General features: G+C 37.3%; 2 protein-coding genes, 2 long non-coding RNA genes and 1 other non-coding gene across 8 annotated transcripts; 4 read left to right on the top strand and 1 right to left on the bottom strand.

The window, feature by feature from the left end:
* Window positions 1-45580: 45580 nt before the first annotated feature.
* Window positions 45581-46786, bottom strand: LOC131006282 (ABC transporter B family member 1-like). Its single transcript, XM_057933480.1, has 4 exons — window positions 46373-46786; window positions 46198-46252; window positions 45939-46114; window positions 45581-45847 (listed from the first exon to the last, which is right to left on the bottom strand). Exons 1-4 carry the CDS (start codon window positions 46784-46786, stop codon window positions 45581-45583), a joined length of 912 nt encoding a protein of 303 aa, XP_057789463.1.
* Window positions 46787-47424: 638 nt separating this feature from the next.
* On the top strand, window positions 47425-53817 carry LOC131020228 (protein argonaute MEL1). The gene is made up of 22 exons (XM_057948930.1): window positions 47425-48108; window positions 48571-48770; window positions 49091-49240; window positions 49379-49512; window positions 49680-49786; window positions 50005-50108; window positions 50374-50512; window positions 50588-50704; window positions 50804-50914; window positions 50986-51057; window positions 51142-51261; window positions 51334-51502; window positions 51593-51723; window positions 51846-51983; window positions 52111-52253; window positions 52323-52385; window positions 52508-52571; window positions 52724-52859; window positions 52946-53019; window positions 53113-53207; window positions 53308-53339; window positions 53404-53817. Exons 1-22 carry the CDS (start codon window positions 47635-47637, stop codon window positions 53586-53588), a joined length of 2958 nt encoding a protein of 985 aa, XP_057804913.1. The 5' UTR covers window positions 47425-47634; the 3' UTR covers window positions 53589-53817.
* Window positions 53818-62093: 8276 nt separating this feature from the next.
* On the top strand, window positions 62094-62213 carry LOC131007464 (U5 spliceosomal RNA). The gene has a single exon (XR_009096163.1). It is a non-coding gene; the product is annotated as a U5 spliceosomal RNA (small nuclear RNA).
* Window positions 62214-66461: 4248 nt separating this feature from the next.
* LOC131020149 (uncharacterized) lies at window positions 66462-68163 on the top strand. 4 transcript variants are annotated; one of them, XR_009100627.1, is made up of 3 exons: window positions 66466-67109; window positions 67203-67936; window positions 68118-68163. It is a non-coding gene; the product is annotated as an uncharacterized LOC131020149 (long non-coding RNA). The 4 variants fall into 4 exon arrangements; XR_009100624.1 differs by lacking the exon at window positions 68118-68163 and having other exon boundaries at window positions 66471-67109; window positions 67203-67304; window positions 67382-68055; XR_009100623.1 differs by lacking the exon at window positions 68118-68163 and having other exon boundaries at window positions 66474-67109; window positions 67203-67295; window positions 67382-68055.
* A 104-nt stretch (window positions 68164-68267) lies between these two features.
* On the top strand, window positions 68268-69287 carry LOC131020167 (uncharacterized). The gene is made up of 2 exons (XR_009100630.1): window positions 68268-68404; window positions 68892-69287. It is a non-coding gene; the product is annotated as an uncharacterized LOC131020167 (long non-coding RNA).
* The last annotated feature ends 2802 nt before the right edge of the window (window positions 69288-72089 follow it).

Here is a 72089-nt window from a genome sequence, read left to right as displayed (position 1 = left end):
AGCAGGTTGTTCGCAAGAACTATCTGTATCTGACTAGGTTCTATTTGAACTAGATCCTTTATCTTAAAGGTCTCGAAAAAGTTTACTCCTTCTTTTCGTGCTTGCTATTTGCTCTATCTGCTGTTATCTGTTCTCTCTTTTTTGATGGAGACTAACCACAACAGATTATCTTCTCTACCTATGTTTAGTATTAAAAAATACGACATATGGAAGTTTCGGCTTGAAAGCTTCCTCACCGCCCAACATTGCAGAATGTGGGAAGTCATCACCAACGGACCAATCACCATCACAGAAACTATCAAAAGGGTTCCTGCTGAACTCCATCAGGATCCTTACGATGATGTACAGCCTAAGTCAAAAGCAGACTTCACCACAGAAGAAAGGAAACAAGATGAGTTAGACAACCTCGCCAAAAGCATCATCTCCGGCACCGTTCCCGACAAGTATGTCATGAAGATCATCAAGTGTGGAACAACAATGGAGATGTGGGACATTCTGGAAAGAATGTGCGTAGGTTCTGAGGAAATCAAGGAGAATAAGCTATCCATAGCTTGCCAGAAGTTCGACTCCTTCCTCATGCTCAAGAATGAATCTGTCGAGGAAATGGAACAAAGATTCAATCTTATATTGAATGAAGTTCAATCCATTTCCAAAGACAAATACACTCAACGAGAAATCAACCTGAAGATTCTTCGAGCACTGCCACGTGGAGAATGGCAGATCTACTCAGTTGCTCATCAACATAAGCCAGGATTCAGTCAGCTCCCGACAAACAAGCTTTTCTCCGACCTCATGGCAAATGAGTTCGACCTTCTGAGAAATCTTGGTAACAAGAAGGCTGGAGGATCAGACGAAGATGGTCCATCAACCTCAAGAGGAGTTGCACTGAAGGCCTCAACCAGAGAAGGCAAGAAGCAGATCAAGGAACCAACGGAACTCAACCAAGAGGACTACTTCAGTCAATATGCTTTGTTGACTGAAAGATTCAACAAGATGGAGTCCAAGTTCCGGAAGTACAAGAGGTTCCACAAGCAGCACTACAAAGGAAAAGAAAGAGAAGGGAACTCCAGACATTCCACAGATCGAAGCGGAGAAAGGAAGTCATCCGCTTACGACATCAAAGATATGGAATGCTTTGGATGTAGAAAGAAATGGCACTTTCGACATGAATGCCCTGACCTGACTCCAGCTGAGCGCAGGGAACTGAAAACGAAGAAAGATCGCAGATCTTCGAAGAAGAAAGCGATGGTTGCTGACGATGCTGACTCTTCCATAGACACATCAGAATCATCCGACTTCGACAGTTCCAGCTCAGATGATGAGAGCCGAGCCCTGATGGCCAATGAATCAGAAAGCGTGGCTGACAACAGCTACGACAATGGAATGAATGGCCCAGAGGTAAACTCTCACTCAAAAGCTCCTTATACTGATAACTTCCTGATGTTTTCAGGAGACCACTCAGAATCTGGAGATAGCTCATCCGTTGAAACTGACGAGTTTGATCAGCTCCTGACTGATCACTGTCAGCTGAGGAAAATGTTCGAAGATCTCCTCAAGCAGAATCAGAAAATGGACAAGGAGATCAATGATGAACGAGCTAAGAATCAGACAATCATCTACTTTCCGGATGAAACTTGTCTTGATCAACTAATCATGGAGAATAGCCTACTGGAGGAAAAGCTCAGAATTTCCAATTCAGAATGTGAAAGAGCATCTCATGAAATCAAGAGGCTCAATCACAAACTGGAAGAAACAGTCAAGAGCTGCATGATGCAATCTCCCATGATGAGCAACTTTCCATCGAAAGGACTGGTCAACAGCATCGGAGGAAAGGTTGCAGCTAACAAAGGAAAGGATATCATGATCACCTCTAAGGACGATCCTTCTGAAATCACAACCTCAGAAGAATCAAGAGATCATGATATGGATGAAGTTCAAAAGCGCAGACTGATGGCCAGATCAAATGTTCCACCTCCGCGAAGCTACAGACGAGCTAAGGAGGCCCCCAACCAGATCATCCTATTGAAAAGGTTGGAAAGCAGATTTCAGTCAAAGATCGGGGAAGGAACATCAGGAGTCAAGAAGAATCTTCCTCATCAACCCAGGGGGAAGAAAAGCCACATCAGTCAGAAACTGACATCCTCAGTTCAGTTTCAGAAGGAACAACATCCATGGATACCAAGCAATGCTGAGTCCAAAAGAGCCAAGAGCCATCCACGACAACAAGCTACTGGACATCAGCCAAATCTCCAAAAGTCTGCAAAGACTCGAGTATCTCAGGGAAGATACTTCGCCGAGCAAAGAAGACCTCAACCACTCATCAGATAAAACTGCTACAAGAGTGAGGCCTTCAAAAGGATCTCTCAACAGAAGAATGCTCATGTGCCACCTGAAGCGCCAACGACATCGATCAGACATCTAACGAAGCGCAAGAGATCAGCCAGACCAATTCTGAAGCAGATTTGGGTTCCAAAGGGAACTCGAGCTAACATCGAAGGACCCAAAACTTGATTGGGTGCCTGAAGCAACTCTTCCTTGCAGGTCAATGTCAGGAAACATAAAAAGAAGGAAGAGGCCAAAGCTTCAATCAGAACGTGGTATCTGGACAGTGGCTGTTCGAAGCACATGACGGGCTACAAAGAATATCTATCTCAGTATGTTGAGAAAGCTGGATCCAAAGTTGCATTCAGAGACAACTCAATCGGAGAAACAAAAGGCTACGGTGTGCTCAACATGGGTAACGCCAGTATCAGTAATGTTAGCTTTGTTTCTGGTCTTAAACATAATTTGTTGTCTGTGAGTCAATTTTGTGACAGTGGTTTCACAGTGAAAATCAAGAAGGATGAATTCACTGTTAGAAACAATCAGAAGAAGGTGGTTCTGAAAGGATTCAGACAAGGGAGTCTCTACGTTGTTTCTTGGGAAGACAGCCCACCAGAAACGTGCCTCATCAGCAAGAGCAGCTCGGAGCTCAGTTGGCTATGGCACAAGAGACTCAACCATCTCAACTTCAAGACGATCAACAAACTTGCTAAACATCAACTGGTAGAAGGTCTCCCTTCTATTGTGTTCCAGAAGAAGCAAGAATGTGAAGCATGCCTCAGAGGAAAGCAGACTCGGACATCATTCAAGTCAAAGTCAGGACACTCCTCTGGAAGGATTCTGCATCTACTTCACATGGATCTGTTTGGCCCTATCACTCCAAGAAGCTACAACGGTAGGAAGTATACCTTAGTAGTCGTTGATGATTATTCACGATACACTTGGGTTATCTTTCTCTTCAAGAAGAAAGAGACACTGGAGGAACTGCCAAAGCTGCTGAGAAGACTGAGCGTTGAAAAAGAAGTCAACATCATCAGCATCAGATCAGATCGTGGGACTGAGTGCCTCAATACTGTCGTTCGTAAGTATTGTGATGAACAAGGAATCAATCATCAAACTTCTGCAGCAAGAACTTCACAGCAGAACGGAGTTGCAGAAAGAAGAAACCGGTCTCTAAAGAAAGCAGCAAAGACAATGCTAGCCGAGTCAAAACTCCTATTGAAGTTTTGGGCCGAAGCAGTCAACAACGCATGCTACACGCAGAATCGCTCCTTCCTTACTCAGAGACATGGAAGAACTCCATACGAGTTATGGAAGAACAGAAAGCCATCGATTGCCTACTTTCATGCTTTCGGTTCTAAGTGTTTCATACACAACAATGATAAGAAGAGGTTGAACACTTTCGATAGCAAGGCTGATCCAGGAGTCTTCCTTGGATACTCTGGAACAGAACGTTCAAGCAAAGCCTATCGAGTGTTCAATACTCAAACTCTTTGTGTAGAAGAAACACCTCATGTGATCTTTGATGAGTCTACAGATGGTTTCAGGGAACAAAATGTTGAAAAGGATATTCAGATCGCTGAAGGTTCCAAAGCTGAAAGCCACAACATCGAGCCCTCTACTGTCTTGGTATGGGGACCTGGCAAAGATGAAGATGCTGAAATGCTTCAGTATCATAAAATCAACCAAAGGTCTGAAGTTCAGACTGGAGCCAATGCAGATGGCATCAGTCAAGGGGGAACCCCAGTCGCTGAAGTTCGAGTTGAACGCGCAGAAGCCGCCCCAGCTCAACTCTCCCCTGCTCCAGAAGGTGCTCAACACCCCAGAGCCATTCTGACTTAAGAAGCCCCACCTTCCCCTGAAGAAATCAAGAAGTATCGAAGATGGTTTGAACTCCACTCAAAGGAGAACATCATTGGAGAACCATCAGAAGGCATCAAGACTCGGAGATCAATGTGCAACCTCGTCTTCGACATCAACCAGAACAGCATCAACGAAGATAAGAATTTCAGCTGTTTCTTATCAACTACAGAGCCCAATGATATTGAAGAAGCTCTGAAGTCTACTCAATGGGTCATTGCAATGCTAGAAGAACTCAATGAATTCAACTGGAATTCAGTTTGGGAGCTTGTGGATCGACCAGACGATGCAAAGGTGATTGGCTTGAAATGGATTTTCAAGAACAAGGAAGACGAAGAAGGAAACGTTGTGAGAAACAAATCAAGGCTTGTGGCTAAAGGATACAATCAAGAAGAAGGAATCGACTACGACGAGACGTTTGCCCCAATTGCCAGATTGGAAGCAGTCAGACTCTTCTTAGCCTTCGCAGCTCACAAAGGTTTCAAGGTACACCAAATGGACGTCAAGTGTGCATTTCTCAATTGAGTGCTCACAGATGAAGTCTATGTAGAACAACCTCCAGGGTTTGAGGTTGCTGGACCAGAAAAGGTGTACAAGCTGAAGAAAGCGCTCTATGGGTTGAAGCAAGCACCAAGAGCGTGGTATGATACTCTCTCGGAGTATCTGGTTGAACAAGGCTTCAAAAAGGGATCTGTGGACAGAACTTTGTTCACTCTCAAAGAAGGAGAAGATCTCTTGCTTGTTCAAATTTATGTCGATGACATAATCTTCGGATCCAAATCCGAACACATGTGCAAGAAGTTTGCTGACATCATGACCAACAAGTTTCAAATGTCCATGATGGGAGAAATGAATTTCTTCCTCGGATTGCAAGTCAAGCAGACCAACGAAGGAATACTGATCAGCCAGTCCAAGTATGCCAAGGAGCTGATAGCTAAGTTCGGTATTCAGCACATGAAGTCAGTCAAGATCCCAATGAATACAAACTGGAAAGTTGATCCAGATTCAGCAGGAAGCTCTGTTCCTTCGAAGAAGTACAGAGAAATCATTGGATCTTTGCTGTATTTGACTGCGAGCAGACCAGATATCGCATTTACAGTCGGGGTATGTGCAAGATATCAATCAGATCCTAAGGAAGCTCATTTGGATGCAACTAAGCGAATTCTGAGATATCTCAAAGGCACACCCAATCTAGGATTGTGGTATCCAGCAGACGACGACATCAAGCTCACCGGATATTCAGACTCAGACTTCGGTGGATGCAAGCTTGATCGCAAATCAACCTCCGGAACTTGTCAATTCCTAGGCAACAAGCTCATCTCTTGGTTTTCAAAGAAGCAGACTTCAGTCGCCACCTCTACAACTGAAGCTGAATATGTTGCTGCCGGAAGCTGCTGTTCACAAATCCTGTGGTTAGTCCATCAAATAAAGGACTATAGGATCGACGAAAAGGAAGTTCCTATCTATTGCGACAGCTCCAGTGCTATTGGAATATCCCAGAATCCAGTTCATCATACCAGAGTCAAGCATATTGAGATTCGACATCACTTCATTCGTGATCATGTCGAAAAGAAGAATGTCTCTGTGGAATGGATTCCCACTGCTATTCAGAGAGCGGACTTGCTGACCAAGGCTCTTCCAGAAGAAAGGTTCAATGATCTATGTGCAAAGATCGGCCTCATCAACCCTGAAGAGTGATGCTGTGTTTGAAGATTTTCTCAAACAGTCATGCTGACTGGTGATCAACCAACTGCGGCCTCTACTATCGCCGACGTGGAAAACAATGAAGTCCGAATGCTCATCTGAAGAAGAAGTTATCCTGATGAATCTACCAGGATCACGTGGTATCAACTGACTACAATGATCAGTTGATCAGTAAGTATTTTAAATGCTTACTTTTCAAAATCAGTTATTTCAGTATAGAGCTTTAAGTTTTTAGTTCAAAACCTTTTCTCTAACTGATCAGTTTCTTTCAAAAACTTTAACTGATTGTTGGAATTGTTGGAATATGGAATATCCGAAAAGGACAAGATTTTTATAAAGTGAAAATCTGTTTTGATTGAACTTGTCCTGATCTCATTGCCAAAAATCCATCCAACCTTTTTGCCTCTGCAATAAAATTTCTTGAAACGCTCATTGACATGACATAATGTAATGATGCCTTTCAAAGTCCCTCGCAGTGACGGCGGACGCGAAATTTTTCTTCAATTGCATTTTAGGCACAGTTTTCGAAAAACTTTTTCATCTTCTACATGGTTCACATTCTACCTATTTATACCATGTTGCCTTCACGATTTTTTCTGCATCAACTAACAAATCTCCACAGCCTTCACTGTGAGAAAAAGCTTCAATTGTTTCCAAAGTTACAGAAAAAAAAAATTTGTTCCGACTAAAGGAGAAATCTATGACTGCAAAGTCATGGAGTGGAAGATTGACGCTCATAGTCTTGGTATTCACCGGACCCTTCCACTGGATCTCAACGTCTCTCCGGCGTCAAAGTTTGCTCTACCCTCACTTGTATCCAGCGAAGCGATCGTCTTCTATCCTTATGCCCGGTGCATCGGTTTGAAGTACCTGTCTGAAATAGGACAAACTTCATCGTCTTCACTGAAAGGCCTCTCGCCCACTGTGAAGCTTCGATGCCAAGCAACAACAATGAGCAGGAGCTCGTTGTCAACCGGCGCAACATCGACAGTGTCTATCCTCACGATAGCCACTCAGTCGATTTTCCTTCTCCACACACCTCTCCTCATTTGCTTCTTTCTCTTCACCATCAACCCTCTCCTCAACCTCCTTTGGTTTGCATGATTGCTGCTCTCTTCTTCCCAGTCTCGAGAGCCATGCAAACCTGATCCCACCCCGTTCTCCGTCTCCTTCCTCCCACCTCTCCTCACTCTTCATTTTTCTTTTCTAAACCCTCCGCGTTCTCCGTTTACCTCTGACCCTCAGCATCTTTCTCTGGACCATTCTGCGATTCTGTTTCCACGCAGTGGTCTTAGCTTCATCCTTCAGTCAAAATCCCACCTTTTTGATGTTGCCAAAAAGGGGGAAATTCTTAAGAGATTTATTCTCAAAAGACTGAAGACGATCAAGCAAAATGATCATCCTATTTCATCCGATGATCATGAGGAAGATACGCCAAGAGGACGAGACCTCAAATCAACGGAACACAAGTGAGAGTGGAACAAGCTTAGGAATACGAAGACATGAAGACAGAAGATGAAGATCAAGAAGTTTAAGGCGCAGCCAAGCAGACTGCTGGAGTCCATGGTTTATCCATGATGTTTTTGTTTTTCTTTTTACTCCAATGTAAGTCTTGCTCTGTACCTCGACTGATGGCTTATCAGTCTTATTAATGAAATGAACTTCTTTTTGATCTCAACCTGAAGACAATGACTCTTTGTCCAGGCTCTGATTATGGTTTTTCTGTCTTCTTTAAGTTCTGTTTTTAGAACTGTTTTCGTTCTTGCTCTAAGTACAAGTTGTTTAGGTTCTATTGTTAAGGGGGAACTGTTTTCACCTCTTGTTTAGAACTTGTACTATGAGTTCAGTCTTTTTGTTGTCTAGAACTGCTGTGTGGTTTTGGCATCATCAAAAAGGGGGAAATTGTTGGGAACCTTGTGGAATATCCTAACCCTTGTTTTGATGATACCAAAAATCATAGGACTTATTTGTAATAGACTAGAATCGTTTTGAACTCAAGTGTTAGAGTTCGTTTCTAGTTTAGTTACGGTGTCGAAGACTGAAGACTGAAGACTGAAGAATGAAGACTGAAGACTGAAGACTGGAGTTACCAACTGAAGTATCAGTTGAAGAATCAGTTGAAGACTGATTATTTAATGCGCGCAATGGACTGATACTAAAGTCAAGTATCAGTTGAACATTCCTCCTAGGACTGATCTTCCAACGTTCAGAGGAAGCCACGTACGCACAAGTACAGCCGCATTAAATGCAGAGATATCACAATATCTTATCTCTGCAGAGGTCATTCCTATCTGGTGGTTACTTTTCAGAGATGTCACTTCTCCTGTCCATCAAAGAGAGCCGTTTCCACACAGACAAGGAACCTCGAAGATTGAAGCCTCAGCCCAAATTCGAATTGCTCTCCAACGGAAGAAATCTTGATGACGATTTACGCCAACGGATCTATTCAAGAGTTCTCCTACAAATAGCGCTCGAGGATCACTTCAATCTTCACCGATTCAACGACATAAGCTGAAGCTCTGCCAAAATTGCTACTCAGCCTAAAGCTTAAACGCCCAAAGCTTGAATCGAAGAAGAGAATTCCAAAGCCAAAATCAGTCTCTACTGATTACATACATTCTCTTAGACCCTAGGCATATATCTGTTTACCCAGAAGCCAAAGGTCAAACTTGCTTCAAAGAACTTGTTCTTTGTAAGTATAGTTGGCACTCGTTTAAACCTCTCATCCATAAGAGTGTTTGAGTGATTCGGAGTTCAGGAAGGTACTCTGAACTCTGAGTGGGAAGTCTGAGCACGAGGTGTGCTTAGCAGGGAAATCCTACGCGAGGTGTGTGGGTGCTGAAGAGAGTTTATCTTCAGTTTACGGTTGTGTGCACCAGGCAAGCACACGGGTACGGTTTGCAGTGCACCAGGCAAGCACTTGCGGAGTGGATTGTTGGTCTGATCAACCAGCCGTGGATGTAGGAAAGGGTTTTTCCGAACCACGTAAAAGTCTCTGTGTTATTTACAGCTTTCAGTTTTACATTCAATACTTGTGCGATTTCAATTGATAAAACTGAACACTGACTAACAGGAAAGAGAAACCTTAATCCAACTATCTGCTCCACCGAGGCTATTCGAAACTAAGTTTAATTTCCGTTGCGTATGATATCAATCTGACTGAACTATCCTCTGATAGTAAGGAAGAGTGATATCATCTCTATCTTTGCAAACACGACTGAAGCCCTTACGTGGATCAGTTAAGTTCCAGTGACTTAACTGATAACTCTTTACTGAAGAGCTTTCAGTATCAGTCGTCAACCCTGTTGGTCAAAACTAATTTCGGTAAAATAGGTGTCTTGTTTGCTTGTAAAGTTTCGCTTTAATCTCTGACTGAGATCCCTCTGATTGAGGTCGGTAGATTGTTGTAAAAATAGGTGTATTCCCCCCCCCCCCATACACCCATTCGAGACCCCCCGGACCTAACAGTATCATCTTGGAGCCTTTCTTTAACAAAGTCAAGAAGCAATAAACTTTAGCAAAAGATTCAACAAAATAAACACACTAATATTCGACATAAGAATTTTGTCATCCCTTTTGTTACACCAATCACAACCTTTTTGAGGAAAAATACATTGAATCATCTATATATATATGAAACACCAGTTTTTGTTCCTGCCAATTTTTCTCTTTCCTTCAACTATGCATTTTTTCACATTTTCTCTCTCTATCACACGTTTTTTTCACTATTTTTTTCATACAATTTGTCTCTCTTCTACTCTCTCTTTCATACTTTAGTGATTTTCTTAAAAAAATTAAAATTGATATATGGAAAGATGTTCTATATGTATCTTAAATTAAAGATAATGACAAGATCTTTAATTTGGTATAAAAATCATAAAATATGAATTTGAAACAAATAAGTTATTGTAATTAAAAAATTTGTGGTAATTATTTTTCTCTCTCCTATTTCTTTTTCTCTATTCTTTTATATTTTTATCTCTTCCTTTTTTTTGCACTATTATTATTGTTGTTATTAATATTATATGGAAATTGTTTTATTGTAATTTAATAATTGTTGTTATTATATATTGGGAAAAGGTGCAGATAGGCCTTCCTAGGTGTAGCCCTTATAGCGTATACCTCTCATTTCTCACTGTGTGTGCAACTAAACCCCCGAACTCAAGAAAAAGGGATCAAATACGCCCCTCACCCTAAATGGCGTCTTCTACCATCAGTCAACCCATTTTTTTTTAATTTATTGTGGGGCCCATGTTATTTTTTAATTTATTGTGGGGACGACATTAAACATAATGGCGCCCCGTCTCTTGAGCTGTTTCAGGCGGCAACCCGATCACCAGCGCGAGACCGAGAAGGTGACGGCGGATGTGACGACAGAGGAGCAGCGTGGGGGCGGGCCAGTGGTGGTTGAGATGTTCTCGTCGCAGGGGTGCGCGAGCTCGCCGGAGGCAGAGCTGCTGTTCTCGCGGCTGGGGAGGGGGAATTTCGCGGTGGAGGCGCCGTTGATATTGTTGGGGTACCACGTGGACATCTGGGATTATATGGGGTGGAAGGACACCTTCGGATCCAACCAATGGACGGTGCGGCAGAAGGCGTACGTGGAGGCCCTGCAACTTGACACCATCTTCACCCCTCAAATCGTGGTTCAGGGACATGCCCAATTTTTTACTAGGGGAGTACGTGGGTTAGTACCAAAGTAGTTACTAGTTAGGATTCATTCAACAAGTCCTACTTATCCATGAAAGCAACGCAATAAAATTGAGTGATTTGTTACCAAAATATCGAGGCGTTGGAATCGCGTTTGGATGAATTGGGCAAGGGAGTGTATGTCAAGCTAATGGAATAATACATTGGAGAGACTCGATTGGTGCAGCAGTGTTAGGTCCAGAGGGTCTCGAATAGGTGTATGGGGGGGAGGGGGAATACATCTATAGGCTATTTTTCTCTGAAAAATCAGAGGGATCTCAAGATAGAGATCGAAACGAAACTTTACATGCAAACTTAGACGCATGTTAACTGAAATGAGTTTTGACCAAACAGGGTTGACGACTGATACTGAAATACTCTTCAGTAAAGAGTTATCAGTTAAGTCACTGGAACTTAACTAATGCAAGTTAAGGCTTCAGTCGAGTTTGCTAAAACAGAGATGTTACAAGTCTTCCTGACTATCAGAAGATAGATCAGTCAAACTGATAACATACGCAGCGGAAATAACTTTGTTTCGAAATAGCCTTTGTTGAGCACGTTGTTAGTCTTAGATTTCTCTTTGCATTTAATCAGTATTCAATTTATCAATTGAAAGAGCACAAGTAAGAATGTAAAACTGAAAGCTGTAAATGACACAGAGATTTTTACGTGGTTCAGAAAATACTTCCTACATCCACGGTCGGTTGATCAGACCAACAACTTTACTCCGCAAGTGCTTTTACTGGTGCACTGCAAACCTATCTGTGTGCTTAGCCGGGTGCACACAACCGAAACAACTGAAGATCCAATCTTCAGTACCAACACTTCACTCGCGCTGGATTTTCCACTCCTAGCACGAACCTGCACTAGGATCTCACGGAGTCAGGGTACCTTCCTGAACTCCTATTCAACTCAAACACTCGATTCTGTATCTCGAAGGGAGGTTTGAAATCTTGCCAACTAAACTTCAAATAACAAGTTCTTTGGAGTTAGTTTTGACATAGGCTCTGGGTAAACAGAGGTTTGCCTAAGGTCTAAGAGAATGTATATAATCAGCAGTGACTGATTTTTGGCTTTGGTATTCTCTTCTTCGATTCAAGCTTTGGAGAGGTTAAGCTTTGGGCTGAGTCGCAATTTTGGCAAAGCTTCAGCTTGAGTTGTTGAATCGGTGAAGATTGAAGTGATCCTCGAGTGCTATTTATAAGAGAGGTCTTGAATAGATCCGTTGGCAGAGAACGTCTTCAAGATTTCTTCTGTTGGAGAGCTTTTTGAATTTGGGTTGAGGCTTCAATCTTCGAGGTTCCTTGTTTGGTGAGAACGGCTATGTTGAAAGCAGGAGATTTGACATCTCTGATAAAGTAGCCACCAAATAGGAATGACCTCTGCAGAGAGGGATGATCCTGAGATCTCTGCATTTAATGCGGCTGTACTTTTGGAGTACGTGACTTCCTTTGAACGTTGGAGGTTCAGTCCGAGGAAGAATGTTTAACTGATACTTGACTTTAGTATCAGTCCGCTGAATCCACGTGGCACGCATTAAGTAATCAGTTCCGAACTGATTCTTCAACTGATACTTCAGTTGGTAACTCCAGTCTTCAGTTTTCAGTCCTTCGTCCTTCAGTCTTCAGAACAACAAACTAAACTAGAAAAGAACTCTAACACTTGAGTTCGAACAGTTATAGTCTATTACAATTAAGGCCTATGGATTTTGGTATCATCAAAACAAGGATTAGGATATTTCAATAAGTTCCCAACAAGCAGGTTGACGGCTTCAACGCCCGATTTCTCATTTCTGGCTGTCAAAACAACGGTGACGCCGGCCGCCGCCAGCTGTCGTACTGGGTGGGATTACTGCATGGGTGGGTGATTGAGCTGCATAGAAGCAATTGCTTTGGATATTAGTATTGAATTCTGAGTGCGGGCAAATCTGGATTGCACAGACCATCTATTGAGGGAGGAGACCGTGCTTCATTCGATGGAGATCAGGTAGAACATGGTGGGCCCCACGGTAAATAAAATAAAAAAATAAAAAAGGGATGACTGACGGTGAGAAGACGCCGTTTAGGGTGAGGGGCGTATTTGATCCATTTTTCTTGAGTTCGGGGGGTTTAGTTGCACACACAGTGAGTAAGGAGATGTATACGCTATAAGGGCTACACCTAGGAGGGCCTATCTGCACCTTTTCCCTTATATATTTTCTCTCTCTCTCTCTCTCTACTACAAAATTTATCTCTTATCTTTCATCTTTTGATAAAAAAAATTAATTTAGAATGAATAAGTTATGAATATTTAAAGTTTTAAAATATTAGTATTTTGTTCTTTCCTCTCTACTTTAATGAGTGTTAATTTTCTATTTAATGACATGTTTACTTTTTTCTATTATATTAATTTTTTTTTTGTATTTTTAGATAAAAATAAGTAAATATCATGTGTTTGTGTTTACATATATTTTTTTAATTATAATAGTTTAAATGTAATAGAGGTGAATGAATATTTATTGGTTCATTTTATAACTCTTTTTTTAAAATAATTTTTTTGTATTAATTTTAATTTAACTTTGTAGATGAAATTAGTATATATATTAAAAAATATAATTTCAAATTATTTTTTTTATATTTTTGAATTATTTATTTATTATGATGCATCATACTTTATAATTATAATAAAATATAATGCTAATTTTTATTATCAAATGATTATTAATTATTTAATAACTATAATTGTCATTACACTTCATACAAAGTTGAAAATTTACGTTTTCAAATCCAAAATTTTATTGAGTAATTGATGTCGTTTAATTTCGATACTCGCCGTGCATCGCACGGGAGATCGTTCTAGTTGAACATAATGTGCAAAAAAAAACTATCATCATTATAAAATGAGGTAAATAACTTTCATCATTACAGTAAAAAGTCATGCTAATACAATCAATACTACCTTGGAATTTTAAAGTTAACACTATGAAGCTTTATGTGGCTTTCAACATATGTACAAATATACCTGCTCGGACATGCAGCAGGTGGTCATCCACCATTATATGTATACTACGAAAAGATTAATAAAGTCAAATCACAGGCTATGAGAATAATATCTACATACGGTTACACTCATGGGGTTTAGATTGGGGATAGTGCAATAGTGCAATTGTTGAGTAGAATTGATTCAGTAGCATTACTTGTCACCTTGCAAGATGAATCTATTCTTTTTTCAAGCATCTTCCATTGAGTGAAGGTGTTTTATGCCTAACGCTCCAGGGCCTCTGGTTATATCAGACCGCCTTCACTCTCTATAGTTCAATGATGCAGATGGTTGTATGCTCAACATCGACAAAATCTCATGTCGTTCCATGGAGCACGAAGCTCGTGTTGAGCTGTTGGCTAATTTCCAACTATTCATTCAAGTTTTTGGTGTTCTTGCTTATGTTTCTGGTGCATATATTTATGCACAACCCAGATTCAGCCACTGATATCAAGGGCTCAAACTGGATGAAGATTTTGTGCATACATGGTTTGTCTGCAAATTCAATAGTGAGTAATAGAAAACTCACCACCAAATCACCAGACCCAAACCTCCTCGAGTAATCCTCCCCAATGTTCTATGCAACAGCACCTTGCTTCTACAGCTTCATCCTCTTTACTTGAGCTGAAGCAGCGGATACCGCGACCTCATTGCCTCTAAATTGCGATCGTGAAGGCAGCGAAGTGGGTGTGACACTGCCACTTTCAGCACCTTAAACTACACCGTCGCATTCTCCATATCCTTAATCAGCCATGGATCATTCAAGAAACGCTCAATCGAATCAACCTTCTGCAAGAAATCGCCCCTCCCCTTGTCACTCTACAACCTCCGTGGGAAACCCAGCGCACAGAAATACAACCGGCGGCTGCATCTCAAAATCTCACATTACACACAAGCTTGCAGGAAATACAACACAATAGTGGCCGCGATATATACAAAAGCACTCGTATCTATATATAATATAAACCTAAAACATGATAAGCATAACTCACTATACCTGTGTTGGGGTCCCGGAGAGTTGACTGACAGGTGTATGGGGGGAATACACATGTGGGCTATTTTTCGCAAATAAAACAAACTTAACTAAATTTTAGTTCGAAATAGGTTGTAGACTGATACTGAAAATATTTCAGTAAATTGACATCAGTCGAGCACTGGGCTTAATTGATATCCAAGTAAGGCTTCAGTCTAGTTTGTAAAATAGAGTAGAGTTATTAATCTCTTCTGACTATCTGTTGAGTCGTCAGTAGGATTAAGATCTCAGCTGCGGAATTTAAACTTAATGCAAATAGCCTTTAGAAAAGAATTTGTCACTTGTAAAATCCTTAGTTACACTTTTCAGTTAATCCAGTTCAGTTGAAAACAGTTTAGCACATGTAAGGGAATAACTGAAAGCAGATAAAGAACACAAGGATTTTTACGTGGTTCGAAAACAACTTTCCTACTTCCACAGCCAGATGATTAGTCTGTGGGCTTATGCTTAAAGGTGCACAACAAACCTACCAATCCACTCTGAATTGGATTTAACACTTAGCACGCCCTGACACTATCGTGTCCAATCAGCAAATGCTAAGGTCTTTGGAGACATAACCTTTAATCTGAACTCCCTCTTGGCTTACCAGGTGCCAAGTAAACCGAACAGTTTAGTTTTCTGGTACTAAACAACAACCACTTGGCTTACCAGGTGCCAAAGGACCGAACAATTTAGTTTTCTGGTACTAAACAACAACCACTTGGCTTACCAGGTGCCAAGGGACCGAACAATTTAGTTTTCTGGTACTAAACAACAACCACTTGGGTTAACTGGTGCCAATGAACCATCAGTTTAGTTTCTTGGTACTAAACAACCACTGAGTTCGGTCTTAGTCTCGAACTCTATTACAAACACTATTTTCTCAGAAAGAAAAAGGTTATGTAATAACCAACTAGGATTACTGAGAACATGCTCTCAAGTAATCATCAACTAGACTATAAATGTATCTATTGATTGCCTAGTGATTCTAAGTGAGTTCTTGTAATCAGTCATTCTAATTGTATGATCTTGATTTGCACTCTTCTTCGATTCAATGCTTGTGGAGATTAAGCTTGAACTGATCTTTCGACGTAGCTTTTACATTGATGATTGAATCAAATTTTCCTTCTCTATTTCTCATTCCCTTTCTTCTCTTGGGGTATCCTCCTGAGCTATTTATAGACAACTCTAAAGAATAGATCCGTTGGTGGAGATCTCTTCTTCGAATCCTGCCGTTGTGAGATAACGTCTTAATCTGCTTAGGTTCTCTGTTTTCATTTCTCTTTGATGGATGTAGAAATGGTCTTCTTGCTCTTTGGTACGGATGCTGCAGGCTTTTACACAAGAGAGAAAATTTCATCCTTTAAAGTCAACGCTTCTGACTTCTTCATTAATTGCAGCATGTCTTGGAGGTTATTAACGTGGTCTTCATTTCTTCAGTTGAGGCGAATGTCATGACTCATGGATTCCTCAATTGCTTCTGATGCAGTTTCCTTTAGTTGGAAGCTCTTAGTTGAGTCTGCATCTCTTAGTGTGTTCTGGACTTGTGCATAGCCTTCAGTCGAGCAAGCCTTCAGTTGAGTTAACATCTTCAGTCATCATTGCATTCGATGTCCCGTCAGCTGTTCAAGAGACTCAAGCAATTTAAGAGTATTAACACAACTTCTAACTAGAGTGTGCCTTTCAATAGTTTTGGTATCATCAAAACATAAGGGTTGGATATCTTTCATTTCCCAACAACCTGCAACAAAAGACATGATTTCTACTCCAACATGAAAATACACAAAAAACCGAATGAATTTGAGACTTACAAACTCCATATCAATACTGAACCAAACAACAAAAAGAAGCACCTATTTATATGAAACACGCTCTGAAACAACCAGCAAAATATATATACGAAGAAACAAAAGTAAAAGTTACGCGTACCTTTTGCTTTTCAGCATTGATATACCTCTGCACACCATACACCAACCTAATCACACACAAGAACAAATCTATAAATTACTCCAAAGAAAACATTCCTTCACAAGCTCGACAGAAAGAAACACTGTGAGATATTACTTGATAAAAGCCATGACCATCTCGACGGCAGCAGATTTGAGGCCTTTCTCGGAAACCACGACAAGAACTGATTGAACTAATCTGGCGAAAAAAAATGTGGACAGAGGTATGAGAAGCAGCGTGAGAGGCTCGAATTCAGACAAGTAGGAATTAACCGAAGCTCTGAATCGATTCATATGCGAAGATATGTGGTGAAGCTCCATCGTTGTGGTAAAATTTTACTAATTTTTTTAATATTGTTATTCAACAATATATATTGCCTTATTCAACACTATATATTGTCTTATTCATTAGTTTCACGATCTCACGACAAATAGCAATCTCACTGGAATCTACCCCTATAAATATATATATATGTGTACATAGGGAGATGACATGCAATTTTACATGTTATATTGTTGTGCCCTTCTTTTTGATAGTTTTGGCATGTCATTTTTAGGCCTATTCGTAATAATTTAGTTCGACCCTCACTTAAAAAAATTTGAAGGAATAAAATTGTAAAAAAAATAAAAATGGTGATTTAATTTGTCGTGCTTCAAAATTATGTTAAAATTGTAATTTTAAAATAATTAATAATTTTATTTGCCAAAACTCTTTATTTTAGTTGGGATTGCAGTTGTGTTCGCTGATAAATATTTGTCATTTTTTACGATAATGAAAGTGCGCACATTAGGTGTCCCAAAAGAAGAAGGGGAAAAAGAGTTTTTTATACTATGAAAAAATAAAATCAAAATATAATCTTTTTGTAAGAATCTGAGAGCATCTCCAACGTGGATTGCGAAGCCCACGTTGAACCGCGTCGCTGGAGTGTTCGACGCGTTGGAGATTCGGCCAGATGCGAGGTCGGGACGAGTGGGAGACTCGGGGCGAAGGCTGAAAAATTATTCTGCGTGGATGCCACGCGCTTGAAATAAAAATAAAATAAAATTGAAGAGCAATGGATAAATGAAAATTTGCAGAGGATGGGAAGCGGTTGGGTGGGGAAGAAAGAAGGAGATAAAGTTGGTAGGTGGGGAAGAAAGAAGGCTGGGTGGGGGGGTCGGTAGGGTTTCAATTTTTTTTTTCCTTTTAAAATCCCATATTTTATTTTAATTAATGTAATATTGAATATTTTAATTTTTAAAATCCTATATTTTCTTTATGTATTTTTTTTATTATTTAAATTATGTAATATTTTTTTATTGTAATGTTTGAATTTTATTTTTAATGAAAATTTGTAATTTTAAAATTAAAGTATAGAATTGGGGATTTTGTGGAAATGAAATTTATTATCTTTAATTATGTCTTTAATTTTATTTTAATTATTGTAATGTAGAATTTTAATTTTAATGAAATTTGAAATTTAAAAATAAAAGTGTAGAAATGTGAATTTTGTGAAAATGATGATTTAAGACACCCTCTAAGCACCAGTGTATTGGAGAGGAGCGTGTTTTAAGTGGAGACCACCATCTAAGACCATAATGCATTGGAGATGCTATGATAGATTTATCTTTCCCAAATTAGAAGCCCTTCGATCAGATATGGAAAATAGTACCAAACGAAATCATTGAGAGTAATTCCCCCTCACAATCTACAATGGACCAATATTCTTTTCCTTTGGGCTGACCCACATGGGCTCAGTATAATGTTAAAAGCCGCGAAGGTTGATAGAGCCCATTAATCTTCTTTTTTTTTTTTTTTTTTCGAGCAATAGAGACTACTAATCTTGTTCTCTTTATTTCTTTCTTTCATTCTCATTTAGAAAAACATAGAATGTAAAGTTTTTTATTGTTATTTATTTGAGAGAGAGCTCGTGTATTTAATGCCATACATTGACAATTTAAAAAATTAATTTGTTAGCACTCTTTTATAAGAAAAAAAATATTAGAAATATAACTAAAATTTGAATAACAGAGATAAATAAGTCGTGCAATGATATAAATATTAAACCACAAATTAGCATGTCTGATCATCCACACAATGTAAATCACTCATATATATATTTATTATTATTATTATTATTATTATTATTATTATTATTATTATTATTATTATTATTATTATTATTATTCACAATGAAAGATTATATTTTTATTGAAGTATAATTTTCACAAAGATTTTTCAATTGTCAACACGAATTTTTAAAATTAAGGAACCGAGTTTGTCAGTATCAAAATAATGTCAATTTATGTTGTACTAATATCTCATTATCCCTTTGAGGAAATAATAATAAGAGCTCTTAAGATGGACTATATATGTTATTACAAATAGAAAATCAGAGATATTATTGTATCAATTAACAAGAGCTCATAAATAATTTTTAATTTATTTGAATATAATCTAGTCTTTAAGTAATTTAGTTTTATACGTATAATTCGATATATATATCTCGTATTAAAAAAAATACTATTGATATGTTATATTATTGAATTGCTACTTTAATATCTCCATGCATAGATAGGTGATATTATACTCTTTTTTTTTTTACTTTTTCATTTTTAAAAGGGTTAATTCTCTCTAAATCCTTAAACTATAGTCATTTTCCATTTTTTCCCTCAATCTTTGAACTTCCCACAAAAAACCCCCAACTTTCAATTTTTCCTAATTTTCCCACGACGGGTTTTTCCGGCCAAATTCGATCACACGTGGAATCGGAATTAAGTGACGTGGACACGCCGGATTGTTAATAAAACGACGTAGTATCTATTATACATAAATGACGTCGTTTCGTGCTTTTTATTCTTCAATTTGTCGCCGTTCTACCACGTCCACCACCTTCTTCTTAAAGTCCGATCACTGCCACTCATCTCCTCCAAAAAATCGGCAGGCTACCGCCTTCATCCCTGTCTGTTACAGATCCGACCTGAGAACCCTTCTCTCTGACCCACGTTTTCAGAGTTGTAGCCAGGGTTTTGCCCCCTCTTCGCGCCGCCTAGGGTTTGCGCCATAAAAAGCAGCGTCGCCCTTACCTGCCTCCTCTGGTGAGCCTCTGTCTCCCAGTCACGCCGCCTAACGCCCCGAGCCTCTTCAAATTTGGTATCTGAGTGGAGGAGAGAGGGAGGAGGGGGACGAAGTGGGTTTTCAATCGGCGCCGGGAATCGAGTGGAGGAGAGAGGGAGGGGGAGGGAGGAGGAAGTGGCGGCGGTGGGGGATGGGGGAAGGGGGAAAGTCGACGGAGGTCCCAAAAAATGTTGGCCCTCAAGCCGGCGCCACCTGAGCTCGCTCGCCGCCTCTGAAATTCCGGCAGAGTCGACGCCGCTCTTCGGCTTGTGCCGTCTCTTGGAAACCGCCGTCCCCAGAATCTGGGCGGTTGTGGCGGTGAGAGACGGGGGGAGCCAGACGGGGGGAGAGGGAGAAGGGGGATGGGGGAAGAGAGAAAGAGAGTGACGTGGGAGGGGGAGAGTGACGTGTGAGGGTGTGATTTGCCACGTATAGGGTGATTTAGCATGAATAACGCCACAAAGGAAAATTCCGACTTCGGATTTGGCCGGAAAACCCGTCGTGGGAAAATTAGGAAAAATTGAAAGTTGGGGGTTTTTTGTGGGAAGTTCAAAGATTGAGGGAAAAAAATGGAAAATGACTATAGTTTAAGGATTTAGAGAGAATTAACCCTTTTTAAAATTACAAGAGGCACATAATATATAAACAAATCATGCAGATCATCATCACATGAGATAATTCGATGATGAGATAAAATAATATTGAATAATCAATATTATTACAATCAATTAAAATCATCCAAATTAAAAAACAAATCTAAACATTCATCCAAGAAACAAAAACAATCCAAACATTCATCCAAATTCAAATTCAAATACAAATCCAAGTTCAAAAAATAAATCATCCAAATTAAAAAACAAAGTAAACATCCATCCAACTTAAAAATTGAAAAAGATCACTTACGAGGTCTCCAAGCATCCCACTGGTGCTGTAAATCGCCCATCTGCTGGTCATGTGCATCAAAGCGAGCATTCATCTCTTGCCTCAATGATCCAATTGAAGTGTCGAAATGATTTTGGAATGCTCCAAAAGAAGAGTCAATGTGAGTACAGAATGAGGCTAAATCATTCTGAAATTGCCGATAGTAATCTCCCGACATTGAACCATCACCTTGTTGATCTTCATTATCCCCTTCCTCTTCCTCTTGATCTTCATCTTCGTTGTCTTCTTCTTCATTGCCACCAGCGGATGTGCCGGTTCCAGAAACAGTAAAAGTGGGAGGAAGACGGTCCGCTGCAATCTCCAAATTAATGAACGACCTAAAACAATGCCTTTTTGCAGGATGAACTATAGTGAATCGATCAGAAATCAATTGAGCTCATTTTTGCCCACTAAAATTAATAAAATAAGGGGCGAGTTCCTCATAACCATCCTGATTGCCATTTGTGTCAGTTAGAACTCCGAATGCATGTGTCAAACTAGTGATAATGGAACAAAAAGAAGCATGGGCAGAAGGCCGTTTCTGCATCTGAGTCATAGTCGTCCAAATAAAGTTTGAAATACAAACTTTTGTGCCATTTAAAGCACAAGACTACAGATACACTTCAGTTGCATTCACTTTGTTTACCTGCTCCTTTCCAGACACATTATATGCAATAAATTTTTGCACAATGGCCAATGCCAGATCTCTAATGTATCCATTCGGCATACCAGAAGAATTCCAATTATCAAACCCCGTCAATTCAGTCCAACCTTGATTAACATTAAATCCACTAGGTCTCTCATTTACCCCACCAATGGAAAATCCAAATACAACTTTCATTCTTGCCAAACTAATTTGATAATCTCTCTCATTCATCCTAACTTTGATCATTTTCTTATCACCACTCACAGTTATGGTAGTCAAGAATTCATAACACAGAGGATCATATCCAGAAAAAATAATATTCTTAGCATAATTATCCATCCCCAAATGCTTCAAATATCTAATTACTCTACCCTCAAGACGAAGATCCCTAATCAAATCCCAGTCCAAATAATGAGGACTAGTAATCTCTGATTCATTGAATTTCTTAAATACTGTGCCCTCCCATTCAGAAATAAAATCAAACGGACACTCATACCTTTTCATGAAATCTTCCTCCTCCTGCTCAAAATCTTCGTATGCCCTGATGTTAGCATTTTTGGTTCGAACCATGTTGCCAGCGGTCGTTGGAGGTGAGCGACGGCGGTAGAGGCGGTGGGGATCTGGCGGTGAGGAATATTGGAAGGAAAGAATTTGGGAAAGAAGAGGAGGTTGGAAGAGGGGAAGAAGAGCTGCGGCGCTGGGTGGAGAAGGAGAAGAGAGGAAATTAGGACTGGTTCAGCGCCCGCGGGCTTTATATAGCTCGCTGGCCTGGGTTTAAAATCCGTAAAAATCCCATCAAATTCATGATAAAATCCATCCAAAATCTATGTAGATTTATAGTAGAATTCCAAAATACACAAAAGAATTTGTGTGAAATCCATAGACTTTTAAAATCCTTGAATTTTAAAAATCTACAAAATTCCTGAACGAATACACCCCTAAATCAAGATAACATAAAATATCGCCGGCTGCCACCAAAAGTATAGTTTGACTTAAAATAAAGAAAGCTAGAGTCATGCCTTTGAATTGTTTAATCAAAGTTGACTTGCGTCAACTAACAACTCAATAATCTGACGGTTAATATAATCGCATGGTCCATTTCAATTTGTACGGAACTGGAAAACCAATAATGTCAGTGCCAATAGAATAATTGAAGGAAGTTTCACTAAAATTGCCAAAACTGAAGGCCGTAGAGTTGAAAATACTAGTATTGAATATGACTACGATTATGATACAGATGTTGACTTACTTCCTACCAAGTCACGACTAACGAGTCTATTTGCAATAATCTTTTATAACATGATTAAGCCTTAACCGATATGCTTAGAAATTGTTTCATTTCAAAAACTTACCATATATATATATTTTATTATTTATTAATTAATTAATTATTATATTCCATATAAAGATTCGTTAATTTTAATATATATAATTATAATCTAAGTTAATATAAATTTTATTATTTATTTTATTTCGATAAAAATTAGATTTACATGTCTGACAAGAAAAATAAATTATAATTTATATACGATAAATGATTTTAATTAAATGTTAGTAATTAGATGTATATTTTGCAATATATTATATTATATGATTTGATTTATATATATATATATATATAATATTTATCTTCTTAATTTTCAATAAAATGAATTTTAAATTTGGTTTGAATTGAGACATGCACCTGTATTTAAATTATAAATGGGTCGATCATTGATTTACATGTTTGTATAATAAGCACAAATTCTATAAAATGAATACTTTAAAATAAAATCTTATTTTACGTCTATCAAAATAATTAAAATTTTATTTTAAATTTTTTACAAAATATATTCATACATTTTATCTGTATCGTGAATAAAAATATATTTTTCATATCTAAAAACTTTATTTATTTTTGTATCGTCCATAATAATAATAATAATAATAATAATAATAATAAATAAATTATGAAACTATTAATGCATAAATAAATAATTTAGATAAGAACAATAAATGATATGATGTTAAAATATAGTCTTTGAAATTTTTAATCCTCTATCAAATTTATAATAATCTCAAACGGCTAGAAAGCCGTTGGGATTCTTGGGAATCAAAAAGAGAAGAAAAAAAATTGGGAATCTGCCATAGCCGTTTGAATTTTTAACATTCGATTTTTTTTTAAATAGGCGCGTCGGGTCTCCCTCGAGTAAGGAGGAGTTGCAGTGGGGTACTCGATCTCCCACTTACTCGAGTAGGTGGGATCGAGTACCCCACTATGGGTGCTCTTGGTTATGGTCTTTCAAACTTTGTATGAGATAATGTTCATGAGTCAATTTTGTTCTTTCAAATTTCAAAGGGGGTGGTGCTCGAAACTCATTTATGATATTTCAAACTCCACATGAAATATATATATGTTTAGAAGTAGTTATGATCCTACAAGCTTAAGATGATAATGATCTTTAAAGTTGCACACGAGATAATTTTTGTAACTTAGTTGTTGTCATTAAAAATTCAAATGAGATGATACTCACAAGTTAAATTTGTTATTTCAAACTCCAAATGAGATGATTCTCGAAACCCGATTATAATATTTGAAGCTAATAATGCATAAAATTTTGTCAAGATTTTTTCAAGTTCCATACAAAATGATGTTTACAAGTTAGTTTGTTGGAAGCTCCAAATCATACAATCTCACAAGTCAACTTTGAGTTTTAAAACTCCAAATTAATAGTGGTGTTAAAAAAAATTGACGCATAAAAACTCAATTTTTGTATTTTAAGGTCTACACGAGATGATGCCTAAAAGTCTGGTGTTCAAAAGTTAGATATCGTATTTCAAGCGTTATATGATGATATGATCCTACATAGTTTAGACAAGATGATGCTCAGATGAAGAAAATCTTCAATCTTATATCGACCTTTTTCAAAATATTATTAAATAAAAATTTATATAAAAATAATATTTATTATTCTAACGAAAAGTTAACATTTAATTAAAGAATATGGTTCAGATTAATATAATTTCAATTATATTATCTCAAATTAAATAAATTTAAAAATAATTTATATATAAATAATTGCTTATATAAAAATAATATCATATAATTTAAATAATAATATAAAATTATTACCCGTCGAATTTCGACAGGTTACACACTAGTATACTTAAAAACATTATAATAGCATTCGCAACAAGGCTTGCAGAGCAGGCTCGCATCCGATTCGCATGAGCCTTGGACCGATGCTGGGGCGTAAGGCGAGGACGCCTTTGCGTGCACGAAAGAGGATAAAATTGCATTGCCGGGGAGCATGCGGCGAGCCGAGCTGTGAAGAAGAGCTCAACAGACACAGAGCTCGGTGGCTCGGACGGAGGGATCCACCTACGAGCCGAAAATGGGGCTTTCCCATTGTAGACGCTCTAAACTGATTGGGTTTGTTACCCAAATTTTGATCATAGAAAAAAAGACATTGATCATAGAAAAAAAGACACATCTGAATTCACGACTATTTTCGTTTAGATTATTGAAGAATTGAGTGATTTTGTATTTTTATTTTTCTGCGTGAGTTGACTTAGAAAATAAGGATTTCGTTCCATGGAGTAAAATTCTGGGATAAGTAAATGATAATTCCTATGAGATAATTGAAAACGTTAAAATCGAAACAAAGTTAATTGTCACTGATTTTATAGTGCAACTCATTAAATTAACACTAACTTCAAGTCTCCAATTTTGTATATATATAGAAAATGAGGTGAAGCTGTTTTTTTTTTTGAGGAAAATGAGGTGAAGCTGTTATGTAACTAAATAGTTGTATTCCATGTGAGTTGTAAGAGTGATGCTATTTGAATCAATTTGATCCGGATCAAATATAATAGCTATTCGATTTTTAACATAAAAAGACACTCTTACTCTTTATATATTTTTCGTTTTATAATTTAATATAATTATATATATAGGGGTATATATATATATATATATAATATTGAAAATAAAATTTCATTAAATGTTTGTATTTTCAATAAGAATTTGGACTGATTTTAAGTTGTGAATTCCATTAAACGTGTATTTATATTTATATATATACTCCCTCCATCTTTAAATAAATGTCATATGACACAATTACACATATCAAGGGAGAGTATAATTTTACATGCATACCCTTAATTGTATTTTCTAACTTCAATATTTCATTTAATTATAATGTTAAGACATGGGTAGAATTGAAAGTTTAGCTCATTTTTACTCTAAATTTCCACAACATGACACTTAAAAAGGGACAAAAAAAAAAAGAGTAGTGCTATTTGGACAAAATTTGTCCGGACAAAAATAAGGTTAATTTTTTTATAAAATTAATTTATTAATAAATTTTGATTCAAGTTTAAAAGGATTTAGTTAGTTTTATTAATGTTTTCTCCATATTGTAGTTTTTTCGGAATTTTTTAACAATTTTTATATTTTTTTGTTATTTTATTTGTAGTTTGTGTACTTTAAAAATAATAATAATTAAAAAGGTTATTAAAAAATTACAATATAAAGAAAACAATAAAGCTAGCTAAATCCTATTTTATTTTGAACCTAATTTTTTAAATAAATTTATTTTATAAAGTATTTAACTATATTTTGTCCGGACAAATTTTGTCCAAATAGCATTATTGAAAAAAATATTAGACACTTATTTGAAGATGGAGGGAGTATTTATTAATTGAATAATAATTTATCCTTAAATTTGCTTAAAAACATCATTAAGTGAATATTTGCATTTAAAAAATTGGTAATTTATTTTAACTAAAATATACTACTCTAATTTTTCATTCCAATTTTAGAAATATATTATAGTATTATTTAAATAAAATTATAATATACTATATAATTCAAATTTTGACCTTAATTTCATTATAAAAACACCAAACTGAAAAGGAGAAAATTAATTTATTTGAAATTTATTATTTTTAAAATCCTAAACTTTTACTAGGGGTATTTAAGGTAAACATATTTTCATTTTTACAATTATGATTATTTTGCTCTCATTGGTCCGAATCAATTTGATCCAAATAGATTTATCCAAGTTGTAATTCCAATTTCTCTCGTTGCTATTATATTTTTCGTGCAAGGGTCGAGTTCCTTTTGTACCCTTTATTTGATAGTATATTTGTATTTACCTTTACAAAAAAAAAAAAAAAAAAAAAAAAAAGCCTAAATAGTAATGTGATAGAACTATATATGTATTGCTATTTTAGTTGCACATTTATTGCTTTTAGCTTTTAGGCATTTTATTCTTTGCAATTTCAAGATCTTTGTGCCTTTCCCGTGTCATGTCGGATAAAGACAATACATTATACATGTAACAAAGTATTCCTTAATTGAGTGGTCCCTCAGTTTGCGATTTTATGAAGCAAGTATTTATTTCTATTACATTCGACATTTTTATTAGCTATATAAATAAAAATAAATAGCCACGTGACATGGGAATGCAAGAATTTGATTCAAATAAAGTGCAAATGCCAAAGGGTTGCAAACGTACGAGAAAAGCTGAAAAATCATAGTACTTCTATTACTATCTTTTTCCAATCTGTCGAAGGAATAATTTTCCAAGTCTTTTACTTAGGGATGAAGATAAGAGCCACTTTGGTTTCAAAGCTGAAAAATCATACTACTATTACTATCTTTTTCCTAATCTGTTGAAGGAATAATTTTCCAAGTCTTTTATAAATCTTAGGGATGAAGATAAGAGCCACTTTGGTTTTTCTTGATATTTTATTTATTTATTTATTTATTTGCTAGGTATAGATTGTCTTCGCCTTGTTTTTAGAATAAACGTTGGGCTTAGAGCTTTGGAATGTTGATGCAGAGGGTCTACGCCTTGTTTCTGGATCGAATATTGGGTTTGACTTGAGCTTTGTGCATTATAACGTTGATGTAGAGGGTCTTCGCCTTATTTCTGGATCAAACCTTGGTTTTGATTTGAACCTTGGATCGATCTATAAATAAGGAGAAGACCCTCTGAATCAACGTTAGAAAGCACGAAGCTCAATCAAACCCAATGTTCGATCCAAAAACAAGGCATAGGCCTTCTGCATCAACATTCCAAAGCTCTAAGCCCAAGTCAAGCCCAACGTTTATTCCAGAAACAAGGCGAAGACCCTCCACATCAACGTCATAAAGCTCAAAGATCAAGTCCAAGAAGATCAGAGGCATATTTCTCCAACAAATCTCAAGGACTACTAAAATCATCCAAGAATCAACTTGAAGAGAAAAATCAGAGGATTAAATGGAAATAGCAACCCAGATAAATACATTTGATCTACAAATTTTAAAGTTGTACGCGATTTTCTATTTATTAATTTAAATACATAAATTTGTGTGTACACATGTCACCTCCAAACTTTTGGCAACCCTTGCATTACGATCAATTCCTACACTTTATGACATCACCATCACAACTTTTCTCAACACTTACCACCACATTTACTTCTCTGCAAAAGTCATACCCTATTATTAAAGGTATAGTTTAGCCAAGTTCTCTATTGTTTGTTCTACACAAATCATTCAACACATTTTATTCTTGCAAGGGATAACTCAATTTCAAAGCCATGTTGATACAAAACATACATCAAGTTAATCTTCTTCACCAATCCAACAAACCAGCAAACGAACACACCATCTCATTCAATGTTTACCATTTTGAACTGTAGCCTATTTGAGCTTTTCAAATCGTATCATGTTGAGTCTCATTTCATTAAGCCACAACAAACCAACGGATATAAGTATATGAACTTTGTAAACTGCTTATACAATATGTTGTTGATGATTTACAAATGTATCAGCCCGACTCCAGACTTGACTGTTGTCCCCACAGACCAACACAAGTCTTTTCTAGCGTGTTATGTCCTCCCTCACACACCCCCTGAGAAACTTTCCAATGGGTCACCCATTCTGGAATTGCTCCAAGTCAAGCACGCTTAACCTTGGAGTTTCTTCTACGTGCTCACTAAAAAAGAAAATGCATCTTGTTAGTATGAGTAGCACCTATCAAATCATTTAATCTATCCTCGAATATGCAGTCTCATACCTGCATATTCTTAGAATCTCTCTCTTTCTAGTGTGTTTCGATTCATTCATGTAACCCTCCGCTTCGAAGCCTTAACAAGAGTCGCTCTTTGTCTGTGCCTTGTGCACCGGTGATCACTTCTTACTTCTGCCCTGGGCGTCACATGCCCACCAGCTTCCCCTTGGTTAGCCCTCGAACCACACGTACTGCGAGGGGTTCGGCTCTGATACCACCTGTAACAACACGATTCCAGACTTGACGGTTGTTCCCATAAATCAACACGAGTCTTTCTAGCGTGCTTTGACCTCACTCACACGCTACCTGAGAAACTTCTCATAGGGTTACCCATCCTAGAATTGCTACAAGTCAAGCACGCTTAACCTTGGAGTTTATTCCACGTGGTCACCAGAAAAGAAGATGCATCTTATTAGTATGAGTGACACCTATCAAATCATTTAAACTCTCTCCGAATATGTAGTCTCATACCTGCATATTCTTAGAATCTCTCTCTTTCTGGTGTATTCTGGTTCATTCGAAGCATTAATAGAAGCCTCTCTTTGTTCGTTCTTTGTGCACCGGTGATCACTCTTTACTTCTGCTAAAGACGTCACAACAAATAAGAACAAAAATGAAAAAAAAGAACAAGATTTGAGGTTGAACTTGTGTGTGCATGTGTTGTGGGTAAGTGTCTCGAGTCGTGTGAGAGAGGGTCTGGCCGTGAGTGGCTGCTGCCACGACGGTGACAACGATGATTGTTTGCATTTGGCCTGTCCAGTTGAGAGAGGGTAGAGGCAGTGTCATGGTGGCAATTGCCGTGGGCGGTTGCTGCCATTAATTGGAGAAAATGAGGTAACGATATTGGGTAGTTAAGGCTTAGTGACAATGGCTTTATGGTCGTGCAGACACTGAAAATCGAAGTAGGAGAGGTGGTCGATTAGGGATCCAGGGTTTTATGGAGAGAGGATGGAGATTAGGGGTTGAGAGAGAGTCACAACTGCGGATCTGAAATTGAAGGCGTGGCTGTGGGCATAGTTAGCTGCGGCGATGCTATCGTGAAACAGTAAGGGAAAAGGGCGAGGTGTGGCCTCGTATGTCGCTGTCGTCGCTAAAGTTCAAAGAAATAAAGAAGACGCTGGCGTTGGTGTGCGTGGTTGTGTGTCTTGGTGTCTATGTATTGTATGTGTCTGTTCTGGAGTGAAAGATAGGAAGAGAGGGTGACGACGGTCACCGTCGCCTAAGAAGAAAGAGCGAGGGGGATGGGGTGTCGTCAGAGTCGGCCCGTCGAGTATGTGAATTCATTTGTGCTAAGTTTTCAATTAGAGAGAGAGAGATAGAGATGGATCAACGTGAGTTTAGAAAGAAATGAATGAATGGGGTGAGTCAGTTTGGGCCCTTCTTAGACTGATATTATGAAATCATAAGTTGACTGAGTTTTATTCAGCTGACACAGAAGCTGAAATAATGGACTAGTTGATAGACTGAAGTTATAAGCTGATGAATTTATTAAGTTGACTGATTTTATAAGCTGATCAGATCAGCTAAGTTGATTTCACAGACTGATATGAACAGAGCTAAATTTCATAAGCTGATTCCCAAGCAAATTTCTGATTTCAGATAAGCTCAAAGATTAAGTTAATTTATTTATTAATAAGAATCATATGAGGTTTAGTTAATTAATTAAAATTAATTTACATATATTAAGTATAATTACTTATTATATGAGTTAAACATGAAATGCTTTGCATTTATTCATTTTGCAATTAAAGCACTCATGATTTAGATTGATTTTTAAATAAATCTAATTATCAAAGAAAAGTCGAGTAAGGATATTGTTGGTGTCCTTAGTCGAGAATTTTGGTTTTCAATATTTATAAATTTAAATTTAGAAAACTCGGTGTGATGAATCAAGAATTGATAGCAGAAGCTATAACTTAAAGCTAGTTTCACGAGACCTATTAAAAATAGAATTTTTGCAGGTTTTGTGGACCAAGAAGATTAACATTGTTTTTACAACATAAATTTCGTTTGAACTTTAGGCTTTGCCTATCTAGGTGGACTTAATTTTCGAATGTATGATTGAGTTATTAAGCTCTAAATGTATCATGAAATGTAAATTTATATATCCAATAAAATATTTTTGTGCGCTCTATTATGTTTAAGGCTTGTAAATAAATAAATCAAGATTCTTTTATACACGTTATTTGAAAATTGTGTACATGTTAGCTGACTCGGTGGACTGATCTCCATCGGCACTAATCGGATGCGTGATAAGGGTGTTCGACGGGATGTATTTCTAGAGCATGTGTTATGTAAGGCCCACCTAGGTAGTGTCTCGAGGTCAACTTAAAGCTTGCCTGGGTTACGCCCTCAGGTCAAGAAAGAGGAGTAAGAGATCCAACAGTAGCTAAAGGTTCGGGATCACAACGAGTAACAAAACAAGTGTGACAATAGCGGGCTAATAAAATGAAATGCTTTAACATGTTTAGAAGTACTTTTATTTTAAAACATTCTAAGTAATCTCATGAATGATTGGATAAACTGCTCTTATGAAAATGTGAAATGTTTTAAAAGCTACATGCCCACTAAATACATTAGTACTTAGCCCAAATATTTTTAAATGTTTTCAAGTTGATAGGCTGGTGCTGACGGAGCAGAGCTGATGCTAGGGTTCCACTCCGTATTTTGACTTTCGCTGTAGCACTAGCTCTTATCTTATTTTTCATTTTCACAACTTAAAACTTCTATGTTGTATTCTGAATGACATCTTTGTCGAGTTTAAACTCATAACTTTCAAGTATTATATTAATGAATATTAGTTATAGGAAGCATGAAATCAAACTTGTGATCCTAAGGTTTTGCTATGTTGTTGATCGATTAACATCATTCGATGTCATTCTTTCTTCATTCAAAGGGGCGTTGCTCGTCTTGTTATTCTATCATTCAGGTTCAGCAAGGTTTTCCCTTGTTTATTTCTATGAATTGGTCTTCGATTACAATTATTCCTTTAAGAATTGGGGTGTGACACAATGTCGACTCCAACAATGTTTGGTTAAATGTCAACATTTCTAAGTTCCAACCAACTTTGAACTTTCCAGGAGTCTTCCTTGAAGTTAAACTTTGACTCTTCATAAGTAATTGTATCTTATTTAATTTGTCCCTTCCTTTTACGTTTTACTCTCCCCGTCCCTAAAAATTGTGACCCAATGGAGGTGCGACGAATTTTATGAAAAAAGTGTGGTAGTTGTGTTTGAGTGAAGATTGAGTCTCACACTTTTTTGTGAATAGTGAGAGAGAAAATTTGTGGGGTCATTTTCAAATAAGAAAATGTCACAATTTTCACGGACATCCCAATATGGTAATAAAGTCACAATTTTCAAGGACGAAATGAGTATTATTCTTTGGTTGGGGAATAATGTGTTTCAGTAGGTAGTCACGTTTTCAATAAGTGAAAAGGTGAATTAATCATGGTCCAAGATAGTGGACAGTTTGTTTCTATTTTTCAAGAACCCATGATCTTCAACAAATATTTTACGATAGGCTGACTAGCGATTTTTTAGAGTGAATTGTAGTGGTGGTAGGAGTAATCTATACGTAGGAAATGGTAAAAATTAACCATGACATGATGTTGGGAACCTTGTGGAATATCCTAACCCTTGTTTTGATGATACCAAAATTCATAGGTCTTAAATGTAATAGACTAGAATCATTTTGAACTCAAGTGTTAGAGTTCGTTTCTAGTTTAGCTTGCGGTGTCGAAGACTGAAGACTGAAGAACGAAGACTGAAGACTGAAGACTGCAGATACCAACTGAAGTATCAGTTGAAGAATCAGTTGAAGACTGATTATTTAATGCGCGCAATGGACTAATACTAAAGTCAAGTATCAGTTGAACATTCCTCCTAGGACTGATCTTCCAACGTTCAGAGGAAGCCACGTACGCACAAGTACATCCGCATTAAATGCAGAGATCTCAGAATATCTTATCTCTGCAGAGGTCATTCCTATCTGGTGGTAACTTTTCAGAGACGTCACATCTCCTGTCCATCAAAGAGAGCCGTTTCCACAGAGACAAAGAACCTCGAAGATTGAAGCCTCAGCCCAAATTCGAATTGCTCTCCAACGGAAGAAATCTTGAGGACGATTTACGCCAACGGATCTATTCAAGAGTTCTCCTACAAATAGCGCTCGAGGATCACTTCAACCTTCACCGATTCAACGACATAAGCTGAAGCTCTGCCAAAATTGCTACTCAGCCTAAAGCTTAACCTCCCCAAAGCTTGAATCAAAGAAGAGAATTCCAAAGCCAAAATCAGTCACTGCTGATTACATACATTCTCTTAGACCCTAGGCACATATCTGTTTACCTAGAAGCCAAAGGTCAAACTTGCTTCAAAGAACTTGTTCTTTGTAAGTATAGTTGGCACTCGTTCAAACCTTCCCCCCATAAGAGTGTTTGAGTGGTTCGGAGTTCAGGAAGGTACTCTGAACTCTGAGTGAAAAGTCTGAGCATGAGGTGTGCTTAGCAGGAAAATCCTACGCGAGGTTGTGTGGGTGCTGAAGAAGGGTTTTCTTCAGTTTACGGTTGTGTGCACCAGGCAAGCACACAGGTACGGTTTGCAGTGCACCAGTGAAGCACTTGCGGAGTGGATTGTTGGTCTGATCAACCAACCGTGGATGTAGGAAAGGGTTTTTCCGAACCACGTAAAAGTCTCTGTGTTATTTACAGCTTTCAGTTTTACATTCTTACTTGTGCTATTTCAATTGATAAAACTGAACACTGACTAACAGCAAAGAGAAACCTTAATCCAACAACCTGCTCCACCGAGGCTATTACGAAACTAAGTTTAATTTCCGCTGCGCATGATATCGATCTGACTGAACTATCCTCTGATAGTCAGGAAGAGTGATATCATCTCTATTTTAGCAAACACGACTGAAGCCCTTACTTGCATCAGTTAAGTTCCAGCAACTTAACTGATAACTCATTACTGAAGAGCTTTCATTATCAATCGTCAACCCTGTTGGTCAAAATTGATTTCAGTAAAATAGGAGTCCTTGTTTGCGTGCAAAGTTTCGTTTTGATCTCTGACTGAGATCCCTCTGATTGAGGTCAGTAGATTAAGTTAAAAATAGCCTATAGGTGTATTTCCCCCCCCCCTCCCCATACACCTATTCGAGACCCTCAGGACCTAACACATGAAACTTTATAAAAGCTGCAAGATGGCCCTAGCATGCGTACATTTTGGTAGTATGATTTCATGGAGTTAACATTCACCACAACCATTTCGTCCTTTTTTCTACTGCAAATGTGAAACCAGTTATTCAAGGCTTGCTTTGATTGGGGAGTCTTAGGCTGCCAATCTGTCATGGATTACTATGTATTAACGGGAGGTCAATGGCAAGAATCAAAATCCATATTAAATACAGAAATTTTGCTCAAAATCCATATTTGACGTGAAGTTAGGATTTTACAATTAAATAAAATCCTAACTTCACGTTAAATATGGATTTTGAGCAACGTTTGTGTATTTACATGCAATTTTTCCTTTTATTTACGATTAAATATTATTTTAATTTCTAAATTATTTTTCGAACTATTACTATTTGTACCTTTATAATGCATACAAATTATTTTAAAGCGATATTTTTCATTTCTTTTGTAAGAGTCAAACCATACTTTTTTTTGGGAAAAGTCAAACCATACTTATTGCTTACAAATTCAAACAAATTTAGAAAAAATGCATATAAATATTTGAACTTTTTTTTTTCATTTTGCACATGATTTTTTATTTTTGTTATGTAAAATCATCAATTTTTTTTATTTTGTTAAGGTTTTTTCACAATTTTATAATTCACTCAAATTGAATTTGGCTCGATGCTTATGTGGTAGTCGGGCATGTGTCAACCTCTCTTCCATCATTACAACATTCATAATTAAATTTAGGACGAAATTCAAATTTTTAAATTTATTTATTTCGAGCAAAATTAGGGCGAAATTTGTAGCATCTTTCTGGATAAATAATCTTACATTCAAAGCACCATTCTTCATAGAATATGTCAAGAAGCTGAAGTTGAATCTTCACGAGTGTGCAAGTCCATAGCAATACAATAAAGAGGATCACAAGAAAATTAAAAAAATGATTTTTTTTTTCCTAAATTTAGGTATGAATGACGTCGTAGTGATGAAAGATAGGTCGGCATATATATACTTGGTTGCCACATAAGCGTCAAGTTAAATCCAATTTGAGCAAAATTTAAAATTGCAAATATTGAATAAACTCAAAATGGGTGATTTTACATTTAACAGAAAAAAAAAATCAAAAGACACGTGTAAAATGAAAGATGGGGCAAAGTCCACATATTAATATGCTTAAAATTGTAAAATTTTGATTCGTGGTGATGGCGGAAATATTATTGTCGTAGCTGCTCACCATCGATCATACGGAGACGACTTTAATTGGTGAATTGCATGTGATGCTTTTGAGTATTGGGTTTTGCTAGAAGAATGATATTGGTCCAATTTTGATTTTTTCAGATTCTCTTTTAGCAGTGCATGTGGCGCATGACGATTACAAGGGCACAAATTCTCTTTGTGACTATTTGTTCGAAGCTTTTGCTCATGTCAAGGAAAACATTGCTTTAGATTTTAGGCATGTTCGCAGTGAGGCAAATAGAGCTGCACATTGCTTAGCTAATTTCGCAGTTTGATCTGATGGTGTAATGATCTGAAAATCGAATTTCTCTTCTTGATTTCCATATATTGTTCATCGTGATTTAATATGATTTTATTTTTTCTGCAAAAAAAAAATTATGAAAAAAGTCAAGCAAAACTAAAAGTTAGTGATTTTACATTAAAAAAAAACCAAAAAACATATGCAAAATAAAAGAAGGAACAGTTCTCGTAGTTATATACATTTTTCTAAAAAAATATTTATACTAGATTAATATTGTTTTCACACTCGAGAATTATTTCTGAAGTGAATTTATTTTCTTTACTCATGTGAGCAAGACAATATTTCAATTATAATCGTCAGCTTTTACAAGTCAAGTAATATAAACCAAAAATATACTCTTTCCATCCCAACTTTTAGTGTTAATTTGAGAGTGACACAGATTTTAATAAAGTGATTGGATGTGTTGTGACTGCAATAAATGTCTCACTTTTAATGTGAGTGTTAAAATAATTTAAATGGAGCAATGATCCCACCTACTTTTATTAAAAATTAGAAATAGATACTAAAATGTGGAACGATCAAAAAAAAAATTAGATATTAAAAATTGGGACGAAGGGAGTAGTATATACTATATTAGACGAGTGTCTCTTCATAAACTAAAGAATTGAGCTATTTATGAATTTGTAATTTCCCACAAAATGAATGTGAATCACAGGTCACAACCATATAAAATCTAAATTGATTGTATACGTGTATAAAAATATTGATAATTAACAATGTGGCATGTGAATTTAATTGTACGTGGCGATGAGGCTTAATTCAAGTGACAAAGCTAGGCACTTAAAGACTCTCGTTTTTGTGAGAGTTATTGAGTTCAATTCCGCTTGCATACGGTATAGTTTTCCTATTTTTATTTGAATAGTATTTTCATCTTTATGTGGACAGTGATCCCAACTATGTGCAATTATTTTTTCATCTTTATATGGTGTTCACTTTTATTTGAATAGTATTATCACTTTTGTGTGGATAGTGGTTCCGTCTGTGTGCAGTTACTTTTCCACCTTTATGTGGTGTAAAAGTGTCGTCTGCGTACGAATTGCTTATTTAATTATATTTAAATACCTCTTATAATTGTAATTTTAAAAAAATTGTATGTTCACCAAATAAAGTCTTATTGTGCTTTTTGTACATTTTTATTCTCCTTTTTTTCTTATATTTATCTTTTGACATTAATGGATCCACCTTTATCACTTTTATGTTATACTATACTTCATCACTGGTGAATTCACCCTACGACAATTTTATCACTTTAATCAATTATTGTTTTATTTCACTCATAATATTTTTATCAATTTTTTTAATTTTTGTATCGAGCATGAAATGAATCTAATTCGTGAACGAGGAAGTAATTTAATAAATTGAATTGCAGAGAAAAATTCAGTAAATAGTAAAGGCCGCAGCAGAGGCGCATGGAAAAGCAGAGCCATTTTTGTTCATTTTCCAATAAATTAAAGTTTGGTATCAGTCTGAGTTGACGCCAAATCTTTCGGAAATTCGGAAGGTGGTAGCTAATAAATTTGGTGTCTGCTTTTGGAATGAGCTACTCCCCCCATCCCCTTTTGAACGGAGTATTTATTTTTAAGTAAACATTTTATTTAAAAATTTCACAGAAAAAGAACGTGAAATATTTCATTTAATCTTTTATTAATAATAATTTTTTTATATTATCAATTTTTTTATGTAATAAATAGGAGTGAAAAAAATTACCTTCTTTCTTGATGCGTGCATGTACAAGTATCTACGATGTAAGAGCATTTAAAAAGAATAGAAGTATTGAAAAGTTACTACTCCTATTTTCAAAGACTCTTCTTTGCAAGATGTTTTGAATTTAATCCCGCTTGTGTGCCATGTATTTTTTCATCTTTATGTAATGTAGTGGTCTAGTCTGCATATGATGTAGTATTTCTCATCTTTATGTCGTGTAGATGTCTCACATGCGTGTGATATAGTGACTTATTTTATGCAATTCGAAAAAAGAAGGATACTAGAGTACTACTTTTTTTTATTTTAATCTAAATCAACGTGGTAGATTTCCAATTGCATTTTAAGTTTGGAAAAATAAAACATTCCATTAAGAAAAAGTAAAATATTTTTTGTGATAGAATGATGCTGATCAATCATATTATGGTCATCCACAAATTAATTAAATAAGATTTATATAACTTATTTCTTAAAATAAAAATAAGATTTAGTTATTTTAATTTATTGTCTATAATAATTATTTTTGTTATAATTTTTTTATTTAAAATAAAATTTTAAAAAATGTAAAAAATATAAAGAAATAGATACAAACCGTACAATATAGATAACACAGTAAAATAGTGTGTTGGTGACCGGCGGCATATATTTTTTGCTTGTTGTGATATACGTGCATCACGATCAGTCATGGGTAATTTAAATTAAGAAAATAAGTGCAAGCAGAAGCAAAGCAATGCAGCTTTTTGAGAGACAATAAATGATGGGATGATCCAAATTTGCGAAGTTGAAGAGCACGTGTGAGAGAGTGCCTCTCACGTTCAACCGCTTGCGAGTGAGGGGAGCGGTTGCGCAAATCGTGTGAGAGAAGCAGTTATAGCACATTATCCTTGTGGCAGTTGGATTATCATAAAACTGCAGAATTTTAATTGCAGTTTAAATAAATGTTGCTGACGTGGAATCCCGAGCGTGTGTTGGCACAAGGAGAGCTGATTGTGCAATTCAACAAAAAATTAATGAGTTTGAATCAACTAAAAAATAGTATCAAAATTAATGAAATGACTGAAAGAGGCGATATATTATAATTGGGGAAACAATAATGTTTTTTTTTTGACGAAATAATGCTTATAGTTAGAATGCTGTGAAAATAACTATCCACCAATTTATGAACCCAGTTATACTCACATAATTTTTTTATTATTTGATAATAACATAAATTGTGGAAATTGATTAAGTGTACTACGAGTGGAATAAAAATTTCACTATAATGTTAAAATAATTATTAATGATAAATAAGAGGCTTGTGACGTGTGAGTATAAAAAAGGGGTTATGAATTAATTGACGGAGGAAGTAAGAGCACCCGCAACGCTCCTACTTGAGCGCTTACTTGAGTAGAGCGTTGCACTCGAGTAGGGCATTGCGGGGGGGCCTTACTCGAGGCCGACTCGAGCCTTCGAGTATACACGAGGGAGAGAGAGAAATGGCGCGTGCTATGCACGCGCCTGAATTAAAAAAAAAAAAAAAAGAAGAAAATTTCGAATTTTGAAAAAATGTTGGCTGATGCATTTTCTTGGAATTCGGTCGTTTGACCGTTCCAATATGTATATATTTTTTTAATTCTCTTCTCCTCTTTAAAAATCTCTCTCTTCCCTTTCTCCCTACCACATTTTCTTCCTCTACAATTTTCATTCTTCCTCTACAATTTTCTTCCTATTATAATTTCTTTCTTCCTCTACAATTTTTATGGATCCACACAACCCCTACTACTATGATCCTAATTGGTGCCCCGATCTCTCCTCCGATTATCACCCCGATATAGGGGGAATCAACTTGGAGGAGACCCTAGCAAGTGTCGAGGCTGCCCCAGCAAGTGCCGAGGAAAGTGCCTCCAAACCAAAGAAAGGCGGCCGGAGGAAGGAAATCGCCCACAAAATCAAGCACGACAAGCCGGCGACGGAAGGAAGGCTCCGTCATACTTATCTTCCCGAGCATACATATCTCATCATCCAAGTTTGGGCGGAGGAGACGAACGACGTCATCCGTGGGACGGATCAAAAGGGGGAGGCGTATTGGGGACGGATCCGTTACCGTGTCAACCCCATCATCGGTGAACGCGGATGTGCGTCTCTGGGAAGCTATTTGGGTGGAGACGCGCAACAATTGGCCTTCCGGCCATTCTGACGATATGCTCCGTGACAAGGCCCAAATCCTCTTCAAGGCTCGAAGCCCACAAAAGGCCGCATTCAACTTTTGGAACGCTTGGAAAGTTCTCCGGAACAATCCAAAGTTCAAGTCGATGTACCTCGCCGGAGACGTGCATTCCTCCAAGAGGACAAAGACTATGGAAGAGGGCGGCTTTACCACCTCGGCGTCGGGCGAGGAGATCTCCTCTTCCCGGCCCATTGGCAACAAGGCGGCAAAGGGGAAGGGAAAGGCGTCGGCGTCGCAGATGAGCTCGGAGCCTCCACCCGAAATAGTGGAGAGGTTGGACAAGTCCGACCAACAGATGAGGGCATTCACCGCCCAGTACACCAGGAGGAACGATATCAAGGAGAGAGAGCTCGATATGCAGCTCCTCAACACGGATACGACGCACATGTCGGACGCACAAAGGGCATTGCACGCGTCCATGGTCGCCGACGTGCTCAAGCGTCATGGTCTAGACTAGGATTTTAATTATGTAATTTTACTAATGTTTTAGATTTTTTTTATTTTTATGCAATTTTTAGGATTTTTAATTTAATGAAGTTTTTAATTATTAGAAAAATATGATATTTAAATTTGAGTAAAATTAATTTAAATGAAAAGCATAAAAATCAAAACTAAAAAAATCAAGTAGGCTATCAAGTAACCCCAATGCAGCACTACTTACTCAATGTGGTCCCCCACTATCAAGTATGCTATCAAGTAAGCCCATTACGGATGCTCTAATATTCATCGTGGTAACTGATATAGTGAATTAAAATGTTAACCAAACCATTATTTATATTTTCATTCATTTCAACATGTCCATGCCTTCAAATTGGTTTGTTAATTCCATCGAACAAAAATAATTACTATAGTATATTTATACATTTAAATGTATTTTATAATATTAATTCGTTTATGTAGAAAACAATCTGACAATTGATTTAATAATAAATTTCTATTGTTTTTGTGATTAATTCTAAGGCAAATATGCACATTAGCCCCTGAACTAGACACCCCTATAACTTATACCCCTAGGATCGGTCAAGGCGCGTTGACCTCCCCGAACTTTCGAAAGAAGGGTGCACTTAAACCCCTCCGTTAAACGGCTGTGTAAACGGCGTTTTCTTTTTATTTTATTTTTAAATAGACTGTGTCCCTCACCACCGCCGCCGGCTCCGAATCTCCGACGAGAATTGGGTTTTTTTTCTTGCTCTTTTGCATGATCTCCACCACCTTGTTCATCTCCGCCGGCGGCGGCGGCGGCGACTGCAGGCGATAATTCAAATACGCATTTTGATTGTGAGACAACGGAGGCGGATTAGCAAACAAGGTGGGTGTGTAGTTAAGGGAGGCAGCGAAGGTGTTCAAGGAGTTTTCAATGGCGAATTTGACGGCGGGGCTTGAGAAGCTGGTCTCCCTCATGATGCGGCAAACGCTGGGGTCGTTGAGGATGGAGACGATGAGCTGATCGAGCTCGACCTTCACGGCGATGAGGGGCTGCTGCTGCTCGGGGCAGCCGCGCCGCTGGTGGGCCTGGGCGCGCTTCAGCGCCGCCATTAGCGCATTGGAGACCAGGGGCTCCGCCGCCGCCTTCTGCGCCGCGGGGAGGCGCTCGAGGGCGACGCTGAAGCAGAACTCGAGGACGCGACACTGCAGCGGGTGGCTCGAGTTCGGGTGAGACCGAATGTACGCCTGTCGGAGGTACCCCGACGGCGACGACAACAGCACCGCCGCCACGTGCAGCGGCATCGTCTGCCCGTGGTTGCGGCGGCGCGCCTTCGCGATGGATTGGGCCAGAACGGCGGACGCCTCTGGCATCAGTGTCTGCTGAATCGTGCTCAATCCGAGATGGTGATGGTGATATGAGCGAGGAACACACAAAAAGGGTTGTTTCTGTTTGAGGAACACACACACAAAATTAAAAAATTAAAAAGAAAATGGTGTTTGAACGGCCGTTTAGCGAAGGGGTTTAAGTGCACCCTTCTTTTGAATGTTCAGGGAGGTCAACTCGCCTTGACCGATCCTGGGGGGTATAAGCTATAAGGGTGTCTAGTTCAGGGGCTAATGTGCACATCTGCCCTTAATTCTATATTGCTTGATACACTAAAAGAAGTATATTTGTTAAAGGGTAAATATCATTTTAGACGAAGTTCACTTTATGATCCGCGACTTGAGTCGGTTTGATGAAATATGAAATTAGTTTTATGTTAATGCTGAATGCGATGTTTGTGGTCAGCATGCTGAAAAATTTAGCAGGTAAACCAAGACTGAACCATAGTGTTGATTTTACAAACACAATAAGTTTTATGTGGTTTGTCGATGGCCAATTTATTAGCCAGTTTTAAATGCAGTTTAAGTAAATACAATAAAATTGAAGTAAAGATTGAAAGTAAGACTACAAATAATTTTACGTGGTTCGAAAAACACTTTACATTCACGGTCTTGGTTTACAGGAGAATCCCTTAATTTTGGATTCCTTGTTTTATAGTTGCAAGTCAGCTTTACCAGTCTGTTAGACTGATCACACGGTTACGCGGTCGTGGCCGTAATTGACAATTTGCATGGATCATCACCATATGTTTTTTTTTGGTAACACTCATTACTTCGTCAACTTTCAGACTTCGAACCTGAAGCTTACTAGCCAACTTATTCCTTACTTTTCTTATACAATTTTTTTTAAATGAGGATCAATAATGATTCCCCATTTCCCCCCGTGCTGACTCGAACACCCAACCTATTGGTTAGAGAGGAAACATCTTACTAACTGAGCTACGCTCGTTATCTTCTTCCTTACTTCTACACCATTTTTTTACAATAAATGGAAGGTTAAGAAAGAGGGTTTACTCCAACTATGTGAACACACTATTACAATGAATAACAATTGAGCATATCCAGTGTGTTCAGATCTAGACTAAGAATGTTTACAATGAAAATTGCATAGTTTAGGAACTTCAAATTTATTCACAAGTATGAACTTGGATTTTTATAATGAAGAATGAGTTCCTTATCAGATAATTGTTGTAATTGAAATATAAACCACAATGGTTGGAATATTTAAGGACATAGCAAATGCCGGAGAGCCACTCGTGTATCTTGACCTTCTGTCGTAGATATAGACATGAGTTTAATAGAGTCATTGGAGAGAGTTTTCTTCAGTTCCAATCTTTTGTCCGTTGAAAACTTCCCCTTTCAAACAAGTAATGGCTATAATAGTTGGATCTGCACATCCGTGCTTCGTAGATTTAAAATTTTTCAAACATCCTTATACTTTCTTCTGAAAAAGCGGGATCCACATTTCATGCAAAATCTGTAGGCATTAAATGTCTGGAATGACTTGATACGCTCTAAAGATTGACTTCGCTTTACGCTTTTGACTTTAGGAATGATGTGGCAAAAGTGAGTCAGGAAACGTATCAGCTTCAGATTCTTTAGCTTTGAATATCAGCTTGTCATCTGATACTTAGTGAAATCTTCATGCTGGAGGCATGGCACAAAACTGATTAGCTTGATCATCAGTTGATCCTTCGAGCTGAGTTATCTTCATCACTCCAGATCTTATCATCAACGGGATCTTCTGTTGGGTCTCATTCGCAATTGGATCTTGGAGTGGGTTTCACCAACTTTTGACTTCTTCACGTACTTTTCTCCAAGTAATTTCTCCTTATACTTAGATTTCAATATACTGCAGTTTAATTGGGAACTTTATGATCCTTCAGTTGGTTTTGGTCATCGTTTGCGTCGTTGATTTTGGCATTAATAAAAACATGAATTTTTTTCAACAAGTACAAAAAATGATCTAAAATTTTCAAAAGTACAAAAATATCCTAAACTTTCATCAAATTTGTAGAAATGGTCTGAATATACATATACAAATCCATCATCCATCATATTTTTAATAACAAACTCGTAACTAACAAATATAACCAAAAACAGAGTCAAAGAATATATTTTAGTAGACACCAGACTCTAAAAGAGTTCAATTTATTTTCGGTCTTGAGTTACAAGTAGGATTGTATACGAATCAAATAATTTTGTTCGATTCGATGTTCATATTCAAAAATTTACGAATCGAATTCAAATACAAATAATATTTTTTATTCGATTAATTTTCAAATACAAATTGAAAATTTTAATATTCGATTTAATATTTGTAAGTATTTGATTTAATTAAATATTTATATGTATATAATATAATAAATAACATATGTTAGATTATTTATAACTATCTAATTATAATTAATAGAGATAAATAATGAAAGAAACATAAAAAACAACAACAACCTAAACCTACGTAAGTAAAATAGTTATAGCTAATAAATTATAGTTAAATGAATTAAACGAAAAACACAATGGATTAAAACTTAATCTTATTATCTCAAAGCTCTAAATTCAAGAGTAAGCGCCATCTTTCCCTCACTTTCATAGTTGCATACGGGCTACGCAACGTCGCATCTAAATAACAGACTAGCTTGAACCGCCCTGTCTTCGATTGTTGTTCATCGAGTTCCTCTAGTTATGGCCTCTTCTTTGCTGCATCCTCACCTGTTGAAATAGCTCACCTGTTAAAATAGGTTGAATATAGAATTTTATACTTTCTATGTCCCATTTAGTGATCGTTTGGTTCAAGTAGATGAATGAAAAGGGAATAGAATCAAATAAAGGAGTGGAATGATAACAATAACCATTATTTTTATTGAATGTTTGATTTAACAGTGAAAATGAATCATTAATAAGAGATTCCTTTTCATTTGTTTTCTTTCTATTTTGAGGGGTAACAAATTGAGTGATTGAGTTACCCTCAAGTAAGGGTAATGATTAACTCATTACCCAAACCAAACAATAAGTAATAGATTCAATTAATTGAATCACTTTCCAACATCTAAAAACACTCAATCAAACGTGAACTTAATATGGTTCTTTTGCCATTTTGGGCTGTCACATTACATACGACCAATTTCAAAAAGAAAACTCCTTTATCTTACAAAACATTATGAGCTCCACAACTCTATAACACTTTTATATTTTAATCTCTCTTATTCTTAATAACCATGCCCAAAAATAAGTAGTCATGCTTTAGCGAGACGGAAGGAGTATTATTTAGAATATTATTTTAGATATTTCTTATATAATTTTGGATCGAATCGAATACGAATAGTTCGAATATCAATCGAATTGAATACGGACCAGATTTACTATTAGAAAGGTATTTGAATATTGATTCAAATCTTGAATAATTTCACAAATACAAATCGAATGCAATGGTATTCGCTTCGATTCGTATACTAGCTACAAGAGAGACATTTAGGGTAGTAGCAATGGTAAATTTAAATTGCTCTTAGAGAATCTCTAATGGTAGAGCCCCTTTGAGAGCTCTAAGGGGTGGTCCCCACTCCACAACAGAAGGCTCTAATTTTTTCATTTTCATTTCATTCAATTTGTCTCTACAATTTTAAAATCCAACATTGAATTAAAATTAAAATTGTCACATTACACTAATTAAAATAAATACAATAATTTAAATGAAATTACAAAAATTAAAATAAAATTATAATAATTTAATTCTGGATTGATCAAACTAAATCAAGCTCAAATGTGTTCGATTAAATATGAGTTTGGGCAATTGTGAATTGGCGGTTGCGAAGGGAGCATTGTCAAGTAAAATACTGTCGAAATTCTGGCGAAGCTCCGCGGCGATGGCGAGGACGCGATGTCCCTCATCTTCCCATTCGGATGTGTTGTCGCGTCCGTCTTTGACTATTATGTTGTGCAAAATGAGGCACGCAGACATGATGTCACTCAACTGCCCATTCTTCAAAATATGAGCTGGTCATTTGATAATAGCCCAACGAGCTTGAAAGATGCAAAAAACTCATTCTATATCCTTCTGAGCCGCTTCTTGCACCAACTTAAATCTTCTATTATTCTTATTTTACGTGTAAAAAGTATTTTATCATTTTTTACGAGATGGAATGTTTGGTAATTTTTATAAATAATTATAAAGTTCAAATCATAAACTATAGTTACGTATCGTCTACAAACACATCTTTTAGTAAAGTCGCTGATTTTCTCGACAAAAATTTACACTTATGATTGGAATATAAGGGTAGTTGACTAAAGTAATAAAGATAGTTGACTAAAGTAATAAATGTATTGTGAGTGGGTCCACTAGTGATAAAGTGTAGTAAATATAGAATATAAAAATAATAAAAATATTTTAAGGTGGGTCCATCAATGGCAAATGGTAGTAAATATAGGAAAAGAAGAACAGTAAAAAAATTATAAAAAATAGAATAAGACTTTAAATTGTGGACAAAAATTTAAGAGCAAGTAGAGTTTTAAATTGTGGACGGAAGGAGTATTTTATGTGGACCTTGTGTCTAACCAGACGTAATGTACACTTGATGTTAAGGCTGTGTGTAACCACAATATGGCTGCATAGATTTATGGAATTTAAAATTACAAAGTTTGGATCATTTTTATAATTTTTATGAAAATTTGGATAATTTTTGTAATTTTAGGGGGGTGTATTCATTGTGGATTTCCACAGACTTTAAAAAGTCCATGGAATTTAAATTTCATGGAATTCACATAGATTCCAGACGACTTTCAAAGAATTCGTGGTTGGATTTCACCCCGATTTTCACTGATTTTCGAAGACTTTACGGGATAATTTTGGAATTGAATTACATGAAACCAGCGCCCGCGGAGAACCAGCGCCAGCTAGAAGAGACCCAGCACCCGCTGGAAACCCAGCGACCGCTGAGTTCCAACAAGCGCTGGAAACCCTCCTTTATCAATGTTTCCAGCTTGTGACAGAGCTTCTTGGCTTTTGCTAGAGAGCTTAGCTAGTGTGATTGTGTGAATGGCTCCAAACGCAGCTATGAGAGGAACTACAGCAAGAGTGACCAGAGCTAGCTGCCACACTGCAGAGAATCCCACCACAAATCCAGACACAAACGTTGCCATGTAATGCAAGAAATTCCCCAACTGATGTAAGACAAAATTCAACTCAAATCAATCTGGAAGAGACAAAGATGGGTCAAGAATTGGAGAAATTATGAGATGGGATCTCCCCCACCTTCTCACTAATGGCGTCTTGAACCATCACTGCATCGGTGTTGATGGCGAAAACGACGTCGGATGTGCGAACCTCGGTGTCGAAAAACTGAATGTCTTGGTTCAGAGCAGCCTCCAAGTATTCGATCCTCATCTTTGTTGATTGTCTCTCTCCACTCCACATCCAACATGATATCTCTGCAACAGAATTCAAATCACCCTTAATTTGAATTAAAAAACAAAAAAAAAATGGTTTACTGAAAATGACATAGAGTTGTTACCTGCCCATGAAGATGCCCAAATAGCAGCTCCAACTGCAAGAAAGTAAAATGCATTCTGCAAATAACCATCAACACACAACAAAAAACTGTAACTCCTCATTCACTTTCTCTCTCTAGAAAAAAATAATAAAACAAAAATCATCTCCATCGAAAATATAATTCGAAAGCAACTCACCTTCAACACCTCCTGCGACATCTTATCGACATTATCGGCATTGGAGCCGAAGGAATTAACGAGATCGGCGAAGAATCGGAGAAACAGAGGCAAGGAGCTGCCATGAACGATCGCGCCAACTGTGCCAATTGTCATCAGCGCGTAATCGAGCCGGTCTGCGAACCGGAAGAGCTCGCGGAACGCGACGGAGGGCGGCGGCGAACCTGTTTTTTCCGGTTCGCCGCCGCCGTGGGGCTCCATTGACAGCGGGTTAGGATTGGCAGCTGACGATGAAGCGTGGGAGTTGTTGAGGTTGGGCGGCGGCGAGGTGTCAGAGTGAGATGAGACAACGAGCTCGACGCCTTGCAGTTCGGACCATCTCCACTGCTCCTGCACCGTCTTTATCTCCTCCTCATCGCCATCTTCTTGTCTCATTTTTTTCTCTTTCATAATTACATAATTACAGAGATCCTATCACCAATTACAGTTGAAGCGATCTGCTTCCACCCAGCGCTCGCTGGACACTCTCAACGATTGTTGAGTTCCAGCGCTCGCTGACTTCTTGGCCGCAGGCGCTGGAACTCAGCGCTCGCCTAAAACTTCATGAATTTCAATTCTCGTGGTTCTTGGCCGGATTTCGTCGTGTGTATTTTTTAGATGAAATCCATGAAAATCATTCCGGATTTTAAGTCAATGGAATAACGAATACACCTAGATTTGTATGGATTTTAAAAAGTCTTAAACGAATACACCAAGATTTATATGGACTTTTAAAAGTCTTGAACGAATACACCCAGATTTCTGCAGACTTTTAAAAGTCTTGAACGAATACACCCAGACTTTTAAAATCCATAGAAATCCATCAAATTCCACAACGAATACACCCCCTTCAATCTTTTACAAATAAAACCAAAATCCAAGCTGTTAATTATTAACCCTATTAAAATTGATGACTACCCAACATTCTCCACAGTTGGATTCCGTGCTGTTGGTCCATTTTCTAGTAATTTACAGGAGCAATAGTCCCTTCGCCAATAGTAATATTGAACGCGCGCCCTCGCGGCTTCCAGCGCGACACTTTACGAACCGCATTGAAGAGTAACTGAAGAGGCAGAGTTCAGTGTTGAGGCGCCTCAGTGTCTTGCTGAGAAAGAGAGGCGCACGTCTCTATATAAACCCTCCATCAATTTTTTTCTCTCTCTCTCTCTCTCTCTCACACGACAAATTTCTATTCTTTTCAAACTTTGTATAAGTGTTATTCCAAGAGTGTGAAAGCAGTAATTATGTCTGGAAGAGGAGGCGGCCGGGGGCGCGGCCGGGGCCGCGGCGGCGGCGGAAGAGGACAGGCGCCGGTGCCAGATGCCGGTAGAGGTCAACAAGCGTCGCGCGGCGGCGGCGGCGGAGCAGGCCGTGGTGAAAGCGGTGGCTACAATGCCCCGCCGCCTGCGTCGCTCTCCGTCGCTGCGGCACCGCATCAGACATCTCGGCCGGAGCCGGCTGCGTCGCTATCCCACGAGATGGAGCAGAAGCTTACGCTCGAGGCATCTGCTTCAACTCCGGCAGAGGCGCCTCAGTCGCAGAGACCTCCGGCGGTGGTGGTTAACCCTCCTTCTGTTCAACCGGAATTACCTCCTGCTTCGTCGAAGGCGATAAGGTACCCGCGGAGGCCTGGATTTGGAAAAGTTGGGCGGAAAGTTTTGGTTAAGGCAAACCATTTTCTGGCGGAGATTGCAGATCGAGATCTGCGTCATTACGATGTGAGTCTGAAAATTTTGATTCCACAATTCTATATTATTTTCTATGCGTGCTACTGTACGTTTGTTTTAGACATTCTTCGTTCTTATATTCTGTACTTTTGTGTTTGAGTTGATTTTTTTGTGTATATTTTACTAATAAAATAAATGAATGGATATATTCTGTATTTTTGTGTATTTTTTTTTCACTTCTTAATAGGTGAATGGTCTCACTCGTCAACAAATTTTCTAGCCTGATACTTTAATTTACTCTATTTTATGGATGTGTATATATATTCTATTAGTTCAATCTGCATTTCTGATACGCAGTTTACTTATCCAGATTTGAGTGCATGCTGTTCCGATTTAGTGTTTCCTTACTGGACATGTTCATTCATACTGTATCTAGGCATGTTGATTGGTAGATGTTTTGTAATAACTGCGATGCTTGTTAATGGCTTTTTACTGTTGTTTAATCTGTGCTAGGTTTCAATATCGCCGGAGGTGGCTTCAAAAAAGGTATGTCGGGAAATTATGAACCAGCTAGTGACAAATTTCAAGGACTCCCATTTGGGGAAGAAAATGCTTGCATACGATGGAAGAAAAAGTTGCTATGCTGCAGGTCCCTTGCCATTCGAATCTAAAGATTTCGTGGTTGAGCTTGTCGATGGTGATAGTCAGTCCAGGTGAAGTTAGCTATCAATATTATGTTGAATATTCTAGGTATTGTGAGTCCTTTTGTGCTAGAGTTTATTCCAATAATGTGTGCATTTGTATGATATATAGAGAAGGGGTAAGAAAGGGTGTAAGATTTTGAGTAATCAAAACTAATGTCGATGGTTTTAGTTTGCAGTAATTTTTGTTTGTTGGAATCATAGTGTGACTAAATATCAAAATAGTTATATGCAAAAACAAACAATATTTAATGTTGGGCCATAAATGAATTATGTTATGCTGCAGTATAATTCTGTATCTTAATTGGAATGTTTGTTTTGCATGTATCCAGGAGGGACCGTAAGTTCAAGGTCTCCATAAAATATGCTTCCACACCTGACCTTTATCATCTAAAGCAATTCATACAAGGTAGACAACTGGATCTGCCACAAGAAACTCTCCAGTTATTTGATGTGGTTCTCAGAGAGAAACCTTCTGCAAGGTGCGTTGTTTCCTACTAAAAATACTGGCGCGCACACACACACACACACATATATATATATATATGTATGTATGTATTTAGTTTAGCTGTGTATGTAGTATCTGCATACCATATTCATGCTCTATCATCTGATTTCAGTTGCGCAGTGGTTGGGAGGTCCTTTTTCTCACCTGTCCTGGGTGATGTAGGGGAGCTTGGAAATGGACTTTTGTATTGGAAAGGCTTTTATCAAAGCCTTCGCCCTACACAAATGGGCCTCTCTCTCAATATTGGTATACAGTTCATTTATTTGGACCTTTGTGCTTGCTTTTGTTAGATGTGGTAACTGTTTATTTACCTTTTTTATTTATTAACAGCTTGTCTAAAGTGATAAAGTATGTAGTCTTTCATAGAATGCTCTGATCTTCTTTACTTGCATTGTTAATTTTTCATATTGTAGATATGTCCGCGAGAGCCTTCTTTGAACCTATCTTGGTCTTGGATTATGTTGCGAAGCATATCAACAGAGATCCGACTAGGGGTTTATCTGACCAAGATCGTATAAAGGTACTAATTATTAGCTACTTGACAGTATTTGATAATGACCTTTATGATTTCAACAATCAAAATTTAGTCAATTTGGATGATATGCTTTTTTCTTGTATCTTATCAAGGTAATCTTCAATTGTTCAGAACCTAATTATGATGCAAAGGGTTTTAGTAGTTCAACTTTGCTTTATCTCATTTCATCGATCTTGTGGGGATAACGACTTTCTGTTCTTTAGGTGAAAAGAGCTCTAAAAGGTGTACGGGTGGAGACCCACCATCTAGGTCAAATAAGACGTCACAAAATTTCAGGCATCACCACACAATCAACTCAACAATTGATGTATGCTTATCTGATCTTTCTTTTAGTGCGGTATTACTTGGCTTTAATAAGCAGTAACTTAACAAACTTTAGTGTAGTTTGCATTTTTGTGTCTAAATAAATACTCCTTATGAGGTTTGCTTTAACATCTGTGCCAATTGGTTGTTTGTTCGACCCACCTGCACTTATTTTGCACAAAACCTATCTGATGTTGACTTGTATGCTTATTATTTTAATTGATTCTCAGTCAAAGATTGAATTTACGGTTAATTGACACTATAAACAGGTTTCCCTTGGATGGCACGGGGACTCAGATATCTGTTGCGCAATACTTCAGTCAGAAGTACAATGTTGTTCTACAATTTCCAAATTTGCCAGCTGTTCAGGCAGGCAGTGATACAAAACCAATTTATCTTCCGATGGAGGTATTTGTTTCTTGTTCTGTTCTTATTGAATCTCTTAAGTCTGTGAAATAGCTTAGTTCTTTTTTCTCTTAACAGCTTTGTAGTATTGTTGAGGGTCAGAGGTACTCAAGAAAATTGAACGAAAGGCAAGTTACTGCCTTGCTGAAGGCGACCTGCCAACGCCCCCAGAACCGAGAAGACTCAATCACGAAGGCATGGATACATAATGATGATTACTATCTAGTGCATACACAATCACTGAGAGAGATCCCTATGTTTCTGTATTTTAACTCTCCTGTATACTATCTGCAGATGGTTAAATACAACAATTACAACCACGATGCACTTGTGAACAATGAATTTGGTATTCATGTTAGGGCTGAGATGACTTCTATAGAGGCACGGGTGTTGCCTCCGCCTATGGTATGGTGCTGATATATATTTGTTGTCATTAACCATTTTTCATGACCTATTCATTTTATTAATCGTGCCAGCTGAAATACCATGAGACTGGTAGAGATAGTCTGGTTACTCCAAGTGTGGGACAGTGGAACATGATAGATAAGGTAACATTCCTTCGCATATGTTATCGAGCACCACTTCTAATATTGCTCGTTGTTATACAGCTAAAGCTTTGTTGTCTTTTCTAGAAAATGATTAATGGCGGAAAGATAGAGTTCTGGGCTTGTATCAACTTCTCAAGGATGTCTGATACAAATGCTGGCCAATTCTGCAATGATTTGATTGGCATGTGTTCCAGTAAAGGCATGGTATGTCTCGTTTCTTTCCTACAGTCTAACTAATTATTATGTGGTATCTCAGCCAGCCCATCATTGTTTCAGGAGTGCAATGCGCAACCCTTAGTTCCTGTCCGTAGTGCTCGTGGTCCGATTGAGAAGGCATTGTTTGATCTCGAGGCGGAGACTTCTTCAAAACTTAGAAAGCTCAATGCGACTGGAAAACAACTTCAGCTGCTTATTGTCATTTTGCCGGATGTGACTGGCTCATATGGTTAGCTACCTTGACTGGATTATGGTGCCTGATATGAAATGTTAATGTGCTGTCTGGTTATATCAATACCTTTTCCTTCTTTCTTTACAGGGACAATCAAGCGTGTTTGTGAAACAGAGTTGGGTATCGTCTCACAGTGTTGCCAGCCAAAAAATGTAATGAAACCCGGTAAGCAGTACATGCAATACATGGAGAATGTCTCACTGAAGATTAATGCAAAGGTATTTTAATGGAAATTATTTATAAAAGTTGCATCAGTCGTCGGTGTACAAAAGACTTATCAGCAGACTCGACGGACTTCACTCACTGTTATTTTGTCTTTCTCCTGCCGTCATTTTGGTAGGTTGGAGGGCGAAATAGCGTATTGGACCTTGCGGTGAAGGGGAAATTCCCTTACCTGAGTGATCGTCCTACCATTATTTTTGGTGCAGACGTTACTCATCCTCAACCAGGGGAGGATTCAAGCCCTTCTATAGCTGCGGTATGCTAGCTCTTACTCATCACCTTTCTCCGCTGTACAAAAAGAAACCACCATACATTTATTTGCTGTACAAAATCAAGCCACCATACAAACACGGGGGGTCTGCCTTACGTGTTCTTATGTACAGGTTGTTGCTTCGATGGACTGGCCCGAAGTAACAAAGTACAGAGGACTTGTTTCAGCGCAGGCCCATAGAGAAGAAATTATCCAAGATCTCTATAGCAAAAAGGAAGATTCCAAAAGAGGAGTAATCCATGGGGGAATGATTAGGTTAGTCGCCTACTCTTTGATGTTTTACTTGTCTATTTATCTTTCCTGCTCATTTTTCCCATTTTGCAGAGAACTCTTGGTGTCCTTCTACAAAACAACTAAGCTTAAACCTCATAGGATCATATTCTACAGGTTAGGTTGAAATTTGTGTTCACTTCATTATCTGGTGTTGATTTCATTGTGGTAATTTGGTAGCTTGGGCTGTGGTGCCTTGTGGCGTGGTAATCTGATGTCACTGATTTTTTAAACGGTAGGGATGGAGTAAGTGAAGGACAATTTAGTCAGGTTCTTCTGCATGAAATGGAGGCAATAAGGAAGGTATACTAGTATGCCTTGTGCTTTCTTACTTTTCCCTTCTTTCGAAGGCTTGCTCTAACTTAGGTTGAGAACATAGATTTCTTCATAGATGTACCCTTTAAATTAATGTTCTATCTATGTTTTTGGCTTGATAATGAAATGTTGATTTTCAGGCCTGCAACTCTATTGAAGAAAATTATATGCCCAGAGTTACTTTTGTTGTGGTGCAAAAGAGGCATCATACTCGTCTCTTTGCAGCTAATCATGGAGACAGGAATAACACTGATAGGAGTGGCAATGTGCTTCCAGGTATCAATTCTTAAATCAGATTTATCCTATAGGGTTTGTCCTGTTTCATATTCCTCGATATAACAAAGTCTTGCTTTTCTGATTAGGCACTGTGGTTGACACCAAAATTTGCCATCCAACTGAATTTGATTTCTATCTGTGTAGCCATGCTGGAATCCAGGTATAAAAACTTGAGTTCTGGAATTTTTAACAAATCCTTTTAATGTTTAGCAGTTCTTAGAAGTTTGTTCGTTCTTCTCTTTGTTCTGAGCAGGGTACTAGTCGGCCAACTCATTACCATGTGTTGTATGATGAGAATGCGTTCAATGCTGATGGTCTGCAGATGCTGACAAACAGCTTGTGCTACACGTGAGTGTTATTCTCTTTGAATGCACTTGTGCTGCTGCATCTCTATAATGCCCTCTTCTCTTTTCATTTCTATAATGCCCTCCCTCATCTATTTTTTCAGGTATGCCAGGTGTACTCGCTCGGTCTCTGTAGGTTGGTACTCCTCGTCACTCTCTTTTATGTAATCTTCTTTGAGATAACATTTTTGTTTTTGCAGTTCCGCCTGCATACTATGCCCATCTTGCTGCTTTTCGTGCTCGTTACTATATTGAAGGAACAGATTTTTCGGACAGTGGATCGACTTCGGATGCTGGCAGGGGTGCCACTAGGGAGAGGAACAGAGAGGTCCGGCCTCTACCTATTATCAAGGACAATGTGAAGGACGTGATGTTCTACATTTGATGCACATGTCGTTTTGTCTATTTTGGTAGAAAAACTTTGGAGTTTTGGCTTGAATTAGGAACATGTGCTTGTGATCTCATCTCTCTCTGTTTGAGATCTTGTTTTGTGGGGCTTAGTTTTTGGTGCCTCTGCATTTAATGCTATATTTACAACACTCAATATGGCTATTTTTATGTGTAAAAATCACAACTGGGTTACATTTTGATGTAGATTGTTAATATTTGGCTGAGTTGCTCGTCTCTTTTGAGTTTGCATTTTGTATTTACTTGGGTTAATATACGTACAATTTAATGACTGCTATAAAGACGTATAGGTAGAAATTCAGATCATAATATGAAGCAATAAGTAGCAAATAGCTCATTATATAATTTCCTAACTTATTTACCTTTTTATTTTTTGATTTTAGGCAGTTAGCTCCTCAACATAAGAGTGTAAAATCCTTCTTATTTGTGACGGACATTTAATTTCATTCAATATATATATATATATATATATATATATATATATATATATATATATATATATTATTTCTGAAGTGGGTCTCACTTTATGAATATAAAATTATCAATTGAGGGATAAGAAGAGCAATAAAATTCATAGTTCTTAAAGTTTTAATCAAGGAATTACTCTTATTGACAACCAATATCTAAGCAAAATATTTACAACCTAGAATTAAATCTACGAAATAACACATAAATTTTAGAAATATCAACCGTTTAAATTTATTAGCATCTATATTAATCATATGCACATAGAAATAAATTAAAGAAAAAAAAATAAAAATTTTCTTTTTAACATAAGAAAAATTTAATGAAACCCAATAAGAAACAAAAAAGAAGAAGAAAAAGAACTAAATGAAGCAATAATAAAAGAAGGCACGAAACTTGCTTGCTTTTACAAAACTTGAGACAATATTTTCGAATTTATATAAAAAAAACGGAAGTTTAGTAAGAAAGCCAGATAAAGGAAGTTAACTTTTTCTAATATATCGATAAATAGAGTGGAACCCACTTGATAAATAGAGAATAAAAAAAATAAAATATGTTGAACGAAGTTAACTGTCCGTAAAGAATAGGGGGATTTTGCACTCTTTATGAGATGTTGAGGGGCTAAGAATCCAATATCAAAAGATAGTGAGGTAAATATGTTATAAGAGCATCCGCAATGCTCTACTCGATGGGTTACTCGTGTAGGGGCGTTTGCAGGGGGAGGGGGGGTTACTCGAGCCATACTCGAGTGCTCGTGTAGCACTCGAGCAGCGCGTGCACGGCACGCGCTCAAATAAAAAAATTATAAACTTTAAATTTTAAAAATGGCAACAGCTATTTTGCTTCTTCTTTTTTGATCCAATGGCTAAAATAGCCGTTTGGCCTTTTTTCCTTTTTTTTTTTTTTTTTCTATAGATACTACTTCTCCCTCCCTCATTCATCACAATCCACTCCTTCTACCTCCTTCAATTTTTGTTAAAAAATCCCATCTTTGTTCTTCCAAAAATGGCGGAATCCCAGCATGATTCTTCGCCTGATTCCGACGATGTAGCTGAAAGGTTCATGGAGTGGGTAGAGTTGCAGAAACAAGTGCTTGCTCCATACTCCTCCTAACCGGCGCCAGAGCCGGCGCGTGGCAAACGTCCCTGATCATACGTACATCGTGATCGTGAGGAGGCCCATGTACGTCTTATGCAAGACTACTTCAACGACAATCCGACGTACGGTCCTATTTTATTCGGCGTCGTTTTCGAATGCAGAAGAAGCCGTTCTTGCGCATCGTCGATGCTTTTCAAGGTGAAGATACTTTCTTCCATATGAGCACTGATGCACTCGGTTGAGACTCTCTCTCTCTCCTTTGTAGAAGTGCATATCGGCTATCCGTCAATTAGCCACCGGGGTTAGTGCGGATGTTTTCGGCGAGTATCTCAAAGTCGCCGACTCCACCGGGCGTGTATGCCTCAAGAAGTTTTGCAGGGCAGTCATCCGGGCTTTCGGAGCCTATTACCTGCGCCGTCCAACGCCTCCTTCATATGCACGAGGCGCGACACGGTTTTCTCGAGATGCTCGGGAGCTTAGACTGTATGCATTGGGCATGGAAGAATTGCCCAAAGGCGTGGCACGGCGCCTACACACGCGGTGATCAGGGAGAGCCCACCTTGATATTGGAGGCCGTTGATTTGTGGATTTGGCACGCCTTCTTCGGCGTCGCTGGTTCGAACAACGACATCAATGTGCTGAATCAGTCGCTTCTCTTCTCCGACGTGTTAGGAGGAACGGCGGCACCAGTGGTCTTTCATGCCAACCAGCGCGAATACCGGATGGGCTACTACTTGTGTGACGGCATATATCCGGAGTGGCGTTGCTTCGTCAACAGTCCACCAATGGCGACCAATCCGAAGAAGGCGAGGTTCAAGAAGATGCAAGAATCGGCACAGAAGGATGTCGAACGCGCCTTCGGAGTCCTTTAGGCTCGGTGGGGAATCATTCGTAGTCCGGCGCGCAACTGGTACGTACAGCACCTCAAGGACATCATGTTGTGTTGCATCATTCTCCACAACATGATTGTGGAGCACGAAGGTGAAGCGGCTCTCAATTGGAAAGATGACGACGGGGCGTCTAGCAGCACTTCGACGGAGAGTGCTCGACAAACACCGGTGTCCTTCGAGGACTACGTGCGAAGAGATTCAATTCTTCGAGATAGACATCTACATGCTCAGCTCCGAAATGATTTGGTGGAGCACCTTTGGGCACGTTTCGGACCTCTAGGGCCAGAGTAGTTAATTTTTAGGAATTATTTTTATTTTATTAAAGTTTTATGTAATATTTAGGATTTTATAATTAATGCAATTTAAATTTGAAATAAATTGTGTTATTAAGTTTGAGCAATTAAATTTAAATGAAAAGCATAAAAATCAAAACAAAAAAAATCAAGTAGGCTATCAAGTAACCCCAGTGCAGCACTACTTGCTCAATGTGGTCCCCCACTATCAAGTAGGCTATCAAGTAAGCCCATTGCGGATGCTCTAAAGTTATATGATAGGGGGCTATTTGCTACTTGTCCCTAATATAAATTTTGAATATTTATGGAAAGCATTACTCTAATTTAGTCAACTTGAAGAATGCTAAGCAGTATTACTATTTTTTTTTGGATCAGAAAAAGAATTAATAAAGAAAAAAAGAGGTCATTGGTACCAGAGATACCAAGAACTCAAGCTTACAATCGGGTTTCACTGGTTGAGCTTCTAGTTTTTTAAAAGAAAAATATAATGCTCCCTCCGTCCGTTAGAATAGGCTCTTTGGGTATGGAGATTAAGAAAGTTACTTTTGAGGGGAAAAATAGTAGAAAAAGTGGTGTGGTCCACCCCTAATCAAGCATTTTAAGTACATTTTTTTCACGTAAAATGGAAATGAGCCTATTCAAGTGGGGCAGAGGAAGTATAATTTTCCTTTGATAATTGTTCTATACTTTTTGTTAATTTTGGTGGTAAGTGTGTAATTGAACCGAGCATAATTGAATAGTGGTGTGTTTAATTTTGATTTGTTTAATCAAACTTTATTCATCGAATATCGGTTATTGTAAGTTTTTTTATTCACTTGTAGTTTTAGAAATCAGAGACATATGTATATTGTCAATGAGGAAACATTTGGCAAAATTTTAAAATTTGATGATCATATATATGAAGAGATTATTTGACCTAATAGTTTTCTGGAATATTTTTGAAATAGAAAGGAAATATGTTAATGCATGCCGTTGGGAATTTTCGTGTCTAAGAGTTTTCGTATTGTGGGTTTTCACATATTTCAGGTTTTATAGTGAGGCCCCAAGCATTTTCTATCGACGAATTAATCTAGGATTGTTATTTTTCGACTTTTAATTTTTATTTCCCGTTGCTTTTTTTTTATATATATTATTCGACCTCCGTTAGAAAAGATAATAGTAATAAATTATAAATAAAAAGGTAAATTCAACCAAGTCCTAATTAATTTTCATTATCATTTTCAGCGGTGGAACCGATAAGATTATTCTTCATTAATTTGACTATTTTGAACTTTTAAATTTTAATTACTATATTTGGATCCGATTAACAATCGAATGAATTCGTTTTTTTTACTTTTCAAAACAAGGGAAATGATTGAAGTTTTTTCACTTTCTTTGTTTGCGTGAATTTTATGAATGCTAGAGAAATAATGTGGTCTTCGTGAAGTTTATGAATAATAGAGTTTTAAAGATACATATCTTTAACTAAAAATGAAAGACACGATCCCTACAATCATGGAAAGGATATTTACTAGCAAATTGAAATTACCTTTGTATCCTATGATTGTAGAAACCGTAAATTATAGGCATGCAATCTGGTGCAAATCTGTCCCTTGATCTTTAAAGATCCATTGGTTTATAATGGTTCTTAATTTATATCCTAAATCAAGTTCTTATTTTAGCATAACCCTATATATATACATATATATATATATATATATATATATATATATATATATATAGGGAGAGGTTCAGGAAAGAACCATAAATAAAAGAAGACCGGAGAACCATTTTCAGCCATTCGATCATCAAGATCTACGGTGGATGCATCATCTTGTTGGATGAATGCAGATCCTGGGTTCGAATCCTGAAGGGAGCATTTTTTTTATTTTTTTGACTGCATTAATTTTAACAGCGGATGCATTAATTTTTACAGTGAATGCATTAGATTTGATGGTTCTCCCGTTCTCACAAATAATGTAGTTCTCTCTAGAACCACACCATATATATATATATATATATATATATATATATGAAAGTAATGCCTACCTGGTTGTAGTGTTTTGCTACCAAGGCAGTGATTCGGCCGATAGCGCTGACTCCCATGCTTGACTCTTTTATTATAGGAATACAAGGTAAGACGTTCGGGAATCCTCAATTAATGAGAATGCATATTTACTATGACATCCTTATTAATCAAGAAATTATTATGCTAAGGTAATAACACAATTAGTTTTATTAATAATCCTGAAGATTAAATAATAAAGCTAAGTTAAAGACTTGATTAATGAGTTGGATTTAAAAACTCACACTAATCGTACCAACTTAGGATATTTAATACCCTTGTAGATAAATTAGAGTTAATCCAATTAACTCCAAGGTCTAAGTTAATAAATCAAATAATAACTTAATTAATCCAATCCAATAAATTAATAGGTAAGACGCTTCCCCTCCAACCAATAGGTCGGGGGTTCGAGTCACCTTAGGAGCTAGAGTGTGAGTGGGTTTTTTCCTTTCTTTGGTTGTAACAAATTTTTAAAAAAATAAAAATAAATTAATCTGTCACACCCCAATTCTTGAAGGAATAAATATAATCGAGGTGTGAATAATTCATAGAAATAAACAAAGGAAAAACCTTGTTAAAGCCGAGTAATAAAATATCAAGTCGGGCTATGCCCCTTTGGATCACAAGTTTTGTTTCATGCTTCTGACAACCGACATTCATTAGCATAAATTTAGTAGTGAAAAGTCTAAGCTCGGTCAGGTATATCATTTGAAATTTAACATGAAGATCTTAAGTTGAGGAAACAAAAGACGTATATGAGTAATTGCTACAGCGGAAGTATAACATAGGAAATTAACCCTAGCCTCAGCTCCGTCCCGTCAGCACCAGCCAGCCAACCTGAAAACATTTGAAAGTATTTTTGGGCTAAGTACTAATGTACTTAGTGGGCATGCATTTTCATAAACATTTCATATTTTCGTAAAGACAGTTTATCCAATCATACTTGACATGACTTAGAAGGTTTTAAATTGAAATAACTTCTAAGCATGTTAAAATAATTTCTTTCATTTGTGCGCACATGTCACACTCCCTTTCTGTTACTCGCTGTGATCCCGGACCTTTTAGCCACCGACGGATCCATTTCTCCCATTGCACTTGCCCTGAGGACGTAACTCAGACAAGTTGAATTGACCTCGGGACGCTACCCAGGCAGGCCTTACATGACACATGCTCCGGAACACATCCCGTCGAGCACCCTTATAACGCCTCTGGCCAGTGCCCGATGGAGATCAACCTACCAGGTCAGCTAGCATGTGTACACGATTCTCAGACAACGTGTTAGGTCATAAGAGAACCTCAATTGATTAACTTTGCGAGCCTTAAACAGAGCAGAGTGCACATAAACATTTTATTGGATAAACAGTTTTCATTTCATTGAATAAATAATTTGCATTTAATTGAAACATTTAGAGCTTAATAACTCAATCATAATTTATACATTTGGAAAGTAAGCCCACCTGGATAGGCAAAGCCTGAAGATCATAATCACATAAACTCGTCTTGGGAAAGCGGCGCTAATCCCCTTGGTTCATAAAGCATACAAGAAATTCTATTCTTAATAGGTCTCGTGAAGCTAACTTAAAGTCTTAGTGGATGTACTAAACATACTTGATTCATCACGCCGGGTTTCCAAAATTTAATAAATAAATAATTGAAAACTAAATTCTTGAGTTAAAGACACCAACAATATCCTTACTCGATTTTCTTAAATAATTGGATTTATAAATAAACCAATTAAATCATGAATGCTTTCACTCACAAAAATACTTGATGCAAATCATTTCATGCTTAATCATATATGCACATAATAATATTAATATTATTATGCAAATCATCCTTTTTTTAAAAATAATTAAACACAATGTTAATTAAAAGCAAAGGCCCAATCTCAATTAAATAACAAAAGCCCATTTTAAACTTATTAGGTAGCAGCCCAACTAAATAAATAGACATGGCCCAATCTCATAAAAATCGGCCCAAGACCTGGCCCAACAGACCAGCCCAATACCAGCCCAGCAACTTAAACCTTAACCCTCCTTTCTTCATCCCTAGCTGCGCCCCCATCCCATCTCACTCTCTCCCTCTCTTCATGCCAGAAGTCCGCCGTTGCAGCCTCTCTTCCGGCGGCCGCACGGCCGCTGCCCTCGTCTCCCTCAGAAATCCGCCGCCGGTGGAAGCTCGCCGGAGGAGCAGAGTCGACAAGCCGCTGACACCCTCGGCTCTCTATTCTCACGCAGGTCACTCACACACGGACACACCCGTAGACGCATAGGCGGCGAAGTCCACCGCCTCCGTCTTCCTCCTTGGCGACGGCGAGACGCCGCTGCCTCCCTCGACACTCATCTCTCTCTTCCTCTCACATTCTTCTCCCTCTATTCTCTGCTCACTCTGGCCGGCGGATAGCAGCAACAAAGCCGCCGCCTCACCTTCTCTTTTTGCAGAATCCGGCGACCGCCGCAGCTGAAGCCAGCCACCTTCGGTCTGCCCCTCTCCCTCGAATCTCCAGCCGCCGCCCGTAGATCAGGCGACGCTGCCTCCGACTCTCTCCCAGCCCATTCCTCTCTCTCACAATCAACGACACTCCTCTCTCTGACTCGACTCGACAGCAACACAGTCGTCATCAGAGCTCTGCCTCCCTCTGCTCTCTCTGAAACCTCCCGGCGACAGCAACCCGTGGCCGCCGCCGTTCTCCGCCCAACTACTCTAGACCCGACTCAACACCACAATCACTCCACAAGGCCAACAATGACTCAAGACTCCATTTTTATCAACATGCTTCTAATCATTCTTCTACCTTTCTTTTCTTACAAAAACAGACTCACACATTGTTCTTATGTATAAAACATCATGTTACTCTATTGAAATACAGATATGCATATATATCGATGGGATGATGCAATGGATCTGTGTTTGTGTCTCTCTGTTTGGGAAAAGTTCGAATGTTTCAAGTATGAAGCGATGCTTTAAACATGCAGCAACACAAATAATGGAGTTCAAAGAGTTAAACCTTGAATAGTTTTGGCTGTTGTAATCTCTTAAGCTTGAGTTCTTTTTCTTGTAAGGATGATTTGTGTGAACGAAAGAAAGAAGATTTTGGCTGTAGTAAACTTTGAATTTGTCCAATGGTGTGAAGTGTGCAAGAGGTCTTTGAGGGTATGTGATGTTAAGTGTTAGAAGATTTTGGCTGTAGTAAACTTTGAATTTGTCCAATGGTGTGAAGTGTGCAAGAGGTCTTTGAGGGTATGTGATCGTTAACTTTCCTCTCCTTAGACGATCGTTAACTTGTTGGGTTTCAATGTACCCTTTTTTATTGACTCTAGGGGTTTATTTGGGCCAACATCGAGAATGTGGAGGGATACGCTCTAGGGGTGTCTTGTTTAAGGGGGCATTTGTACCTTAACCCATTATAATATTATTGATTGAATCAATGGTAAAATAAAATCTCAAACACATAGCTAAACTAATAAATTTAATTATTGGTTTGATTCAGGACGAAATATTAAATCACAATTATGTATCTCTTATACAGATTGTTGCTGAAATAATATTATCTTAAAAAAGTCACAAGAAATAATTAAATAAGCAAAAGAATTTTATAACTAATGTACATATTTAATCTAATATGTATTTAAAAGAGCGGTGCATCACACCCACATCGTGGGGAATAAATATGAGATATTTTCCACTTATTTAAATCACGCAGCTGAGCACATACCGAACTATTCTTTCGCCTTTTACTAAAGAATACCGTGTGCTCGTCGCAAAACAAAAGCATACGCTACTTTTTTGAGGGTGTTCTTATTATAAGAACCCCTAACAATTTTAGTTGAATTTTATAGTTTTTGTCTAGATATATATTTTTTGGAGGGATGTGAACTTATATTCATTTTTTCTAAGGTTCCATTTTCTTTTTTTCTTTCTTTTTTCTATTCTATGTTATTTAGAGTGGAAAAAAAATATTTTAGAGAAAATGAGAAAAAAATAGCATCGGAAAAATTATTACGTTAAAAAACATTTATTTAATAAAATATATAAAAATAATAGAAAATATCTATTTTACACTATTTTCCATCAAAGAGTACAACACACCCTAGATTTTGATAAGAAACAATAGGACCGAATGGCCCTATTCAACATACAACATCAAATTTTGTCCACCATTTAAAAAAAGATAAATTTTGGCCATTTTTTGTATGTCATGACTATTCTACCCTTCTCCCTCTCTCCTCTCTCTTTCTCATCGGAGCAAGTCCAGATTTCCTAACAATCCTCGCCCCCATTGATGTCCCAAACACCGACGGCATCAACCCCGATTCATGCACCGACACACGCACACTCGACTCCTACGTGGTCTCCGGCGACAACTGCATCGCCGTCAAAAGCGGGTGGGATCAATACGGCATGCCGACGCAGCACCTCAGCATCAAGCGATTCACGTGCATCTCCCCCGACAGCGCCGTCATCGCCCTCGGCAGCGAGATGTCCGGCGGCATCCGCGACGTCCGAGCTGACGAGATCTGGTCTGATCTGATCTGATGAGGCGGCGGCGGTGGATCTGATCTGATCGTTGCGCTGCCTCCTCCATCGGCAGATCTGATCTCCGCCTCCTTCGATTTCAGCCATCGGCAGATCAAATCAGATCTGATCTGTATTTGTGTTGCACGTATGGCACTTATGGCACTATTTAGTGCCATAAGTGCACATTTCCCCCTAGGATTTAGATATTCTATTTAGGGTTTAGATTATCCATTTGTGGTTTAGATGTTCCATTTAGGGTTTAGATTATCCATTTAGGGTTTAGATGTTTCATTTAGGGTTTAAATGATGTTGTTGTTTCTGTATTTGTGCTGCACGTATGGCACTTATGGCACTATTAGTGCCATAAGTGCCCAAATGACCTTTTTAGTTAGTTTAATTTTGAATTTCCGTTGGCACATATGACACTATTAGTGCCATAAGTGCCAAAATGACTATTTTACTTGGTCTTATTTTGGATTTCCATTGGCACTTATGGCACTAATAGTGCCATAAGTGCCAACGGAAATCCAAAATAAAACCAAAGTAAAATCTTGGCACTCATGGCACTAATAGTGCCATAAGTGCCTAACCCGACCCGGCACACGACCCGCGTGCCTGATCCTACCTGGTCCGCCTCATTAAGGGTAAAAACGTCAAAATCAATAAAAATGGCCAAATCAATATATATATATATATATATATATATATATATATATATATAGGGAGTGGTCTCCATTGAACTCTTCCATATATATATATATATATATATATATATATTGGAATCTCCCTTGTATACTTCACGTATACAGTTTATAAAAAAAATTAAAAAAATTCAGTATTTTGATAATTTAAATATTTAATTAATTTATCATAATAAAATATACAGTAAATAAATTATGAATTTGGAATTGTCAAAATAAAAGGAATAACAATAGACATAATAAAAGCAATCCTTAAACACTTATTCACTTTATTAGCAAAGACACTTAAATCACTAAACACGCTCTCCTTAATTACCGTGCCGAAAAGAACTTGCTCTTGCTTCGTGGGACAGAGGGAGTACTCATTAATTAAGTTAATAATATTATTATTATACACTTTTTAAATCAAATACTAATATTTAAATTGACCTTTTATTTGTTACCAATTAATCTAATTCATAAATAATGACATTTTGATATTTTTGTATAATATAAAATTGTAAAAATAAGAAAATATATTGTGGCACATGAAGTTTTTTTTTCTACCACCATTTTTTTTTACTCTCTTTTCCTACTTATTTTCTCTCTTTTCTCTTCTTTTTTATTTTAGTTATTTTCTAAACATCGTCAAATTTGTTTCATAAAAAAAATATTCAATATGCATCTTAAACTTAAATATTTGACAAGATCTTTAATATGGTATAAAAATTATCAAAAATAAATTTAAAATGAATAAGTTATGAAAAAAATTAAAATGTTAACTATTTTATTTTCTCTCTTCATTAAAATTCTAATTTTTTTTTTAATTTCCTGTCCTTTCTATTAATGTTGAACATAACAATTTTATTTTTTTCCCTTTGTTTTCATTTTTTATATTAATTTTATTTCATCTCCCAATAATGTTATTTTAATGTTTAAAAAAATGTGAAATTTGATTTATGAAAATATTTAATACTTCATTCGTCCATCAAAAGTATAGCACTTTTGATGGGCACAGATTTTAATAAACTTGGTGGTGATTTTTATGTAGTTGAGAAAGAGTCTCATCATTTTTTGAAATGAGTGGTTGAGATTGAATTGAGTGTGGTTTTTTTTGTAAATAAAAGGTATTTGTAAGGATAAAAGATAAGGAAAAAATGTGGGTCAATGTTCAAAAAAGAAATGTAACATACTTTTGGTGGACACCCAAAATGACAAAAGTGTCATACTTTTTGTGGATGGATGAAGTATATATTTTAAATTAAATATTATGACACATATACTCCCTCCATCCACGAAATTTATGTCACATTGCTTTCGACACGGAGTTTTGATAAAACGTAAGTAAAGTTGGTAGTAGAATAAGGATCTCACTTTAAATGTGAGTGGAGTGGTGTAGATCATACTATTAAAAATAAATGTGGCATATTTTTTATAGACGGACAAAAAAGAAAATTGTGGCATAAATTTCGTGAACGGAAGGAGTACTTCTTAAATTGGAGCAGTGAAAATGGTCAAAACTAAATTTAGAATGCGAATTGTTTAAGTTTCTCATTCTTCATTCTAAGAGCATCCGTAGTAGAAAGTTAAGGTGGGCTCTTAAAAATTATCCCCATCATTTAAGAGTCCACGCTCCATAATGAAAGAGCCTTCTACTTGACTATCTAATAATGGAAGAGCCCACCCCACCATTTAAAAGTGATCTTGGGTTCGGGTGCACACCCTCCACTACAGATGCCCTAAAAAATTTCTTTGTTTCTCTATGCATGCATATTCGCCGTTTTGCATTGTCTGCGGTTGTCTTATTACAATATGTAAAAATGTTTTTCTTTCTAGCAATACAAAAAATTTCCAAGTCAGAATAAATCAACAATTGTATCGTATATGAACCAATATTAAAAGTATTTGAACTTTAAATTACAAAAAAATATATCACTGTTTAAATTATTGTATATGTGATTTTAGTTGGACTATCTAGATTATATCCTTTGTTAGTATAACTAATAGTAATTGTGTCAACAACACATTTTTATATAATTTTAGTTGGACTATCTAGATTATATCCTTTGTTAGTATAACTAATAGTAATTGTGTCAACAACACATTTTTATATAAATTTACATTCCCTCACTGATAGTTGTGTCAACAATATTTCTCTTTTATTGATATACATGGCCATTAGCCACGAATCTACGGATTTAATGAAGTTTAATTGGATCACAATTATAGATAGATAAAGATAATTCAAGTATAGTCCTTACCAAATTAGAACTTATGTTTCCATCTAGTATTAGGAAAGAATTAACTTGGCCAAGACAAAATTGAATGTGAAGGCTATATAAGGATGCCACATTTCGTTCAAGATGACTGGTGAATTTTGTGCCTAGTAGCTCTTGCAATGTAGTCGAGAATTTTTGTTCCTATTAGGTGTCCCCCAGGACTTGTTACAGTTTGTTGTACAGTTACTGATACAGTAGTTTTATTTGTCCTAGCAGAAGAGTATTTGTGAGTTATTGAGCGTATATTATAAAAGAGTTATAAACTCTTATTTATTTGGTTCTTGTTTCTCAACGGATTAGGTGAGTATAAGAAGTTAGTCGTTGTCTAGCTTTCAATTATTCACTATTGGTGAGGTTTTGTGTAAGTCCTTGTATATCTTAATTTCATATAGTGAATATATTAATTTACTTGGACGAGGCCCCAGATGTAGGTTGTTTAACCGAATTGGATTATCATTATCAAGTGTATCATCTTTCGTATTTACATTGGCTAATTATGAATTAGTCATTCTTTCGTGTAGTTTAAATAGTCTTCAATTAAAATCCATATCTACCGCATATTAATGCACAGTTTTTGGCAGCAGATTTTTCCCGCCAATTAGTACAGACTTTAGCCCAATGAATAAAGTCAATTATTTTATCTGCTGTGTAATCTATTCCCACATGTGAAAAATCTCTGCAAATATGCTTCTGCATTCTGCAAATATGTTGCTTTGCTGCTTTCTCACGCAAAATACATGTTATACATCACTTTTAGATATATATCTAAAAGGATATTTATTTAATAAAAGAGATGAGTCCTCAAAACGTTATTTCTCCCTCTTTCTATCTATCGCATTCTTCGAAGTCTCTTCTCTGTCTTCCACAATAAATCCCTAAATTCTCTCTTAGCACCACCGCCTCTCCTTCCTCTCATTCCTCACCTGCTTCGTCCGACAACTGCGGACCTGCCGGTCAGCCAGACCGCCGCCATGTCGCCTCCGCCTCTCTGCTTGATCGACGAGGAACAACCATCGGGCCACTATCGCTGCCGATCTCTCTATATTTCCCCCTCTTCCCCGATCGGTTAGCCACAAGGAGCGGCCACTTCATACATTCCCTATCTCTCTCTCTCCCCCGAACAACGGCAACGAGGCCACCGCCAGCCTGCCTCCTTCGTTCTCCCTCAGCTCCGACGAGTCGAGCTGCGTCTTGCGCCAAAATGAAGCCTACCTCCATCATTCTCCCTCAGGTTTCATTTTTTGTGGTTTCTTTTTTCGCTTCATAGCATTATTTGTAGACGATTATTGGCTTACTGGGTTTCTTCCTACATTGTCGCTGGTAGTGTGTCCGAAGGAGAAGGCGAATCTCCATCTACGTTTCTGGCGCTGGCTGCTCCGCCGATTTCTGCCTCCAAACCATCGCTCTCCGGGAAGAGGTACCCGGGGTATAAACATATTTCTGCCTGCAAACCACTGCTTCTTTTTATTATTATTATTAAAACCACTGATTTTTTTTATTAAGCTTCTCGCTCTGTTTGGCTGAGACATCTTGCTGGCCGATCAAGCCTACCAAGTTCGGCAATGCCATTCTCTCTCGCTGACCGATCAAGCGCTGGTAGGCGCAGAGGATCTTTGATGACACCGATTTCAATTTTCTTTTATAGAAAATTCATGTTTATGAGTTTGTTATATGTTGTTTGTCTTTATCAATTTGATGCTCTTTTTGCTCTCTCTCACACACATGCACACTCATTTCTAGCGTCCGTCAGCACATCATGGATAAAGTTGATTGGTCAAGAAAATAAAACATGAGATAAAATTAGGATGAGAAGCAAGAGACCTCATGGCCCAAAAATGAGTTGTAGTTAACTAAGCAAAGAGTTTTTATTGGTGGTATTTGCTAAATGAGTCTCTGCTCGCATATTGCACTTATTAATCTCTGTCTCAGGGTAATGTGTTTTGGAGCTATTATTTTATGTGCTAGGAGCTTAAGAGATTGGCTACACATGCAGCAAGCAACCCAAATTTTTTGACCAACATCATTATGAAGAATCGGCTTGATTCTTATTGATGGGAAGTGAGTGCAGCCCCATCTACTTTTCTTCATTGTTTTACTTTTTTGTGATGAATGGATATAATCTATATTTGTAAAGATGGATGCTGATAATTTTGCAAGTTTATAATATGTTTCTGCTGTATTTTATTTCATGGAATGGATATGCACCTGTTGTGTTTGATGATAGGGGCTATGATTGCAGCCGTGGTTACCGCATGGGTAGGGAACAAGAAGACGATTATTAAGTAAACACCCATTATTAATTAAACTCCTTTTTATAAAAACATTGAAAACTATGTTTGTGGAAAGAACAAAGCATTCTTATTTATTTTTCCTGCACATGTGCATGCGGATACCTAACAGACGGAGTTCTCTTGAAAGTCTTTCCAACCCGGTGCTGAGCCAATATTCAGCCATCATATTAGATTCATGTTCTACAGTGTTTTTGTCTTTGAAGATCACCTATCATTTGAGTTGATGCCTGCACAGGTAATATTTTGCTTTGGTTGGAGTATCCAGTTCATTTTGTTTTTCCATTTGTGTATGTTTTGCTTTTACTCCATGTGGAATTTTGGTGTATGGTGTATATTAAAATTAATAATTTTTCCTAATGTAGTAGTAGTAGTAACCTTTTGGTTGGGTGATTGTTTCAACTATTGCACTGCTAAGAATTAAGTTGAGGTAATATGTTTTTTCTTGTGATATCATATTAATTAAATGATTGCATTAAATTTATTTATGATTATTTTAAATAGAGATTATCTTCAATAGATTATTTACATTATATTTACAATCGTAAGAATTTAGAGAAATTTTTTAGACAATAAAGATCATATGAATAATTCTGAGACAATAACTATTAGATTGAAATATTGCTTTAACATGTTTGTGACTAAATTTGAACTCAATATCCTCTCAATTGTTAAATTGGCATGGCAACCAAACTCTTTGTTTGATAGAATTACATTTATTGCAGTTCCAATGGAGGAACCGAATCTATAAGGAGGAGCAACGTCAGCTGCAGATAAGGCCAAGGGAGCAGGCGGAGGTAAAGATGGTGGCCATCATTGAGAATTGTTTTTCCGTGGAGCCAAAGAAGGGATTGATTCTTCGACACTTTGTTGGAAGTAAAACATAAATGAGTTGTATTTATGTGTTATCGGATGTTCAATACAAAGGAAACACCCAACATTTTTAAAATGGCAGTCTCGATGCAGGAACCGTAGCTGTGTGACAATCTGCAGCTGTGTGCTTCGTCGCGTATGTATTTCTTTCCATTTGCCTCCATCTGTGGGATGATATTTGTTTTGCTCACTTTGTCAAGCTGACTTGCTTTTACACTTTGTGTTTAGTAGATTGGTTTAAGTGTTCATGCTTGCTTGCTGGCAATTGGCATGGGTCGGCTATGTTTGGCCTCACTTAAGCAGGACTGATGTTTGGGCCACAACTTCTACTTCGAATTTATCCAGAATATCCAGTATTTTGACTTTTGAGTGAGCGTTTTGTAAAAAACCTTTGCTTTTGGAAGTGATCGAACCTGCGCCTTATAGATTTCGCAAAGGTTACTTCACATCAACATATATACATATATATAAAGATGGCAAAATTTTACACACTTTTCAAACACTACTTTCCCGCCAAAGAAACTAAGGGTTAAAAATCAGATTTTTTTGGGGGTCTTATTCTGCATTTTGCCCATATAAAAAAAATTCTATTATAGTATGATTTGAAAAGGTCACTTTACAATTGGACAATTGTAAGGCACAAGGCGAGCATACTCTGCATATTAGTATTGGGCTCACGTTAAACTATATATAATAGTTCGATTTCAAACATAGATTATGTAATTGCAAGTTTTGGCTCTAAAAATTGGAGCCCAAATTCAAATTATACTAGATTGGAGCCAATTTGCTACAGATTGAAGCATATATACATAAAAACAAACCAAGTATAAGGTGGTAAATGTAGTTTATCTCTCCCTTATACCTCAAACCAAACACATCCTTAGAGATTAAAAAACTATCATGTCAAATATTGGTGGTTGATTCCTGGAAAAAAAAACAGATAAATATTAAATTAACTATTTTACTTAAGGAAAGATTGATTCTAAACACAAAAATAAAAACATAATAATGTCAGTCACTATTATTTAAAATGCCCTTGCATAAATATATCCATATATGTGTGTGTATATATATATATATATATATATATATATTTAATATTAACAAAAAATTCTAAAAGTTTGAAAGATTTTAAAAATCTAAAATTAATCTTTAACAAAAGTTTAAAATTTGTTAAACAAATGAAAACCCTCAAAAGCCTCCCCGATCTTAAACATTCGTCACTGTTGTCGTTGTGCTTCTCGCTCTCACCACCGCAGCTTCTTCAAGTCGCGTTGCCGTCTAGCGCTATCACACCCTATCGCGATTTGCCGCTTCTCGCTCTTACCACCGCAGCTTTTTTAAATATTATTTTTTTATTTTGTAACAAATAGGGGCGCGCTTCAGTGAGACCCCCTATTTTTCGTGTAACATGAGGACAATGAATAAGACACATAATACTAATGAACAAAACGTATATCTAACGAACAAGATGTATATACTGATAAAAATAAAATTTTAAAAATTGGTAATGAAGAAGACATATATACTGATGAACAATGCAATATATACTGATGAATAACAAAATTTAAAATATTTTGCTCTCTCCAGGATTCGAACCCTGCGAAAAAAAATCTCATTCCAGATACAATATCAGCCATATGATTGATAAAATAAACGCACCAGATCGTGCCTCATGTTACACGAAAATTAAGGGGTCTCATTGGAGCGGCCCCCGTAACAAATATATGTATTTTATTGTCTTGTGATATAAACAGTATGATATGAAACCCCCTTTTTTTTCTTCTCTTACTTCCTAATTTTTCTTTATTATGTAATGTAAATTTTCTATTTCACTTAATTACTTTGGATTTTAAGTTGTGTAAGTTACATTTATTTATAGAAATTATTAAATAATTTTAGTAAGCGTTAAAAATACGTATGAATAAGCAGACCGTGCGAAGCACGGGTATAACACTAGTAATATATAAAGGAGGAGTTTTCTCCCTTCATTTTTCCCTCCATTTTTTTCTCTCTCTTCTCCCATAAAATTTTTCACTATTTCTCTCTTTTTTTATATATAATTTTAATTATTTTCTAAATATTGTCAAATTTTATTTATGAAGAAATATTCAATATGCATTTTAAGTTTAAGTTTATAACAAGATCTTTAATATGGTATAAAAATTATCAAAAATTAAGAGTGGATTTTGAAAGTAGCCACTTTCATATTGTGAAAATAAATTTTACCCACTCAAATAAAAACATAAAAAAATACCCACTTTTTGTGTTAAAGGACTAAATTGCCCTTCTATATAAATGGGCAAACCCTAACCTCCTCTCATTCTCTCATTTTTTTCTCTCTCTCTTCTCTCTCTCTCTCTCTCCACGCTCTCTTCTCTCTCTCTCTCTTCTCGATCTGGAGCTTGTTGAGGCCGAGGACTGCGGCGGCGATCGGCTTCCTCCGCTGCTCCAGGCTGTCCTCCTCCCCGATCAGCGTCGGCGGAGCACCGCCGGATCGAAGTTGAAGTTGGTCAGCGGCTGGTCGGCGTCGACGGCCTTCCGGTCGAGGAACGGCGGCGTGACGGGGCCGGCTGCTTCATATTTTATAAAATTCTCGCTCTCTCCTCTCTGTCTCTCTCTCGCTTCGGCCAGTAGCTGCACGGCGAGCTGGAGTACGACGGTGGCGGAAGGTGCTGCGCCAGACGTAGATCTCGCAGCGGTCGAGGGCGGAGACCGATGGCAGCGCCGTCGAGGATGTTGCAGGTGATGTGGTGCACCGCCGGAGTTTGGGTGAGGAATTCATCGCCGGAGTTTGGCCTTTTCTTCTCGAGATGCAGATTTGATGCTATCAGAATTGAATTTAGATTTTGAACCAGAGTTTGTTACCATTTTCTTACATTTGTGTGAACGAATTTGCTTATGTTGGAATTTAGGCTAAATTTGAAGCTATCCCCACTTCTTCTTTCAATTTTCTCCAATCAATTGGTGAGTCCGAAATTGAATAGCAGATTCGATTATATGCCATTTAGAAGAGAAATTTGAGGAAAAGTTGAATTCAATTTGAATTT

The sequence above is a fragment of the Salvia miltiorrhiza genome, chromosome 1 (genome assembly GCF_028751815.1).
Source record: "Salvia miltiorrhiza cultivar Shanhuang (shh) chromosome 1, IMPLAD_Smil_shh, whole genome shotgun sequence".
Lineage (NCBI taxonomy): Eukaryota > Viridiplantae > Streptophyta > Magnoliopsida > Lamiales > Lamiaceae > Salvia > Salvia miltiorrhiza.
The sequence above is the reverse complement of the archived record's forward strand: the minus strand, read 5'-3'. Positions and strand labels throughout refer to the sequence as shown.

Bases quoted from the DNA above. Each gene is read 5' to 3' on its own strand.
- LOC131006282 (XM_057933480.1), bottom strand. From the start codon at position 46,786: ATGAGACAAGAAGATGGCGATGAGGAGGAGATAAAGACGGTGCAGGAG. The intron at 46,253-46,372 runs GTGAGTTGCTTT...GGTTATTTGCAG, and splicing joins TGTCGCAGGAGGTGTTGAAG to AATGCATTTTACTTTCTTGC. The intron at 45,848-45,938 runs GTGGGGGAGATC...GTCTTACATCAG, and splicing joins AAGACGCCATTAGTGAGAAG to TTGGGGAATTTCTTGCATTA.
- LOC131020228 (XM_057948930.1), top strand. From the start codon at position 47,635: ATGTCTGGAAGAGGAGGCGGCCGGGGGCGCGGCCGGGGCCGCGGCGGC. The intron at 49,513-49,679 runs GTATACAGTTCA...TTCATATTGTAG, and splicing joins GGGCCTCTCTCTCAATATTG to ATATGTCCGCGAGAGCCTTC. The intron at 49,787-50,004 runs GTACTAATTATT...TCTGTTCTTTAG, and splicing joins CTGACCAAGATCGTATAAAG to GTGAAAAGAGCTCTAAAAGG.